The sequence below is a fragment of the Echinops telfairi genome, unplaced genomic scaffold (genome assembly GCF_000313985.2).
Source record: "Echinops telfairi isolate 266 unplaced genomic scaffold, ASM31398v2 ScPeMD7_7425;HRSCAF=8463, whole genome shotgun sequence".
NCBI lineage: Eukaryota > Metazoa > Chordata > Mammalia > Afrosoricida > Tenrecidae > Echinops > Echinops telfairi.
In genome coordinates this window covers 4293414-4345123 of record NW_022111325.1, presented here as the reverse complement: position 1 = coordinate 4345123, position 51710 = coordinate 4293414, and the positions used below count along the sequence as shown (strand labels likewise).

General features: G+C 41.9%; 1 protein-coding gene across 1 annotated transcript; it reads left to right on the top strand.

Annotated features, from left to right (window-relative positions):
* The first annotated feature begins 1914 nt into the window (after nucleotides 1–1914).
* Nucleotides 1915–24875, top strand: FCRL3 (Fc receptor like 3). The gene is made up of 13 exons (XM_045298361.1): nucleotides 1915–1981; nucleotides 10070–10309; nucleotides 10964–11218; nucleotides 11470–11751; nucleotides 12282–12566; nucleotides 12908–13183; nucleotides 16575–16853; nucleotides 17209–17328; nucleotides 21249–21276; nucleotides 22517–22635; nucleotides 22853–22921; nucleotides 24275–24309; nucleotides 24724–24875. Exons 1-13 carry the CDS (start codon nucleotides 1915–1917, stop codon nucleotides 24865–24867), a joined length of 2199 nt encoding a protein of 732 aa, XP_045154296.1. The 3' UTR covers nucleotides 24868–24875.
* The last annotated feature ends 26835 nt before the right edge of the window (nucleotides 24876–51710 follow it).

The window sequence follows — 51710 nt, the reverse complement described above, 5'->3', positions numbered from 1 at the left end:
TCCATGTGGCTTGTCTTCTGCAATGTCTCCCAGGGAGTGGCAGTGAGAGAGAAGCGGCTCTTGCCTCCAAGGAGGAAGTACCAGAATTCTCAGGAGAAGGCCATGCCCACTCAGAAGTCTCATTGGCTATCTCCAGATTGACAGCCCAGACTCCACCCCTACACTCTTAATCCTTAAATTGACACCAGATTAGGTGAGTACCACACCAGCTACCATCACTGGCCTCACCCAAGACAAGCAGTTCCAGCCATCCCATTAGAGGTGAGTTCATTAAAGGTCTGACCAGCATGGCCTGAGAATGGTGCTATAAATATCCAAATGGCCCCTGGCAGGAAAAAGGTCCCCTACCTCTAATTTAGAAGAATATAAAAACATATTCAGAGTATGGACATTTTTTTTCTTAAATAAGACACCAACCATAACGGAAACAATTGGTTTGCTTGATTAACATTAAGAACTTCGGTTCATCCAGAGATGCAGGTAATTATGTACAAAAGGAGGCTGTAGAGTGCAAGAAAATATTGTCATGGCATCAACCCATCAAAGAGTTTGTACACAAAGCTATGTATTATAGAGATCTGTAGATTCATAAAGAAAAAACAGATAACACAATAGAAAACTGAGCAAAGTATGTAAACAAGCATTTCCCCAAAGAGGAAATCAGAAAGACAATACAACTAAAATATGTGTTCAATCTTATTAATGAGAGCAATATATTCTAAAATTATGAGATGTCGCTACACGCCAACGAGAACAACTAAATTTAAGGGCAGCAAGAAGGACTTGGCTAAATGCAAGTTGGTACTAGTACTTAGGAAATTTTTTTGGCATATACATATACCCGTGAATCAGCAATTCAGTTCTTGGGTACATACTTGTTTATATCCACAGTATGATTGCAATTGCCAAAAACTTGAAACTCTTCAAATGGCCATAAGCAGATAAATAACATTGCGGCATAATCTTACAACAGAATATTATCCAACACCAAAAGTGTAACCTAAAATAAATGCATAAACATAATGGTAAGGGAAAGAAGCAAGACAAAAAAATCCAACCATTTGATTAAAGCAATATAAATACTTCAAATAGGAAAACTGAACAATATTGTTTAGAAAAGACCAAAGGGAAATAAATAGAGATGGTTCCGTGTTAAGATGCTCACTTTCCATGCTCGAGACCTGAGTTCTACTCCTAGCCAATTCACTTCATGTTCAGCCGCATGAAGAGTAGTGCAGCATTCACTGTATGTGCAGCCACATGTAGTGTGAAATTTTCTGAGAAGGCTCAGAAATATATGAAAGAAAAAAAAAGTTAATTAAAAACCACAAAAGGCTGAAATTTTGCTACTAATTACATTCCCCATTCCAAATCAAATCTAACAGGCAGTCCAGAGGTCTTTGATGAGATTAAACAACTACATCAGATCCTCCAATAATAAAATGCAACAACATTAAGATACTAAAAATTTTAATACAAGCCCCTTCTCTTTTTAATATTTTAGAAAGAAATTGAGCTTCAGAGATTAAGACATCTTGTAAGAAAATTCCAGACACACGAAAATACCAAAAAAATGCAAAAGAAACTTATTTTTTGCGAGTGACCCACTTCCTCTGATTTCATATTCTGCTTAATTTAAGCTGGGGAAAGGTTCTCAGTGCCTGGGTGGAGTTAGTGTTGTTTTAGTAATGCTGCCTGGACTGTCTCATGGTGGAATTGAATCATTTTTTTCTGAATCTCAGAGATTCAGAGGCTGCACTCATTCAATGCCAAGACTCGGATGAGCCACACCCTTAGAGAGTTCAAAGAATTAATAGAGTATATAAAATTATCACACTACAGACAAAAAAAAAAAAAAAGGCAACCCCAACCCTACTTTTCGTTATCCCAGGCAACCTTCCACTCCTAGAACCCATGCATGAAGTCTCCTTCGATCACAACAGAGGGCCCGTCAAGGGCAAGGAAAGCAGAATAGACAGAGGTGAGCAAAGTCAAGTAGATCAAGAAGTTGGTTGTTTGGCTCAGCTGTCAGTCAGCTGATATCAGTTGACCCAGAACCTTTTAATTTAACCTCCGTTGTGGGAAGCCTCCCCGCACCGAGTCAGTTTTCACATGAACCATTTACTATTTTGAGGGTGGGTTGGGACCCCCACCTGTGTACTTTTCCTTCCAATGGCATATATTCAAATCTCGGCCATTTCACTTCCCCTTTGACTCGGGTACTTCTGACAGGTCAATCACGAACTGAGTGGGGTATCTCTTCAGGGACACAGTGCCTACACTTTTCAGCAAGCAGATGGGCTGTTGCGGTTTAGGGACTTACAGTAGCTTGGGAAACTTGTCTTATCTGAAATATGTTCGCTTTGTCCTCACACTTGTTTCCGTTAGAAAACCAATCTCAACTGATCTTTCAAATGATCCTGCTTAGATGCGGATATCTACAAAGCCTGTGCCCCAAAGGATCCAGAAAGAACCAATCCACCCCAAACGTGTGCCTCAAGAATCCTTATCCTAGGCACCCCGCCAAGTGCAGGGATAGACCCATGTCTACTCTCCGATCTCTAGCAGCGGGTATGCACCCAAAGGGAACAGCATGGAGCAGAGTTACTGAAGACATAAAAATCCACTCCCATTCCGTTGATTCTGACTCAGAGTGACCCTGTAGAACAGAGTCGAACTCTTCCTTGGGGTTTCTGAGACCGTAAATCATTATAGGTACAGGTTCATCGTTCTCCTATGGAGCGTCTGGTGGATTGAAACCTTCAACCTTTCAATGAACAGACCAATGTCTACCCACAATACCACCTGGTAGCTGAGTGAAGCATGCTTAGTTTATTCTTCCTAATTTACCAATCAGTTAAGTTAAGAAGCTTAGAGAGGATCGGAGTTGATGATTGTCTAATTACACTTGAATGTCATGTCTACAACAAATGAACTGCTAGTGCAATGTGTCAGATGTTGGGGTGCAACAAACTCACTTTGGGAGGAAGATGTGCCTGCCTGTTCCCATAAAGATATATGGCTTAGAAAGTCCTAAGTAGCAGTTCTAGTCTATCCTATAGGGTTGATATGAGTCAAAATCAACTCGATGCCAGTGGGCTTTGACATATGATGAATGATTTCAGTAAATGAATAATTTTAGGAATAATATTCAAAATACTGCAGTGGGCATACTTATACCAAAATGATTTGTTGCTTTACCTGAAATTGATATTTAACTGGGAACCCTGTACTTTATCTGGCAATCAGATGCTAGGTTTCATTCAGACACCATACTAAATTCTGGGAACATAAATGGTACACGACTCAGTAGTTCCTTCTGTATGGTGGGGGTGGGAGTGGGGGGGGGTGCTAGACAAGCCACTAGATAGTACCAGGTGGACAATAAAATTCCAAAACGTGCTTCTTGAATATCTCTTTCCACCATAGGAAGCAACAGGTCGCATCATCAACACCTTTACCCTGCACCTGAAATGAGTTGTGTTTGCTCTAGGGCAGAAGTCTGTTACAGGGACATATTGAAACCGTCCCTGTTCAATTGAGTCTTTGTTTTGTGGATGGTTATGCCAGACACAGAGGAACCGAAAGTGAACCAGAGTTTCTTGCCCTAAAGATTCTTCTACTATGGAGGACAGTCTGCCCGAGAACTAGAAATCTGCACTGTACTGTGATAAGCTCTGTGTTGAAGAAAATCTCAAATTCTATCAAAACACTTAAAAGGGACACCTAACCTAAGCTCAGGAGGTCAGAAAAACACTTTTAGAAGAAATGGAATCCATGCCTTAAAAGCATTAGCTGGCAGTGAGTAAGAACCATAGAACAAATTGGGTACAATTTCAATAGTTGAATGCAATTTAGAGAAATATTCAGAACTAATACTTTTTCAGCGTACTGGAAAACCTTCATCCAGGTATGACTAAGGAGTAACATACACTCAATTCTCTTTCATTGTCATCCTGCTCTTTATTGTGTGCTGGGTCATGTGCCCCCTTAACAGGGGTTTATTGCCAACTTAGTATGTGACAAGTGCTGTTTGGGGCACTGAAACAATGGTGAGCAAGCCAGACGCATGTCTAGCTCTTGTGGCATCACGGTGCAATGGGAGAAAGGGCTATGATACCTTCACATGAACATCTGCTTGTATTTAAAGACAAAGAGGAGAAAGGTGAGATTGTTTTACTCCCACAATGATTCACAGTCTCAGAAAACTACAGGGGCAGTTCTACTCTGCCCTGTAAGGTTGTCATGAGCTGGGATTGACTCAGTGGCAGTTGATCTTCTGGTTTGATAAAGATAGCGTTTGGTAAATGGCGTGGAGAAGAGTTGAGTACTGTTAGATTGAAGAAGAGGATCTGCTTCACACAACAGGCTTGGGTATTTGATTTGAGGTCATCTTTGTCTCTTATGCCAAGGTCTCTTGGAGGATCAGAGCTTTCTATGCTGAGACTTAGATGACCAAGAAAAATCTGTCTCTATATCCAGAGCACGTGTTTCCTACTGAGTTGATATTACCCTGAGGAGTAAAAATTGCTTCTGGGAGAGGTGAAAAAAATCTCACTTAAAAATTATCTATAAAGCATCTTTATATGTAAAGTACATAAACAGAAGTACAATGTATGTGTGTGATATTAATAATTCATGGAAGAGAAGGATGAGTTGGAAAAAAATCTGAAAACTCCTTAGAGCAGCCATTCTCAACCTGTGGATCACGATCCTTTTGGGGGTTGAACAACCCTTTCACAGGGGTCGCCCAATTCATAACAGTAGCAAAATGACAGTTATGAAGTAGCAACAAAAATAATGTTATGGTTGGGGGTCACCACCACATGAGGAACTGTATGAAAGGGTCACGGCATGAGGAAGGTTGAGAAGCACTGTCTTAGAGGGTGATAATGGAAATGTAGAGAAACACTGGTTGACTTCCTCACACATACTGTCTACATTACTGAAAGAACAGGGATAGGTTCAGAGACCATAACGGTGGATAAGGCGAACCTGAACCCTTCTAGGTTTGTAGGTGGGGAAGATACACACACAGACAGATACATACACAAAGTAAGCAATTAAAGAAAAGAATGATGTCTTTTATAGGAAATAATGAGGTGTAACTCCTCAATGCAAGACCAGGGAAGGCCACTTGGAAAGGTTCTTAATAAGTTTGCAAAAAAAATGGGCTGATTTGCCCATTTCTATTAGTTTCCTGTTCAGCAGCTTCATGCCAAGTTTATGCTTAAGGCCAGAAGAGCTTTTGTGTCTGCTTGACACCTTGACTTTGCATGACTCACAGCACAAAACAAGAGTAGTCACCACATTATCATGTGAGTCTGTATCAGGAGCCTCAAGGGGAACTGAAGGCTATTTGAATTTAGTTAGTAAAAAGATTGTCCCTTTGAAAAACCAGGGACATTTTATCTAAATGCTATCAAATCCCCAGGTCAACATTTGAGAATTCAGTCAGTGTGGGGACATTTCTCCTGAGAGTCCTATGTTGTGGGAAGGGGACACCCAACAGCCCAGGACGCACTGCTGCCAGGATTGAAATTTGAAGAGCTTTTCGGAAGGTTGCCACATTTTTACAAGCTAAGGAGGGATATGATGTTGGCTTCTGCGACTTCCCCTTTTCTAGGTCTCGCATGTCGCCTCTGAGCAGCAGTCTACAGTCTACCTTGCATGGACAATCAGCCTGGTTTTCGGTGAGACACTCTCTCCAGCTTCCACCAGACCCAGTCTCCATGCTTTGGCGGCTCCCACTACTGCTGATCCTGGGTGAGTAGGTCTTGCAGGTCCCATGGGTCCTTAAGTCTGTCAGGGGACAGGTTGGGGAGCTTCTATCTGTGATTTTGCTCTCTCCCTTCGACCCTGCTGATTTCGGACCGGAGAAGAGAGGAAGGAACCGAACATAAAGCTGCCGAGAAGGGAATAGCAGAGAGATGAGTTGCGGTTGTGGATACAAAGTTGTTACCTGTTTATAAAATATAAGTTTTAATTAACCAATTAATTGCTTTTACTTAGGCACTGTGGGTGGTGTTGAATGGGAGTAGAGAAAGGAAAAAAAAGTCTGTGTTGCTGGAAAATTTCTGAGAGTTGTCAATGTTTGAGGAGCACTGCTTTGTACTAATCTCTGACTCTCGGCTCCCTTGCAGCTTCTGGAGGTGAGCAAATTGGTAAGTTTCCCTTTCCCTCCATGCCTCATGTTCAGTGGGCATTGATCACCTCAGGCAGCACCCCTTGCCCCATCCCCGGTACATGAGGGCTGCATGGATGTACCAACAGCAGTGGTATGGAGGTCAGACCTATTCCTATGCTGGATGAGCTGATCACCCCCAGTTCTTTCCACAATGCTGGGGTGCCTTGGTGTAGACAGGAAGGAAACCTTTGCAGAAGGAAAGGCAGAGGCAGATGGTTGATATTGTAGGCAGATAGCTGATCTTGAGAAGACTTCAGCTCTGACGTGCCTTAAACCCTAGAGCAGCGGTTCTCAACCTGTGGCGTTAACCGACCTGTCCACAGGGCTGACCCAATTCAAAACACTAGCAAAATTACAGTTCTGAAGTAGCAACGAAACTAACTTTGTGGTTGGGGGGGCGGTCACCGTACAAGGAACTGTATTAAAGGGAAGCGGCATTAGGAAGGTTGAGAACCCCTGGTCTAGAGCGTGCCTATCCGTTGGAATGAACTCAATGGCAGTGAATTTTATTTGGAATACTCTGAATTATCTCCTTCAGTTTGTCCAAATTAGTCCCTGCTCTCAAAAAACAGAAACAGAAAATCAAACTCACTGCCAACAGATAGCAACCCTATCGGGCAGGGTGGAACCGCCCCTGTGAATTTCTGAGACGGTCACTGTTTCGTCTTTGTATCAGACCCAATCCGTAACCACTGCACCACCAGGCCTCTGCTGCTGTCAGAGAGCGTGGAAATCGCACTCATTCTCTGAGGGAAAACGCCGCATCCAACCCCTTACACACATCCCAAAGGCGCTCATGTTGCCCTCACATCTCAACGTCCAGTCCCATCAGTCTGCAGCAATTCTATACACCAGTTTGATTTCCCAAGCAACCCAGGCCCCTTCATCCTAAATCACTGTATCCCTTAATTATTCATTCTATTTCAGTTTTGGAAAAGTGGAGAGAGGTTACCTCCCCAATAGAATCTTCAATTAAGCCAGGTTTAAAAGTAGTGAAGGAAAGAAAAGCCTGTAAATAGTTCAAGGTCTGTTTGTTGACCTTTAGCAATGTTTTCCGGTCGGGTCTGATGGGGTGCCATGCTCTGGCCCCAAAGTCTATTTTTGGTATTCCCTGGGGAGTTCCTTGCTCTGTTTCCCTTGCAGTTCTGTTGCACACCCTTAGTGTTTTGCCTTGGTGTGGTGGGATCAGATTGGGTGCAATTCCCACACTGTGTCTCCAGTGTTGTCCCCTGTAGGGCTATGGGTCAGTGAAGGATGTTGTGTCTCCTAGTGGGGCCCGCCATATGGTCCTCTCTTTGCATTGGCTGCTCTGAGAGGGGCTATTGTCCTCAGAGCTTGGTGGGCCAGGGTGTGCTCCACTCCCTTCTTCCCCCTTCATTTGCTTCCGCTTCTGTCTGGGTATGGTAGGTCTGTTCCTTCCCCCACCAGAAGGTCTACTGTCATTCTCTGTGGCACACACTTCCATGGTGGGGGGTCAGGCTGATTCTGGTTTGGGCCGGCCCTATAGTCCAGTCTTTTTATGGATTCCTACATGTGTTACGTTGCCCTCCCAGTTGGCTCATCATGGTGGGGTCTGTATGCACATTCCAGTTCTGTGGGGAAATAACCAATACTCTCCCCCTGGGTGGATTGGTACCCTGCTCCAATTGGTACCCTGCTCCAATGACATTGGTACCCATGTCATTATCTCAGTTTCTCCCCACGCCCATTCTCCCTCCTCCTTCCCCCTTTCCCCTTCTTTATGTTGGACTCACACGTACCTCCCTGGGTTTGGTCTGACCTCCCACCTTGATTTTGTTCATCGTTTTTTTTGTTGTTGTTGTTGCTGTTGGTGTTTTGTTTTTCTATGTTGCTTTGTTTGACGCTATCTTGTTTTTATGTGCATATTATTATCTCTGCGGGTCTAACTAAATAAGAGGCTGGATAAACAATGGGGAGAAGAAAACAATGGGACCGATGGTTCCAGGGGTGGGGGTGGGGGCATGGGAGAGGGGGAGGTGGGGGAAAGGAAGTGGTGTAAACCAATCCAGAGACAAGGGAAAAACAAGTGATTCAAAACCAGTGGCAAGGAGGGTGTGGGAGGCCTGGTAGGGCTTGATCAAGGGCAATGTAACCGAGAGGAATTACTGAAACCCAAATGAAGGCTGAGCATGATAGTGGGACAGGAGGAAAGTAAAAGGAAATAGAGGAAAGAACTAGGAGGCAAAGGGCATTTATAGAGGCCTAAATACAGGGCTGTATATATGTAAATATATTTATATATGATGATGGGGAAATAGATCTATGTGCATATATTTATAGGCTTAATATTTTTAAAGATAATTTTATTGGGGGTTCATACAATTCTTATCACAGTCCAAACATCCATCCATCATCATTCTCAAAAAGGTTTAGCATTAAGGTAGCAGATAGACATTGGGCCTCCACTCAAGTACTCCCTCAATGCAAGAACACTTTGTTCTATTAAACTGGCATTCCATGATGCTCATCTTCCCAACACGATTGCTGAAAACAAATGTGTGCATAAGCAAATGTGGTGAAGAAAGCTGATGGTACCCAGCTATCAAAAGACATAGCATCTGGGGTCTTAAAGGCTTGAAGGTAAACAAGTGGTCATCTAACCCAGAAGCAACAAAGCCCACATGGAAGAAGCACACCTGTCTATGTGACCATAAGGTGTCAAAGGGATCAGGGATCAGGCATCAAAGAATAAAAAACCATATCATTGTGAATGAGGGCGGGGTGCAGATTGGGGACCCAAGGCTCATCTGTTGGCAACTAGACATCCCTTTGCAGAGGGGTCGCGGGGAGGAGAAGAGCCAGTCAGGGTGCAGTGTAGCAACAATGAAACACACAACTTTCCTCTAGTTCTTAAAAGTTTACCCCCCTACCCCCCACTATCATGATCCTAATTCTACCTTACAAGCCTGGCTAGACCAGAGGATGTACACTGGTACAGGTAGGAACTGGAAACACAGGGAATCCAGGACAGATGACCCCTTCAGGACCAGTGGTGAGAGTGGTGATACCGGGAGGGTGTGAGTAGGGTGGGGTAGAAAGGGGGAACCAATGACAAGGCTCTACATATAACCTCCTCCCTGGGGGACGGACAACAGAAAAATGGGTGAAGGGAGACGTCGGGCAGTGTAAGATGATAAAAAAATAATATTTTATAAAGTATCAAGGGTTCATGAGGGAGGGGGGAGCAGGGAGGATGGGGGGGAAATGAGGAGCTGATACCAAGGGCTGAAGTAGAAAGAAAATGTTTTGAGAATAATGAGGGCAACAAATGTACAAATGTGCTTGACACCATGGATGGATGGATGGATGGATGGATTGTGATAAGAGTTGTACGAGACCCCAATAAAATGATTCAAAAAAATAGAAAGAAAAGAAAACAAATCTTCAGAATAAAAATTATGTTGTTCCCTTAAAAAAAATAAATAAAAAATAAAAGTAGTGAAGGTGGGGTGGGGTGTAGGGGGAGTCCATTAAATGTCAAATAGGAAGTGTTTTCTAGAATCTAGCAATGTTTCCAGATGACATGTTTCTGAGATCCAGCCCTATCTGGACAGGAGGCACGGGACAATAGCATTTCAGCATCAGTCCACTTCTTGCCCAACTGCACGTCTCATTTTGTGGTCTTTTCTGAACCTTCATTAGGGACCTGAGACCTAGTCCCTGTGAGGCAAGGCATAAGAAGAAGAGGTACAGATTTTATCCTAGGCATTTCAACGAGGTTGCTTCTGTTCAATTTCCAACTTGATGCCAACTCGGAATTGGCTGAGGCAGACTCGGCTTCAACGCTAGGCCCTCCTCTGTCCTGTACCTGGTCGCCCCCATTCACGCCCAGCGGACTCCATCTTCCTATTTCCTGTCCAGGAACAGCTCCCAAAGCTGTGGTTCTCCTCCAGCCTCCATGGAACCCAGTATTCAAAGGAGGGACAGTGACTCTCCTCTGCAAGGGACCCCACTCCCAACCTTTGGAAGACACATCTTGGTATCATGAGGAGACATCGAAAGGAAAATCTGAAACGATTCAAATAAGAAAATCCGGAAATTACCAGTGCAAGACTGGAGGGTCCTCTCTCAGTGACCCGGCGCATGTAAATTTTTCTTCTGGTGAGGAAAGAACGTCAGAGTGGGCAGAGTCCCTTGGGCTGGGTTAATGCAAGGAGCCTAGGCAGAGGATAAGCAGGTCTGGGGGTATTTGATGTGCAGAGTCAGCGATAAAATAAGGAGCTAGGGCAGCAGTGGGTCAATGAGTCGCCGAACTCACCCGTCCAGAGAATTGTGGGCAACTCGGTGGCTATAAGGCCTAAAAGGGACTGGGGTCTGAAGAAAAGTACGAGATAAAATTGTTCTTTTGTATGAGGAAGTGTGGGTAGTGCAAATGGCTAAGCATTCAGTTGTTAGTCAAACGGGTGAGGGTTCAAACACATTCAGAAGAACCTCAGAAAAAAGTCCTGGCAAGTGTTTCCTTAATGTCAAAGCCATGAAAATCCTATGGTGCACCATAGAGCACAGTTCTACTGTGAAAAAAGTTAGCTCAACAAATTCACAGCAATATGGGCCTCTCTCAAGGGCAGCTTCTGGGAATTGGTTTACGCTCCAGGGCAAGGAACAATTGGGTACTGGGGCCACATAAACATGTGGGGGTGACGCTTTCAGGCATGAATAGGACTGCAGTTCTTCTCTCATGGGCAAAAGAGAGAATTGGGGTGGGGGGCGGAGAAGAAGGGGATCAATTGAATGTATTCCCCCAACTTTTTGCAGATTGGCTGATCCTCCAGGCTTCATACCCTGTCTTTGAAGGAGATGATGTAGAACTGAGATGCTTGGGGAAAGAAGACAACAAAATTATTGAAAGGACTTACTACAAGAATGGAAATGAACTTGCTAGGTTTAAGAGCAAACAGTTCATCAGATTTCTAATCTCTAGGGACAGTAGTGTATATGGCTGCTCTGCTTCTGGGAAAAATGTTTTGGGATGGACAGAACATTCAAAACCTCTAAGGATCCAGGTTCAAGGTACTAACTACACTCCTGGGGATAGTAGGGCTTGGCAGGGAAACATTGTGTGAGACTTGAGGGAGAGTGCTCCTGAGTGGACGTCGGTGCTCATGGAGAACCTCGTGTCTCCGTCACGGGGAGGGAGATGGGAGTTGGTTCCAGGCCCATGGCTTTCGGTCTCCTGATAGCCAATGCTGAGCGCACAGGGATCTCTTTTCAGAAGCTCCGTGCCTCACTGTCCTAGAGATTGTGTTTGCTCTCCTCCCTAGAGCTGTTTTCACCTCCTAAACTGACAGCCAGCCCCGTGGACCCCATTGAAGGGAGCCCAGTGACTTTGAAATGTGAGACCTGGCTCACCCCACAGAGGCCACACACCCAGCTTCAATTCCGCTTCTTCAGAGAGGGCCGGGTTCTGGGAGCAGGATGGAGCAGGTCCCCAGAACTCCAGACTAGCATGGGGAGTGAAGATTCAGGATCTTATTGGTGTGAAGCAGAGACAATGAGGGAAACCTTCAGAAAACGGAGCCTCCATTCTCAGGTTCATGTGCAAAGTGAGTATCCATGGGGGCTGCCCATTTTTCTGGTGAGTTAACAAATTCCGAGTGCAGTCACTTTAGGTTAAGGAGGAATAGTCTCTGTGTTCTCTCTTCGTCCAGGATCCATTGGTACATTGCCGATTTCTCCGAGGCAATGTCCATAGAATGTGACAGCAGCCAACATATCAGGTTTACGAAGATCAAAATCCTGCCAAGGACAGGATTTGTATGTATGTTTTGGGAAAGGTGTTTCTCTCTGGATAATAATAGAACCTACTGATATTGAGTGGATTCTGGCTCATAGCAATCGTATGAATCATAAGGTTTCCATGGAGCAGACAGCCTCAAAGCAGCAGTTAGCAATTCAGTGCTTATCCAACACCGGCACCAGGGTGATGTTTTATAACATGCCCACTTAAGCTCTTATTACCTACTTCCAGCTCTTGCATATTGCACTCACTGCTATTTGTCACTGCAATTTGCATCCTTCTTGGATGCAAATTCCTTGGTCCTGAAACTCTCACCTGTTACTTTGTGCCTTGCAGGAGTCCCTGTGTCTGATGTACATCTAGAGATCCAGCCCCATAGAGACCAGCTAATCGAGGGAGAAGACCTGGTCCTTATCTGCTCTGTCGCCATGGGAACAGGCGTGATCACGTTCTCCTGGCACAGAGAGGGCACAGGGAGTCTGGGAAGAAGAACCACACGTTCCTTAAGGGAACAGCTGCTGGTTTCCACTGTACACGAACGGGACAGCGGCCGATACTACTGTTCAGCCGACAACATTCATGGCCCCATCCTCAGCAACAAAGTTGTCGTCGCCGTCAAAGGTAAGCCAGCATGCCTCTTCCTCATCCTACGGTTCTCAGGCCAGAATGCAGCACTGTTACCACGGGGGGCCTCCAGAAGGAGGCCCTCCAGACTGTGAAGATTTACAAGCTAAGATTGGCAAAAATGACCAAATGAAACGGAGCTATCTCACGTCTTGTGGAGAAGGCTGAGCAGTGAAGAAAACAAAATTACCCAGCACGACTTACGGAATGTCTTCAGACAACGCCTTCTGATTATTAGCTGAGGAAAGGTGATCAGTGGCACACAGAAACGATCAGAGATGCTATTCCTTGATGAGGGCTATAGATCCCTATGTGATGAGTTCTTTTGTCTCTGTCAGTTCCAGTGTCTCGCCCCATCCTCACCCTCCGAACTCCCAGGGCCCAGGCCCTGGTTGGGGACGTGGTGGAGTTTCACTGTGAGGTACAGAGAGGCTCTCCCCCGATCCGGTACTGGTTTTATCAGGAGGATGTCATTGTGAGGAACAGCTCGGGCCTCTCTGGAGGAGCATGCTTCAATCTCTCTCTGACTACAGAACACTCTGGGAACTATTCTTGTGCGGCCAACAACGCCCTGAAGGCCCAGCACAGTCACCGAGTGCCACTCAATGTCATAGGTAAGTCGGACGTACCCACAGCAGTTACAACCAAGAACAGACGACCACTTCATAGAAACCGAGCGTTGCGGTGTGTTTGCCTGTGTGTGACATCCCAGCCGACTTCCTGCTCTAGCTGCCGTTCAAGTGGGAGTTCTGGGATTTTCTTTGTAGCTATATGTTCCATAATTTAAACCCTTCCTTTATTTCTTCTACCACTGCCCTCAACAGTCACAAATTCCACACAGCCTTCCTACTAAAGGTACAAAGACCTTCCCAAATACCAGATACATACTGGTTGACAGTTATTGACAAAGGAGTGGAATCCTATACCGGAATCTTCATATCTGAATTTCTTTATCCGGGACCAGACCAGTCCTTGCAGAGGTGTTGTGCCCCTACCCCCAGTCTTTCCAAATCCCTGCTTCGTTCCCTGGGTTGTTAATGGAAATGTGTCTCCTATGGCTCTGTCAGAGCCGCAGGATTTCCTGATGGCCTCCAAATCCTGATGACTTACCCAATCTTCTAGTTTTCTCCAAGCGCAGTTAAGTAGGAATTTTTGAGCACTGGAGTATCATATAATCAGACCATCTCAATACTCTAATACAAAGGTTTTCTTCACCAGGCTACTGAGGTATCTCATATTTCCTGCTTCCAGCCCATGCTGGCAACTAGCCATGTCGGAGGCAGCCTCGGTCTAAACAAGGGTTATTACAGAGAGAGAGAGGGAGAGAGAGGATTCTCAATGATTCAAATCTTGACAGACTCTAGATTTTACTTTCTCTTGCTTTCCAACTGTACTAAACTTTTAAGTTACTTCTGACTTCTTGCTTAATAATGACCTATATTATGGTCAAATTTGGGGCACAACTGATGAAGGCATTGGAAACTGGAAGTTCCAGACAGTATGCTGAAACCATGAAAATAGTAGTAGTTGTGATGTCTTGAATAAATCTTTTTTTCTAATCTTGACAAAGACTTCCTTACTAATAAGATAATTGAACCAAGTAGACCAATGAGACCCAAACATTTTTGATTCAACACCACTTTGAGTCAAAGATATTGAACATGGATCCTCAATATATATGTACTTATGAGTGACATGCATTTATGAATTATGTACTACTGTGCTAAGTTGCAAGGAGCTCTGGTGGCGTAATGCTTACACATTGGGCTGCAATGGTCACACATTGGGCTGCAATGCTCAAGGTCAGCAGTTCGAAATAACTTGCCACTCCTTAAGAGAACGACTGGGCTTTGTACTCCCATAAACAATTACAGTCTCTGAAACTCACAGGGGAAGTTCTACCCTGACCTGTAAGGTCACCAGGAGTCAACATTGACTCATGTCAGTGAGATTCTGGATGGTAAGGAGCTAATTCAATATGTACGTTATAAAACAAACATTTTTTTAATTAAGGAGGAAATAAATAATATTTTAAAATATCCTTAGAATCTTTTAATCAAGAAGTAACTGAATGTGCTTCATGTATTTTAAAAATTCTAGTTTACTCTTTGTGGCAATTACTTGAAATCTGGTTCTGAGTTTGGCTTATTCTAATTGGTTCTAATGTATGTTGTTGTTTAAAAGGATATTTCTACAAGATTTCTAGATGCAGATGGAAGCAAGACATCATTAGCTGCTCTTTCAAATCCATGCAACTCATTTTTAAAATCTATACACTATTTATAAACATGTTTACATTGATATTTGCTAGCAAATTTCCATTTCCATTGATATAAATCCATTGTCCTTGTAAAATAAAGGGCAGGTGCTATGTAGTTGAATTCCTAACAGTGGGCTCCAGCTTTGGAACCATTGTAAATGAGCTACAACCTTCTACTTTCACACCAGGTTTCCTTCCAACTTAGAACCAGAAATCTTACAACCCATATTCCATATTAACGTCTTTCTGTTCTTCCCAATCGTTCTATTTCTATGGTTATAAATTAAATGGATGCCATCATTGCTAGTGTTATAGCTGGATTTTTCCCATGCAAATTTGGTTCAGTTCAGTTATCCACTTAATCATTTAATATTGAGCATCTACTCTCTCCCAGGCAAAGTTCCATCTTTTAGAAATACAGGAATGAGCAAACAGACAAGTTTCCTTCCTTGTGGGCTTCAAATTCTAGTGAGGGAGTCAGATGCACAATAGCAGGTAGAGACGTAGACAGGTGGAGACGTAGACCGGTGGACAGACCAAGATGAAAAGGTAGACGTTCACCAAAACCAGATGCCCTTGAGTTGACTGGTTCATAGCAATGCCATGTATGTTAGCGTAGAATTGGGCTGCATACAGTTTTCAGAGGCAGATTTTCCCTTTTGGTCAGAATTAGATTCTGCAGATTCTTAGGCATTTCTTCTGAGGCACCTCTCCGCCAACTAAACCTCCAACCTTTTAGTTAGTAGTTGAACATATTAATCATTTGACTCATCCAGGGACAGATGTTAAACAAGCAATTGCCACTGAATTAATTCTGACTCATAATGACCCTATAATAAGGTTTCTGAGACTATAAGTGTTTTCTGGAACAGACGGCCTCAGCTTTCTCTTGTGAATGAGTTGGTGGGTTTAAACCACTGACCTCGTAGTTAACGGCAGCACCAGGCTCCATAGGGATCGATGTTACTCAACCAAACTCTTTGCCATTGAAGGGATTCTTTCTCAGAGAGACTTAAGAGCAGTGGTCCTCAACCTTCTTCATGCAGCGGCCCTTTCATACAGCTCCTTATGTGGTGCGGACCCCCCAAGCATAAAGATATTTTTGTTGCTACTTCATAACTGTAATTTTTCTACTGTTATAAATCAGGTGGCCCCTGTGAAAGGGTCATTCGACCCCCAAAGGGATCGCGACCCACAGGCTGAGAACTGCTGCTCTCGAGGATAGACGAGAACTGCCCTTGTGGGTTTCTGAGATTGTGCATACAGGAGCAGGCACTCTAATCTTATTCACATAGAGACAGATGTTAGATAGTGCTAGATGCTACTTCGGAAAATAAAGCAAGGTAATTCCTTAGGGAGTGATAAGGGCTTGTTTTAGAGCGGTGTGGAAGGCTAAGTCATACAGCTAGGACTCAGGAATGTTCTTAAATGAACCTTACTCTCAGCTATTATTTCTATCAACAGTAATAACCAATGCTTACTGAGCCCATACATGATTCTTACTACTTATAATAGTTTAAAATGTAATTTATGATAGTTTCATTTTACAAAGGAATAAACAGACTCTGAAAGATTAAAAGCATTGTTTTAAAAATCAAGATCACAAAGCTAAGGAGGGACAAAGACAAGATCCAAGTCCAGGTTTCCCTGAATTCCAGGTCTGTTTTTATGGTTAAACGATGCTGGGTATTTTCTTTATTACACTAAAGTAAACGAGTATGCTGATGAACTTTTCTCTCCCCCAGTTCCAGTGTCTCGCCCTGTCCTCACCGTCAGGGCTCCCAGGGCCCAGGCAGCGGTAGGGGATGTGGTGGAACTTCTCTGTGAGTCTCAGAAAGGCTCTCGTCCAATCTTGTACCAGTTCTATCACGAGGAGGTTGCCCTAGGGACAAGCTCTGCCACCTCTGCAAGAAGAGCTTCCTTCAACGTCTCTGTGACCGCAGAGCATTCTGGGAACTACTCCTGTGAGGCCAGCAACGGCCTGGAGCCCCAGCGCAGTGAGCCGGTCCCACTCAGTGTCATAGGTGGGTTAGTGGTGACTGAGCTAGAAGTCACAGTTCTGGTTGATAACACATTTCTTCCATAAATTGTCTGCATTCTCCTATGTCCCACAATTGTTGCACGTGCACACCAAGCTTGGGCTTCTGGACACTGGTACTGATGTCATGAGGACGAGAGAAAGGGTAAATAATAAATAATCTTGGACGCTGATGATCCCTGTTCTAGTATCATTATTTTGAAGAGGATACATTATACTGGGAGATCATTCATATGGAGAAATTGAGCCCTGGCAAGAAAAATTACCCTGCTAGATCCCCGTAGTTTTGTGAAGATCTAAAACCATTGCCTTTGGAGCTCAAGTACAGGCTTCCTCTGCAGGGTCTTCCAGGAACAGAATGGGCCGTGTCACTTCCGGAGCCATCGGGGGGCTGTGCAGCATCCTGGGCCTTGCAGCCTTGGTCGTTCTGTTAGTCTACCTTTGGACCCGAAGGCGATCCAGTAAGTGTCTATTTCTTACTCTCTGACGTGGCGACAGTGCACTTTTGATTCTCCTCTTTGAGCTTCCTTGTGATTACTTTATAAACCACCAATGCTTTTTAAAGGGATTTAAATACAATAAACTGCAATAATAAGTTGGAGTTTTGTGTGCATCCTATAAAGTTCCATTGTTCCCTTTCACATACGGAGGAGCTGTCAGTTCTACTCACTGCCACTCTGTAGGCAATAGTGACGAAACGGCAAAATAAAATTCTCAATGAAATTGTAATTTTGTGTGTTTGGTTGGAGATTTAAATCAGGCAGTAGAGCTTTGTTTCTATTTAAGATTTAGAAAGTTAAGTAGTTATTGACTTGCCCCCCCTCCAAAGCCTACTGAAAATAACAAAAAGTGTGAGGATAGAGAAAAGACCTCCATTTGTAACAAAAATAAGTATAGATGAAAATCGAACCCTGAAGAACATTGGTCAAATATATTTAAATTTGGGTAACATTGAGGACACTTGGAATGATACTGAAATTCCACTATCTGATGGTTTGTATCGGTATGTAGGACTCCCAAAAACCAAAGCAAACACACTACTATAGAGACGATGCTGATTCATAGCGGACTCCATCCCCCCCCCCCCCCCCCCCCCCCCAGGGTTTCTGAGACTTTAACTGTTACGGTTGTAGAAAGCCAATTCTTTCTTCCACGGAGTTGCTGGTGGTTTCGAATTGCTCACCATGCAGACCACAACTCAAAGCTTAACTACTACACCACCGGGGCTGGTATGTAGACGTACAATTGATTTTTTCGGTGGGGGGTATATTGACCTTAATACCCTGCAACCTTGCTAAACTCACCGATCAGTTCTGGTAGCCATGGATGATCATATAAATAAAGGCAGCTGTGTGCCTTTGCCAATCTGCAGTCCTCTGACTTCTTTGCTGGCCTGTTGTATTGCTCGAACCTCCTCCATATGATGGGTAGAGGAGGGGCAAGTAGACATCCGTGTCTGCTTCCTGATCGCAACGGGAACGCCGTCCATCTTCCGCTGCTCAGTGTGATGTTGTTATTACTGGCTGCCACTGAATCAGTTCTTGATTCAGGGTGATTCCATCTTTTGCCTCTTTTAGATTTGTTCTCTTGTAACTGCTCTCGTTTCTCTGATTCATGGACCAGTCACCTCTGAAGGTCTAGACTTTGTACCTCAGTGTCTTGTGTCAATGCAAGATGTCAAGACTTTCTATTTTGAAATGAATAAGCAGTTGCTTTCGGTCTGCTCCCTCATATGGTCTAACAGGGCATTTTCTTTTCTCTTGCATCATGGAACTCAAGCAAATAAACAAATGAATTTGTGCACCTACATGTGCACCTACATTTGCCTTCACTGTACTGCTTCCGCATCACCGCTACTCCCACCCCTCAAGCGGCTGTCGTTCTTCGTCAAGACACGTGGCACCATGTTTTATGACTGATATTTCAAAGCTACTAGAGTACTTAGCAGGTTCTTAAATCATACTAAACAGAAATTTGTGTCTCTGTGTTTGATTTCTAAATGTGAAAGAGAATAAGAACATTCCAACCCGAATCATACTCATCATAAAATGCATCATTTGTTGTGAGTCAATTGAATCAATATACAATTTTATAAAATTAAATTAATATACAATATTATAGTTTGTCTAATTATTCATTAAATTCAACTAAGTGAACCTCAACCAGTTATATTATCACCATGTTAGAGATTAAAAAAACCCCAGAGTTTTGTGGAATTTAACTAATTTCTCCATATTTATGTCTCAATGAGGAGTCAGGGTCAGGTCTTAACAGGGGGATCTCTCTGACAGGTGAGTTGCCTTTTCTCCATTAACCTTGATGACTCATTGAAGGTTGGTTATATCTTGAGAATCGCAGCCCAACTCAGAGCCACTATGCCACCAAGGCATGTTACTTTTCTGTATCACAATCCATCTCTGATGTCAGCTCTTACTTTATGATCCATAGTAGAAACAGAGAGCGGAGGAGTCAGCATTGAAGCTGACAGTGTCTTAAAAAACAACAGGCTGATTAGTCGTTGCACCACCAAGTCACGCCAGGTAAGGAAAGATTGCCCGCCACCGTTTGATGTGGCTCAGATGAACTGGGTCTCAGGACTTAGGTCTCCAAATTACCCTCTGGAGGAAGTATTCTGTTTTTGAATAAAGAAGCTAAGCTAAGGAATCTGACAGTCCAGCCTCTTCTTTACTCTTCTCAAAAGCTGTCCCATCCTACTTGCTAGCCTTAGAGCAAAATCTTCATCCTTAGTGCTAGATCTTCTCTGGGCGAAGCGCGGCCCTTCCACCTTTCTCTACAACCAAGAACTCAACTCCCTAGCCTTAGCATGCCCCACAAGTTACAAAAGAAGTGATGAATTTGCTGACTCAATAGTTGAACTGCCTGGTTAAAATTTTAGTAATGTAACTTTCCAACTACTTGATAGTATGCAAGTAGATAAGCTCACCATACCCCAGTTTCTTCATATGTGTATTGATGGTAATAATACTATCTACTTTTTAAATCCTGTGAGACAATTTGATCATAGTGTCTGGGCCATATATCTTCCATAGATATTGCTAATATTATAGGTAGCAACCTCTGGGTCTCTTCAGGTTGCATCCTGGAACTGAGCTAACCCACCCACCCACCCACAAGAACTTTGTTTGTTGATTTTGTGGTTCTCAAAGCTCTAAGGAGAAGGGTACAGGTTGACCCAGGAGGCCTGCTCCTTTGGAGAACATTTGTGAACATCATTCAGTCATTTTTCATGAAAGGCAGCATTTTGGGTTCTCTAAGCCTAGTGAGACAGATGTGGGGCTACGGATAAAATCAGGGAAGGAAATTGTCATATTTCCATGGCTGATAGAGTAGGCTTCCAGATTAAGGTTACCAAATTATTAAGACAACCACCTATTAAAAATTGTTTAAAATGTCATTTTTCAGTCCTCAGAGTATATGATTTAATTCATTCCACTGTTAAACAAAACTTTACTGATAGTTTCTATAGGAGATACAAAATAACTAAGATAAGTTTTGCACCCTCAAGTCGCACACCTTCTCAGAAAGGAGTGCAATAGAGGCAGACACAGAAATAGATCATTGCAGTGCAATATCATCATTACAAGGTCCTGTGTGCATGGGAGTATTTCACTTAATCCAGCCTGTTGGCATTGGGAAATGGGGGGAGGAATAATGGTAAGTGGAAACGAGCCCGGTGAGAGAAGGGACGAAGAGAAGGAGGGAAACATGGCACTGCGTACCCACATGGCATGGAGTTCACTGTTTCCGAAATGAATGTGCAGGATTCACAGTACAGAAAGAGAGACTAGATCTGAGCTTCTCTTTGCACGTTCACTGACCCGCACTGGTGTAAGAACTTTATGATTTTACACCTTTCTTGGCCTTTCTGGACTTCAGGCTCCTTGTCCGTACCACTGGGAGAACGCCTACCCTATAGGGCTGCAGTCAGGGCAATGAAGCCCTTCATGTGGGGTTATCTGTTATGGGACTGGGTAAAAGTATATAAAAAAATTTGCCATTTCAAAAATGTTTACATGTACTATTCAGGATACAGCGAAGCGCACCATGTTGTACACGCATACTTGGGTTTCATGTCTGCTAGTTAGTCACAACTGCTTAAAGCCTAGCTTGCCACGGCTAACTGGATGCCAAGCAGAACAAGTCTGATGCGGGGTAGACGTGCTCCAAGATGAAGCTGAATCGTCAGTAAGATTTTCCATAGCAAGAGAGAGGATGGGTTTGTCTTCAGGGGAGAACATGCTTTAGAAGAATTTTAGAAGAATATTCTAATGAAGAGCACATTCGCCTTACGTGAAGGGAGAGAGCTGAGACAGAGACCGAGCTCACGTAACACATGGCTGTTTCTGTGTTTGCTCTGCAGGAGGAGTTGCTGCCAGCGGAACGCCGAGGTGAGGTCTCGCCCTTTTGTGCTCTGCACGTTCTCAAGGTTTATTTATAGCCAGAGGAAAGGAACATAGAGAATCATGTTCATTTTCAGAGCACTTGACAGGATGTCTTTCCTTATTAACATTTTCACATTCTTATGAAACCCAAACATGAAATTAAGAAGACCACTCATATTTCTAAATAACCAACCACCTCACGGTGAGTGAGTCTGTTCTGATGCATAGCAACCCATAGGATGTGGTAGAACTGCCCGTGTGGGAGTAGAAAACCACATCTCTCTCCCTCACAGCGATTGCTGCTTGCCAATTGCTGACCTTACGGTTAGTAGCCCAAAATATAACTATTAGGATCCCAGGGCTCCTCGTATTTGTAAGCAGAATGTATATCTATACATGCATGTACAGAATCCATGGTTTTTGCTGTCCAAGTTCACATGTCCTTAAATAGCCCAGTTGGATCCGTGAGCGCTGAGGTCTTCCTGACACCATCTTGCATTACTCCCTGCCATGGAGTCAATGCCCGCTCAGCGAGCCTACAGGACAGGGCTGAACCGCCCCTGTGGGCTTCTGAGACTGCAACTCTTGGCGAGAGTAGAAAGCCTCATCTTTCTCCCTCAGAGCAGCTGGTGGTTTTGAACTTCCCACTATGCCACCAGGGGCTCCAGTTATTCATTCTTTCATTGCTCTTTCTTCTACTCATGAACTCTTTTATTATATGATATTCTATATTTATAATGTCTGCGTTGCAATATTAACTGCAAAAGAGAATGGGAAAGAGAAAGCAAAATGAACACTTTTCCTGAAGAATCTTCATAGCTTACAGGAAAGGTTGATTATTGAAATCTAAAGTAGAAAATTGAAGGAGAGCTTGTGAAAAAAGGCAAAGATCAAGTTCTGTGGAAAAGTAAAATTCTCTTTATATCAATGTGAAAGTATTTTCGCTTTTGAAAATAATTTTTAACATTTTCCATGTAAGAAAGTTTCCCTGTCAGAAAGACCCTGAGACGGTGTGGTCTACTAAGTGTGCCTCAGTCTTCCATTCCTGTTTATTGCCTGCCTGCACTCCATGGTGGGGTACCTCCCTGCTGGCATCTTCTTGAAAGAGTCATGTAGACTCTAGTCTAAGCAGCCACAATTCTTTGACATGAACTGTGTTGAGCTCTGTCTTTCTGGATATCAATTTCCCTAAGATTGTGTCATCCATAAATACTTCGCTCCCTTGCCTCTATCTCCTCTGTCACAGTTATAGACCCGATGAGTCCCTGGAGCCTTCCTTCCTGGGGCCCTCTACCACAGACTCCCCGAAGCCCCCTTCTTCCAATCGACAAGCCCTAGTGGAGCTGCAGCCAATGTACAGCAATGGTGAGGACTTCTGAATAAGCAGAGGGCTCCCTGTATGGGCTCAGGAGGGAGAAGGGCAATGGCCATGGCCCAGGATCATCCAATTTAAAAATTACATAATAGCATGGCATTACGCTTTGAGAGAGAAGGTGGCTATGAACTGGGGGCATGGGAAGACGAATCTGGAGTGTGGGGTATTGATTACAGCCAATGACAACATCTTGATCTTCTCTCACAGTAAGCCCTGAAGGCAGTGATCTGCTGTACTCCCAGATCTTGAGCATCCAGCAGGCAACCGAATACTCAGGTGAGACACGTCCCAGACACGTGAGGTAAAATGGCAGGCACTGTGGCATAAGGTCCCACAAGGGGTCTTTGATTCAGGGATCTCAAATACAGCTTTTAAGTGGAGGCTCCTCCAGTATTGCCAATTATATAATCATAATCATCCGATGCCACCACCCTTACCTTATAATCCCTCGGAGGACAGACATTGTGATTTTTTTTTCTTTTTTACTATCATACCCATAGCATTTAGCTAGTGAAATGCCTGGAAAAGCTGTAGACACTCTGAATTTTTTTTTGATTAATAAATTCACTTTTTATAATGTAACACATTATTGACTAAATTAAGCTCTTGCAATCTATGAAGTAGACAATTTTCCAACGATCTGCTTATAGCATGATCCCTGAGATGCACAACTGGTCATGGCATTTCCCAGATTGAGCATTCTTCACTGAGTCTCTATGTCAAACTCTGTCTGCTACTTGTCTCTGCCCTTTGGGGCCGCCAGGCTTGGCCTGTGGCCTCATGCTAGCCACACTGCACTCCTGGTCATCTCCTCGTGGGTGGAGTCCAACTCAGAACTACGCTACAGGACAAAGTAGACCTGATCCAGAGGGTTTCTGAGGCTGTGAATCTGGTACACATACATACATACATATATATGCCTCCTACAGCTCTCATAGCATTCCATACATCACGTGTATCAAGCACATTTGTACACATGTTGCCATCATCCTTTTCAAAACGTTTTCTTTCTACTTGAGCCTTTGGTATCAGCTCCTCTTTTTCCCCCTTCCTCCCTTCCCCACCCTCCGGCCCTCGTGACCCCTTGATAAATGAGAAATTATTATTATTTTCATATCTTACACCATCCACTGTCTTCTTTTGTCCATGTTTCTGTTGTTCGTACCCCTCATGGAGGGGTATACGTTAATCATTGTGGGCGGTTCCCCATTTTTCCCCCTTCTCCGCCCACCATCCCCCTATCCTCATGGTATCAGTACTCCCGTTATTGTTCCTGAGAGGTTTATCTGTCCTGGATTCCGTGTGTTGAGAGTTCTTATCTGTACCAGTGTCCATGCTCCGGTCTAGCCGGATTTGTAAGGTAGAACTGGGGTCATGATAGTAGGGGGATGGGGCAGGGAGGAAGCATTACAGAACTAGAGGAATGTCATTGGTGCTATACTGCACCCTGCCTGGTTCGTTCCTTCCTTGTGACTCTTCTGTAAGGGGATGTCTAATTGTCTACAGTTGGGCTTTGGGGAGGCTGTAAATCTTTATTCAAAGATTGGCTTGGAATCCATTAGTAGTAGGCCGTAAGTTGGAATACGGTGTCGATGGTTGATCATTCATTTTTTTCTTCTTCCTATCCAGCAGCAAACTCATCAAGAATGCATCAGAAAGATACGGTAGGCAGGATTTCCAAACTTATTCTACTATTCTGGTCCTTTGTAGATTTTGGTACTGTTCTTTTTTTATTTTAATTTTTTAAAAATCATTTTATTAGGGGCTCGTACAGCTCTTATCACAATCCATCATCCATCCATTGTGTCAAGCACATTTGTACATTTGTTGCCATCATAATTTTCAAAACATTTTCTTTCTACTTGAGCTCTTAGTATCAGCTCCTTATTTTTTCCTTCCCTCCCTTCCCCTCCCTCCCTCATGAACCCTTGATAATTTATAAATTATTATTATTATTTCATGTCTTACACTGCCCGATGTCTCCCTTCACCCACTTTTCTGTTATCCATCCCCCTGGGAGGGGGTTATATGTAGATCCTTGTGATCTGTTCCCCCTTTCTGACTGTGTTTCTACACAGGACCCTCCAGTCATCTATTCAGAGTTGAAGAAGGCACACCCAGAGGACACCCTGAGAGAGGCTTACAGCAGAGACAGGGACCACGCAGATGCTACAGAAAACTACGAGAATGTCCCATGCCCATCATCAGTCTCATTCAGCTAGCTCCCTGCCCAACGAGCACCACAAAGACTCTGGGAAAGCAGCCTGAGCCATTCTCCCTGCTCTTTCCAACCAGCCCTCCCCGCCCCCCCCCCATCTGCCTACTAGGGACTGGACTGCAAGAGGTGTAAGGCTGTGCCGAAGATCTGTCCATTTTCTCTGTGCCCAAGTCTGTTTTCTAGAACAGACTGAGCAGCATTTGAGGAAGCTCTTCTTTCTTTCCACACTGAGCACGCAAGATGGGACAGGTAGGTCTTCAGTGCCTGAAGTTGTGGACTAGAGAAGAGAGAACTGGTCTCACAAGGATGGCAAAGGTGCACAGATGACTACTGATCTAATTGAGACTGGAAGCTCTTGGTGTCCTCTCCGTACAAAGACAGTTTTCTCTAAATATCTTGTTTCCTTTGTGTGGTTTATGGTAGCAATTTTAATGCTTGATATATGAGTTTATGCTGTGCTCCTGTTGCCAAATTGGAAACCATCAAAGTGAGATGACGCTGAAGTGGAATTTTGTCCATATAAGATGATATTCCAAGCCTAGTAAATTTCAGTTATGTTAAAAAATGATCTCGGTATTTCATGAAATAATCTGGTTTAATATGTGACCCCTTCCGTCCCTATTAAAAAAACCTAACATGTACAGAATTGCATTAATCATAATCTTTGTTTTATGACCGTTTCATCATAATAAAATGCACAATACTCTCTAGTTATTTAGCTAATTTTAATCATGTCAGAATGACTCATTAACCTCCAAACAAAAACCTACTATTTCTAACCATTTGGCCTTTCCCAGAAATGTCTTGAAATCTTAGCCTCAATACATGGGCATTTGATCTTATTTAGGAACAGCGTTTCCTCTGTTATGTGAATGGGGCTCTATAAGTGTAAACACCAAACCTACAGCCCTGGCGCTGATTCTGACTCCCGGTAGCCCTACAGAACTACTCCATAAGGGTACCAAGGCTATAAATGGTTACAAAAGCAGACTAGTCATATTTTTCTCTCGCTACATCTTCCCCCCTTTGAGGGTCGGCTGGGGATTTCAAACCTTTTGGTTAGTAGATGAACATTTTAACCACTGTGCCACCAGGGCTCCTATATTAGTGTAGGGTGTGTCTGAAGTCAGTTAGTTTTGAGCTGTAAGGGCAGATTGGACACAGAAGCCAACAAGTCCGAATGGAGCTCACCAAACGATGGAGGAAGAATAGCTGAGGCAACCGTGTTCCTCCAGAGGCTGTAGAAAGAGACTTTCTAGACTTCTAGCGCCCTGCCCTCCCCCACACTGCCAAATTGTAAGAATATCAATTTCTGCTCACCAAGGCCAGCCACTTATGGTATATCTGTTATAGAAGTGCTCAGAAATTAAGACATCATTGCATTTCCCCATCTCACACTACACTGTTATGTAAACATCATCCTGAACCCCATGTTCATTAGCCCATTGTTCACCTCTTAATACTCTCACTATTTCCTTCCATGTATATTGTTGTATTAATTGCTCTACTTTCTACATTAAAGGATAGTATTGCTATATGTAATGCTTCAGCATTTGCTTTGTCACTTACTGTTGTATTCCTAAGAATCCTCTGTATTGCGAAAGATTGCTGTTGTCCATTCATTTTGACTCTTAGTATTACTTGGTGTGAATATCTGGCTTCATGTTTTCCTCATTATCGCTATTCAAAAAATATTTTCTGCAGTGTCTTGAATGTTGAGTATAACACCAGGGAAAAACATGCCAGCAACTTACAGGGAGGGGGCTGGCCTGTTTTGAAATCCTAATGTTCCCAATGTCTCTCACCTCACAAGCCCTAGGAACAATGAGGGCAAGTTCACATTAATCTCTGAATCTTGCTGACACTAGGCTACCACCTGATTCATGTAGGGATTCCAGTTCTTTGCAAAGTATCATCTGCTACTCTGATGACGTTTCTAGGAGTGTCTAGGGGGTATCTTACATGCATCCAACATACTGACATTGCTGGTACCCCGTGGTGCACCATTTCTGGAGATGCACTGACAAGGCCATCCTGGCCTTTGCAGACCATAGATTCCACCCTCCTGGAAACGAAATGTTGCTGCCACTGCCTTTACTGCCGGCCAAGACACAGCTGCTGGCTCCAACAACTGTCATCGCAGCTCCACGCTGCCACCTCTAGCCTTTGACATCTTGTCATGGTATGCAGCCTCTACTGAGATGCTGACCTCTGCTAACTCACCTTCCCATTAGCCTTTCACCTTTAAGATCCCCTGAAAAAGAAAAACAGCTCTGTTCTCTATGTAATACTAACACTGTCATTTTTCTCTTCATGGCAAATACATGATTCCAGAGTAGCTGCAAGTACAGGCTGTAGGTACCAGCCACCAGACTGTACTGGCGAACTCTTCTCTTTTCTACCCCTGCTCTTAATTTGGAATCACATGGCCAGATTCCTTTGTTCCCTCTAGTGAATTTCCTCTGAGGGATGAGACATCTCTTCTTATTATTCCTCCCATTCCTTAATCTGAACTCGGGTATGGACACAGTCAAAGTTTTCATTTTAGTTGTAATAACTCCAAGCTCCATGTAACTCCGAGCATCAAGGCAGAGGGAGGGGTAAGCCCTAGTTTTACATCTCAGATGTAGAATACAAATTCTGCTTCTCTGACCCTTGAACATTAATTGTACTTGTGTCCTGTTCTGCGTGTCCATTGACTTTGAATTCTCACTTACAAAATCTGTAGCCCAGAGATGACAAATAGTAGGGCAATGGGGCTTTAAAAACAAAAACACAGTAAGAGAAAGCACCAGCTAGCTTTTAGTTTTTTCCACACTTGCCCTTGTAATAACGCCTTCCACCAGTACCACTCTGCAGTCACGGCTACCACAGGGCAAGCCATGCGAACAGTGTGGATTGAGTTACTAATGTTTGTCCAAAGTTGATGTTCAGATAAAATGAAAATAACTTAGATCCTAAAACAGGACGTATGGATCTAGTGAAGGAATCTACCATTGCCAATCAAATCTGGGGAAATGCAGTTGGAAGTCCAGAAATGTGGGTGGGGCCCACATTTATGGAAAGATGGCCTGATTGTACAATCGCCTTCTTCAGGAGCCATGGATTTTCCTTCAATCTTCCAGCCTGGGATGTTAAAGTGTCTCAATGAATGCCAGCTACTATCACTTTCTTCAGGCCAACTTTGACTCATGGCAAAGCCAGGCGTGTCAGAGTGGAATAACATGGGCTGATTTTTCTAAAGTGGATTGCCACACCTCTGGTTAGTCTCGAACCTCCAACCTTTCAGTTGGCAGCTGAGCTCATTAACTACACCACTCAGGAGTACCTCACTGCATTATGGCTCTTCCTTTTTCTCGTTTCCTTACGTTCTTCCTAATTCTCACTCATTCAACAAATATTTACTGAGCACCTACCATGTGTCACCCACTGCTAGGGAGTCCATTCTGACTCCTGTTGGCCATTTAGGACAGAGAACTGCTGCCTATGTTTTCCAAGACTAAATATTGACAGAAACAGATAACCTTACCTATCTGCCATGGGTCAGCTGGTGGGTTTGAATCACTAACCTTGCAGTTATCAGCCCAATGCTTAACCAACAGCACTACCTGGGTTTCTTGATAATTAATGAGATTAATAGACCCTGTGCTAAGTGTATTACATGTATTATCCGATGTAATTCTATAAGGTAGATAATACTACCGTCCAATTCTATAGGCAAAGAAACTCTCACCTGGAAAGGTTCAGACCTGGCTGGTAAGTGTCCAACCAGGAGGAAGCAAAGGCAGGAAATATGACCCCACAGCCCCGTTCTCAGCCATTACCTCATTGGTTGCCATGACTTTCCCTTCCCTAAACCACCTCCTCAATTTAGGCTTTGGTATGTCCTTCTATGGCCCTGTCTCCGACCTGTAACCATCCTCCTGGGCAGCCAAATGAAGACATACTATGTATTCAATGATTTGGATGGTATAAAGTAAGGATAAATTAAGATGTCCATGGTTATACTGCCAAATAATTTGTTAGAAGCGGGTCCTGAGAAACAATTCCTACAAATGGATTCAATGTTGGTAAGAAGAAATAAGTGAATAAATATCTAGATTTAGTTGTAAATATAGATTTGGATATTAAACAGACTGTTGACAGAGGCTACTTCTGGTTAATAATAATCTATTTTCATTTGTTTGATTTGGTTTATGAAATGCAGAAATTGGTCTTCTATGAATCAGAGTATAATTTCCTCTCTTTAAGGCATCCTATTGCCTGGCAATGTACTCCTGCAAAGATTACAGCCTAGGAAACCCTCTGAGGCAGTTCCCTGGCATATAGTGTCAGTATGAGTCATAATCAACTCGGTGACATACAACAGCAACAATCTAGGTAAAATTGATACTAGAAATAGGAGAAAACAATATTTCAAGATAGAACAAACCTCTCATCAGAACAGGTCTTTGTGATTCACGTGAACATTTCAAGACTTTCTCTTTTCTCCAAGACTCTCAACTGAGAAGTGGATGCCCAAAGTTACAGTAGTATCTCTTCTACTCATTGGAAAGACATGATCAGTTGTACTTGTGAAAAATAAGCTCTCTTTATGATTGTTAATTTTACTCCCAGAACCCAGCTGGTTTTCCATGAGTGGATAAGACCCAGTGTTGAATCTACCAAAGCCAAATCTACACTAACCATGTGCCAGACTCAAAGCTGCTATTTTGTATATGCAATTGAAATAAATGTTCACATACAATTTGAGACTTAGGTATTATTATCACTGCTTTGTAGATGAAGAGACTGGATTTGAAGGAGGTCAAATAACTTATCTGAGGCCATATGCCAATGAAATCAGAATTTAACTCCAGATTTGACTAACCAGAAGACTGTTTTCTAAATTGCCAAGCTACGCTGCCTTATTATTAGGATGATACTAGAATTCAAGACCAAACAATACAAAGGAGCAAGAGTTTTATGCAATTTCCTCAACAGCTGGTTTACACACCGTATATACTTGTGTATAAGCGGACCCAAATATCTGCCGAAGCACCTAATTTTACCACAAAAACCGGGGAAACTTATTGAGCCAAGTATAAGCCTAGGGTGGGGAATTCAGCAGCCACTGGTACATTTCAAAATAAAAATAGATACCAATAAAGTTACATTAATTGAGGCATCAGTGGGTTACATGTTTTTGAATATTTATTTCAAAGAAATATAGTAAACTAGCTCTGTAAGTGGAAAAGAGGGTCAACAAAAACAATATGGTATCAACAATAACTTTAAAAGTACAAAAATCCTTAGCTCAATCATCCACCAAGCTAAAACACGAGTTAAAATCCTTCAAAACTGGATTCCTATTATCATCTGCATGTCCAAACAGAGCTCCAGCTGTAGCTGGTGTGCAGTTACCAGCACAGACATTGTCAGCATCACTGAGTTCGCAGTCATCCCCATCACTGCTGTCGTTCTCATACAAAGTGCCGTCTTCACTACCATCCCCAGCATTACTGATGCCACATGTCTTGAAGACGCGTTGCACCATGTTCTCTGAAATCTCGTCCCATGCATCACGAACCCACTTTGCTATCAATTTGATGTCAGGCTTTAGCAGATTTCCAACTTTTGTCAGTGGGGCTTGACCAGATGATATCCATTCATGCCACATTTTTTGCACATGGTCTTTGAAAGGTTTATTCAAACGCATATCTAGGGGCTGCAATACAGATGTAAACCCACCTGGAACAACGGCCAATGTAACCTGGGAAGACTTTGCCAATTTTTTTATGTCATCAGATGTGTGGGCTCTGAACATATCCGAAACCAGCAATGATGGTTTTGTCTTTAAGGCTGCTCCTGGTCGTCTGTTCCAAATTTCTTCCAGCCATTTTTTGTTCCATCTTCATCCATCCTGCCTTTAATGTGCATGCACTGTAATTCGTGGTGGGAATTTGACCTTTTTAGGCAAGGTCTTTCTTTTTAAAATAATGACAGACTGTAGCTTAATTCCATTAACCAAACATGACAGAACGACTGTGAAATGTTTTGATTTTTTTTTCCCATTTCCTGTGGTTCTGAGTAAAATAGTAGTTTTGTCTCCCAAACTTGCCACAGTTCTGTTGCTTGGAAGATCAAAGGTCATAGGTGTTTGATCCATATTCCCAATATCTCCCGGGTCATAGTTATGGATCCCTCTTTGTTTTATGATGAGTGAATGGAACGACATCACTTTTTCATCAAGATCTTTTGGCAGCTTCTGTGAAATCTTTGTTCTTTGCTGCAAACATAGGGCAAGCCTATTCATGAAGCAGGCACGCCATCCTGCTGACACAACAAAATTTTCAATGCCTGGTGATTTTAATTTGTTCTCTTTAGACATTTGAAGGGCACGTAAGTGAATTCCCATGCATGTTACACAGTAACCATTTTGACGATACTCCATAACCCATTTATGCAATTCAGTCTCTAGAACCCCATATGAAGTCGTTAAACTAAATCTAGCTTTGTTTTGCCTTTGGAATAATTTCCAAGTCAGCTTTCATTTTCCGCCACTCCCTCACTTGTTTTTGGACAACACAAAATTCCCTACTTGCAATACTGTTACTGCTTTCTTCTGCTCTGGACACAACCTTAAGTGTGAAGCCAACTTCGTGTGACATGCATTTTTGTTTTGGTCCAGGATTAGAAGTATTGGGATCCATTTCTAACAAGATTTTAAAAAAAGACTTTGAAAAAGAATGCTGTACTCTAGCAATTGAATTCTCAAAATATACCATAAGCCCTACTCCAAAAATTAGCCTAGTTATAGTTCTTAAAAGAGATACATTTATAATAAAAATGGTGGTGTCCAGGCAACTCCCGGTATACATATAAAGAAGTAAAATCAATTGGCAATAGAATGCAGCAAGACAGATAGACTTCACTACGGAAAACAGATACTCCCCAAGAGAATCACACTCAAAAGACACCAGGAGACCCAAAACATGCTGGATGACCAAGGGAGCTGACAGTCATTCAGGGGTTGGAGAGTTTGGTGTGATGATATTCCAAAGTCTGATGACATGACTATGTTTGCATAGAGCAGCCTGTGTTAGGGCTCATACTATACATGCTGTGTTACTGTATGCACTGTAACTTACCTCATGTACACAACGCAGCTTGTATAGTTTGAGGTTATCATAGGCTGCTCTACGCAAGCATAGTCAACACTGGGTCCAGATAGGGGTTAATAAGAAAATAAAAAATAAAATAGAGCAGACTAAGTACTGTAAATAAACGTACTGTATATCCAAGACCAGAGATATACTGGTCCTTGTATTCAGCAATGCTTGGGCGGAGCAAGGGGACGTGACCAAGCACAAGTAAAACCGTAAAGCCTACGTCACTGGTCACAGCCCTGGAGAAGAGCGGCGCATCCGACAGTCATCTGACAAGGATGCGGTGCGCCCCAGGTACCAGCACACAGAAGCGGGCAGGTTCTTGCCCGGTACGGCACGGACAACACAGAGGCTGCGGCGTGCAGGAGAAAAGAAGATCGGTGACATCAGCAGTCATCGGACCACCCACAGAGGCTGCAGGTGCCCGCAGATGAGCAAGAGACCGGAGAACACCCGCACTGCACCAGAGAACAGATAAGTTGGACCCTTACTTGAATATAAACTGGGGGAGAGGGGGGAGAGTATAGGGCTTTTTCAGCATAAAAAATGTGCTGAAAACTTGGCTTATACGAGTATATACGGTATGTACAAATGATATTCAGGATTCTTCAACATTCCTTATAGGATTCTCTTTCATTAGCCTCCTGGTGGTGCAATGGGCTAGGTAATGGGTTGCTAACCACAAAGTGAGTGGTTCGAACCTACCAGCTGTTCCTCAGGAGAGAGATGAGGCTACTTGCTAGGATAAAAATTTTGTCTCTGAAACCCTATATGGGGTAGGTATGAGGCAAAATTGACTCGATGGCACTCCATTTGGGTTTTAATTCTTCTCACTAAGCAAGACTCAGGATCTTTTCTTTCATTGTCTTAGTTTTACATTGTTCATGGATTCTTTATTTCCCGCCTCAATAAACATTTCATGTGAAATTACATCAAAATCATTCTCCTTTCTGTTGGAACCATTAATGATCATTGGAAAAAATTCTCAATTACCCCACTTGGCATTGCTCAATGTACAGAATATTTATCAAGCTTGTTATTAAGGAGGTTTGCTTTTCTGCATGTTACAAGGTACACATAGTAATTTGTATTTCTCTGTTCAAAATATTCTGTCAATACACACACACACAATTGCTTCATGAAATGTACTCAGTACTAAGAGTTTTGTTTTCTGAAAAATCTATTCTATTTAATAGAAAAAGAACTTCACTTCCAAATTGTTTGATATGATAGATGTATAGATAGATGATAGATAGATAGATAGATAGATAGATAGATAGATAGATAGATACAAATATAGATAGATATATACTTCCTGCATAGAAGTCAAGGCCTCCAAAATATCTTCTCTGTTATAGGATCAACAACTCAATCTTACTGTCTAACTAGTCCAAACTATTTGATGCCTACAGAAATCTAGGACCATCTTCAGAAGCCCAGTGCAGTAATGATACACATCATTCAACAAAGCTTAGTCAGTGTTACTCAGGAGTCCTCACGACCGGAACTGCCAGTGGATGCACAGGTGTATAGATTCAGAGGAGAGCATATGAATCAACAGAAGCCTGATGGTGTAGTAGTTACATGTTCGGTGGCTAACCTTCAGATGAGTAGTTCAAAACTACCAGCTGCTCCTCAAGAGAAACAAACCCACAGGGACAGTTCTACTCTGTCCTAAAGGGTTGCTATGAGTTGGAATTGACTCAGTGATTTGGGTTTTTATTCTTCAGTCACCTAATCTTGAATATCTACCATTGAAGGAAGCAATAAAGCCAGAGCTCACTGTTCTCCCTGAAGGAGGCCCTGAGTTAACTGTGAACTGAAGGTTGGCATCTTGACCCTTTGAGGAAAGACCCTACGATGTTCGTTTGCAGGGAGGGACGTTCTGCTCTGGAACCCAGAGGGTCCTCAGGAGTCAGAATCCTCTTACTGGTAACTGATCTTGTGTTTGCAAAAAACCAAACTCCCTGCCATTGAGCTGATTCTGACTGATAGTAACGCTATGGGAGAGCATAGAACTGTCCCTCTGGGTTTCTGAGACTATAACTCTTTAGGAGTGTAGAAAGCCTCATCTTTCTCCTCCTGCTGGTTTCCAACTACTGACCTTGTGGTTAGTAGCCCATTGCCAGAACCATCTTCATTCTTCTGTTCCGTGAATGTAGGATAAACAGTCACAGAAAGCGTTATCTTCTGTCACCCGTGTTGCATGGAACTTTGTATAGCTCTGGAAACAATCAACCCTAAGAAAATAAGATAGAAATCACTGAGGACTGATGTACGCGAACTGATGGCAATTTATGGACATCCCTGATTATAAACCAGTCATTGTCCAGGACTGTGTAAAATGCACAGGGATGTTTCCCAGACCTTGATAATAGCTCAAACATAAAAGTAATAAGTATATTTCAAATATTACTCTTTTCTCCTGGAGTGTCAGTGGCTTAGACAACAGAAGGTATAGCATATAGCAAAATGCAATCTGATCTGAGATTTTAAATCTTAGATTATTGAATTAAACTAGCAAGCTAATTCACTGAGGGGGAAATGGACTTTGTTCTTATACATATTTTTATTATTGAAGAGGAACTTATGTGTCATTTCCCCATTACAAAATATCAGTCACAATCCAGAAAAGTGGGCCTGGCCTTTAAAGAAGAGCAAAAAAATTCAGGTTGAGCCTGTCTGTGTTTACATCTTCCCCTAGGCCTTAGACTTTCCAGGAAATGTAAAGCAGTTCCACACAGAGGAAGGGAAATGCTGTGAGAAATGGACCTGAAATAAAGCTCACAAAAGGTAGGTAGACATTGTTTCTCTATTGGTAGGACACAAATGCCCTATCGGAGAAAAGCAGGTGGAGAGAGTGTACCCGGAGCAGAGAAAGTCCTTTAGTGCCAGCAGCAGCAGCAAGGACAGCAGCCTTGGAGAAGACAGTCAGCAAATGATAAAACTGGCCAACCTGAGGTAGGGATACCAAAGGAACCCCATCGTGCACAGAACAGCTCTGACTGTATGTGGGCCGCCCACCCAGCGCTCCCTCTCTAGAGCATCAAACTGGGGAACTGTGGTCGTTCCTGTAAGCATTTCGGGGAGTCTGAGACCCGCTCCAGAAAAGCTCCAAGAAGGCATCATGTTTCCAGCTAGACAAGAAGGTGATATGCAAGGTCCCAGGATTTGAGACATCACGATACGTTCTTTCTTTACATCCCATTTATTTCGTTTACAAATGTCACTGGAGAAAAGTGCATGCACAATAAAACACACACATTTAAGTGTGCAATTCATATCCACCAAATCACTACCATCATCATAATCTCCAACATCCTCCTACCCCCAAAATATCCATTATGTACCCCTCCACATCATAATCTCTAACATCCTCCCTACCCCCAAAATATCCTCATCTCCAATTCAATACATTATGTATCCCTCCACATCCATCCCATGCAATCATTGATATGTTTTCTGTCATTTTTTATTGAGTTTTATAAATTTTCATATAAAATTTTATATAAATACAGTAGGTATTCTTTTGTGCCTGGGATTTTTTTTCATAAAGCAAAAATATTTTATGGTTCAGTCATGTTATTTCATGTGTCCAATTCATTTATTCTGATTGTTGGGTAATATTTCATCGTATAGATTTATACATTCTGATTATCCAATGGACTGTTGATAAATATTTCCAGTTTGTGGTAATAAAAACAGACCTGATGTTAACAGTCATGTGAAAGTCTTCATGAGAACCTATGTTTTCACTGCTTCCTGATAAATAGTTAAAAGTGGAATTGTGGAGTCCTATTGATTTAGAGCCGCTGTTATCCACCTGTGGGTCGCGACCCCTTTGGGGGTTGAACGACTCTTTCACAGGGGTCTCCTAGTTCATAACAGTAGCAAACTGACAGTGATGAAGTAGCAATGAAAACAATGTGATGATTGGGTGGGGGGGGTCACCGGACCATGAAGAGCTGTATGAAAGGGTCGCTGCATGAGGAAGGTGGAGATCCACTGACTAGAGGAGCCCTGCTGGTGGAGTGGTTTAGCTAAGCCAAGAGCCAGCCTATAAAAATTACAACCTTGGAAAACCTGTGCTGGGTTCTACTGTCTCTCTCAAGTCAGCCTTTGAAGAGGTTGCCATGTATTTGGAAATGATTGTACCATTTCATATTCCCATCGGCAGCGGTTGATAGCTACAGTTGTCCTGTATCCTTGCTTACAGTATTTTCCATCTTTTTCGTGTTATAACCACTCTAAGTGTTAGGTAGTACATGTAGTGTAATATTCTCTCATTATGGTTTAAATGTGTATGTTTCTGATGCAGCGTGGTGTTGAGCATCTTCTTAAATCCTGATTGGCCCTCTATAAATCTTCTTTTGTAAAATATCCTTTTTTTTTGCCTCTTCTCTTTGGTATTGAATTGTAATTGTTTTTTTTAAATCTCTTGACCTGATTTATGGATTGCAAACGTTTCTTTTGTCTATAGATAGTTTTTCTTTTTAGTGGTATTTTGGAAAGCATACAATGTTACTTTTCATATAGTCTGAATTATTAAATATTTCCTTTTATTGGGTGTGTTTTTTTATATAAAAATGTTTGTCTACATCAGTGTCAAAAGATTCTCTTTTTTTATCTCCTAGAACGTTTGTAGTTTTCATTTAGGTTTGTGATTCAGCTAGAGCGTTTTTGGTTTGTTTTGTTTTTGTGGTTGTTATTGTTTTGTTTTTTTAATGCCGTAAGAAAAAAAAGTGTTCTGTTTTGCCTTTTTCTTATGAATACACTTGCTTCACCACCACTGACTCAATAAATCCTATTTGCTTCTGTTTAAATTGGATTGCTATCCTCTAATTATTAAATTATAAAAGTTCTTTAGATATTTGGTATCAGATATATACTTAGCAAATATTGTCTCTCTATGGCTTGATTTTATATATTTCTTAGCTGCACTTTTAAATAGCAAAATTTTTAAACTTGATGAAATTGTTTTACATTTTTTCGTTTTCTTTCCCATGTCATTTTTTTGCCCCCTGTTTAAGATGTGTTCGCCTAACTGAATGCCACAAAGGTTTTCTTCTTGAAATGTATAGTTTTAGTGCTTGTGTTTAGATATATGATGCATTTTAAATTGACTTTTATGAAGAGTATTAGATGAGGATTGATATTTATTTTACTTCATACAGGTAAATTAAGTTATTTTAGCACCATTTCTTAAAAAGATGACATCTTCCCCATCGAATTACCTTGGAATTTTATCAATAATCAATTGGCTATATAAATGTAGGTCTATTTCTGGGCATAGTATTCAGTTCCATTGATCTTATACATTTATCTTTATGCCCCAAACCACATCTTCTTGATATTGTTGTTGTTTTTTAAAATCATTTTACTGGGAGCTCTTACAGTTCAATCACATCAAACAATATTGTACAATTTCTACCACAGTTTCCAAACTTGTCCTTCTTCTTGAACTCCTTGATATAAGCTCCTCTCTCCACCCTACCCCACCTCCAACCAGGAATTATTTTTATTATTTTTGTCATATTTTATACCATCCAATATATTCATTCACATACAATTCTGCTGTTTGTTCCCCTTGAGTGGGGTCATACAGTCATCAGTGCTGTCAGCTCCTCCTTCCTCTGCTTTACCCCCCTTCCCCTACCCTCAAGGAGACATTACTCCTCTTACTGCTTCTGAGGGGTTATCTATCTTTACTTTCATGTATTGAACAATCTTCATAATACAAATGAACATATGCAAGTCTAACATGATTAATGAGGTAAATAGATAGGAACCATAATAGTAAGGGGAGGAAATATTAAAGAGCTAGAGGATAGTTATATGCTTCATTAGTGTTATATTGCACCCTGGATTTCTCATCCCTTCTGTGTGACCCTTCTGAGAGGGACTGTCCATTTATCTTACAGGTGGGTTTGGTCTCCACAATATCCACACCCCTTCACATTGATTTGGTTGCTTGTTTCTGACCTTCTGATACCTTTTCGTGTCGACCCCTCATGATCACACATGCTGGTATGCTTCTTCCCTGCTATATGGCTGCTTGTTTAACTACAAGCTTTTAAGACTCTGATGCTATATCTTTTTTTTTTTAAATTGGAAGCTCTTACACCTCCTTTTTTAAAAAATTATTTTATTAGGGCCTCATACAACTCTTATCACAATCCATACATACATCAATTGTGTAAAGCACATTTGTACATTCATTGCCCTCATTATTCTCAAAACATTTGCCCTCCACTTAAGCCCCTGGCATTGGCTCCTCATTTTTTCCCATCTTTTAATAGCCAGGCACCATCAGCTTTTTTCACCAAAATTGCTTACGCACCCATTTTGTCTTCAGCAATCGTGTCAGGAAGGTGAGTATCATATAATGCCGCATTATTAGAACAAACCTTTCTTGTACTAAAGGTAACATTTAAGTAGAGGCCCAAAGTCCATCTGCTTCCTTGCTGCATTTTACTATTGTTTTACAGTAAATTTTCAAATAAGTTAGCAGAAACCATTAACTTTGCTTTTTGTTTGTTTGTTTGTTTCCCCCACTCCCAAAATTGTTTTGGCTAATCTAGCTTTATTGCCTTTCCAGACAGAATTTTTTATTGGTTTGTAATTTTCTCAATAAAGTCTCTTAGGATTTGGATTAGGGTTCACTTTGGGTAGAATTTCTTTAAAACACAATTGAGTCTTATAATTCATTGGTTATTTATTACTTATTTACAACTGTCATTCCGGGTAAGACTTTGCTTTTCCTCAGATTTCTGAGGTTGTATATGATTGATATTTTCCCTTATATATTTGGTGGAATTCACCTGTGAAATCACTTGAACTTGTTAGTGTTATTGTTAGGTGCTCTCAGTTCCAACTTATAGCAAACTGGAGTTAAAAAAAATCTATGTTATCAATATATTAAGAACTATTCACATTTCAAAAAAAATTTGCATCAGTTTTGGTAAACTGTATTTCAACATATTTTTAATTTCATTTAATTGTCAAATTTCTTATAAAATGACTTATCATTTTAACTTACCATTTGTCTGTCTGTTGTACTGTGGCGGCTTATATGTTGCTGCGATGCTGGAAGCTACATCTCTGGTATTTCAAACACCAGCAGAGTCCCCCAGAGTGAACAGGCTTTAGCAGAGCGTCTAGACTAAGAACAGAGTATAGAAAAGCAATAGCTTGTCCATCTCTGAGGAATGAGGCACAAAAACCTGGCGAAGAGCAGCAGGGACTTGTCAAATATTGAAACTTCATCAATAGCAGCAGGACATTGGCAGACATAGTGCAAGATGATGAGCCGTCCAGTTTGGAAAGCACTCAAAATATGGCTGAGGAAGAGTTGCCTTCTCAACCTAGACTCGACCATTAATTTTGATGGAGTAAAGCCTCCAGGAGTAAAGCCTTTGGGACCTTCATTTAATGATGGGCACAACTCAAAAAGGGAAATAATAGCTGCAAACATCAATTAATAATTGGACCTTAGAATGCATGAAGCATGAATTTAGAAAAATTGGATATTGTCAGAAATGAAAAGGAATCCAAAACATTATTCTCCCAAACATCAGTGAGCTGAAATGGACTGGTTTTAGCCCTGTTGAATCAGACACTCATATGGTTTACTGTGGTGGGAATGAAAAAGTCAAGAGGAATGGTATCGCTCACATTAATCATCAAAGAGCACATTTTGAAATCCATCTTGAAGTACAATCCTTCTATGATAAGATAATATCTATCTACATACAAGGAAATCCAATCAATAAGTTATTATCCAAATTTATGCACCAATCACTAAAGCCAGTGATGAAGACATTAAAGAATTCTACCAATGCCGTCCATCTGAAACTGATCAAGCATGAAATCAAGTTGCATTGATAATTATTGGTGATCGGAATGGGAAGTTGGAAACAGAAAGAAGAAACAATAGTTGGAAAATATCACGTTGGCAATAGAAACAAAGCTGAAAATTGTATGATGGAATTTTGCAAGACGAAAGACTTCTTCGTCACAAATACCTCTACCTCTCCATGTCAAGTTCCCGAAATAGAATCGAATGGACCATAGAATCCCCAAATAGCATCAAATGGGAAGGAGCCATGGGGAAGCTCAATATCAGTAGTGAACACTAGGACAGGTGCCAACAGAAAAAAGGTCATTTTTGCTTATATGTAAGTTTTGGTTGAAGCTAAAGAAAATGAAAGTTAGCCCACAACAGTCAAGCTATGACCCTAAATATATCCCGCCTGAATTTTGAGAACATCACAAGAACAGATTTGACACACTGAACGCTAATGACAGACGACCTGATGAGCTATGGGATTGTGTCAAGAACATCATACATTAAGGGAGCAAAGAGCAATTAAGAAGACACACAATGAAGAAAAGATCAAAGTGGATGTCAAAAGAGTTTCTGCTACTTGTTCTTAATCATAGCATAGCTAAGCTAATGGAAGAAATGATGAAGTAAAAGCTAAACAGAAAATTTCAAAGGATAGATCGAGAAGACAAAACTAAATCTTATCATGAAATGTACAAAGACCTAGAGTTAGAAAACCAAAGAAGGAAGACTACACTCAACATATCACTGAGCTGAAGGAAAAATTCAATGTATCGTTGAACTGAAGAAAAAGTTCAAAGTTGAAATACTGAAAGATTCTATGGGTAAAATATTGAATGATGCAGGAAACATCCAAAGAAGATGGATAGGAACTGAAAATCCAGGGAATCCAGGGCCCTAGAGGACCAGTGGTGTGAGTGGCAAAACAGGGAGGGTAAAGGGAGAACGGGTAGGAAAGAGGGAACCGATTACATGGAACTGTGTGTGACCTCCTCCCTGGGGGACAGACAACCGAAAAGTGGGTGAAGGGAGACGTCGGACAGGGCAAGATATGACAAAATACCCATTTATAAACTATCAAGGGCTCATGCAGGAGGGGGGAGCGGGGAGGGAGGGGAAAAATGAGGACCTAATGTCGGGGGTTTAAATGGAGAGAAAATGTTTTGAGAAACGATGTACAAATGCGCTTTACACAATTGATGTGTGTATGGATTGGGATAACAGTTGTATGAGCCCCTAATAAAATGTTAAAAAAGAAAGAAAAAAAAGAAGATGGATAGAATATACAGAGTCACTATATTAAAAAGAACTAGTAAACATTCAACCATTTCAGAAGATAGCATTTGATCAAGAACCATTCGTACTGAAGGAATAAATTCAAACTGCACTAAAAGCATTAACCAAACACAAAGCTCCAGGAATTGATGGAATACCAATTGAAATCTTTCAACAAGCTGATTAAGCACTGGAAATACTCATCTGTGCTCGGACTTGGTCAAGTGCCTAGAAGGGGTCCATATTGTACTCATTGAAGAAAAAAAAGGTGACTCAACAGAATGTGCAAATTATAGAACAATATATACTGGTATCACATATAAGTAAAATTTTGCTGTAGCTCATTCAACAAAAGTTGCAGCACTGCATCGACAGGGAGCTGTCAGAAGCTCCGACCAGATTCCTAAAAGGAAGTAAACCAGGAACGTCATTGCCGATGTCATGTCGATCTTGGCTGAAAGCAGAGAATACCAGAAAGATGTTTACTTGTGTTTTAGTGACTATGCCAAGACATTTGACAGTGTGGCTCCTAACAGATTATAAATAGCCTTGAGAATAATGGGAATTCCAGAACCCGTCATTGTGCCCATGTAGAATCCTGGATCAAGAGGCATATTAAAGACCTGTGATATGAAGATAACACAACTTTGCGTGCTGAAAATCAGGAGGACTTGAAGCACTTGCTGATGAAGATGAAGGATTCGCGCCGTCAATATGGATTAAAAATGAATGTAAAGAAAAACAAAATCTTCACAACTGGACCAATTGGTAACATCATGATAAACGGAGAACAGATTGAAGTTGTCAAGGATCTAATTTTTCTGGGATCTATAATTAATGCTCATGAAAGCAGCAGCCAAAAAATAAAATGACCTGTTGCAATGAGCAATCTGCTGCACAAGACTTCTTTAAAGTGCTGAAAAGCACAGACATTACTTTGAGGACTGAGGTGTGCCTGACCAAGTCATGATATTTTCTATCGCCTCGCATGCATGTGAAAGTTGGACATTGTTTAAGGAAGACCAAAGAAGAATTGATGCATTTGGATTGTGGTGCTGGCGACGAATCTTGAAAGGATCATGGACTACCAAAAAACCAAATCTGTCTTGGACAAGTACAGCCAGATTGCTCTTTAGAAGCAAGAATAATGAGATTTAGTCTCATCTACTTTGGACAAGTTCTCAGGAGAGACCAGTCACTGGTAAAGAACAGCTTTCTTGGTAAAGTGGAGGCGCAGTGAAAAAAAAAGATTCTCAGCAAGATACATTGACCAGGTAGCTACAACGATGAGTTCAAGCGGGATAACAGTTGTGAGGACAACACAGGACTGAGCAGTGTTTCGTCCTGTTACACAAAGGGTGCTTATGAGTGGGAACCAACTCGATAGCACTTAACAACAACAAGCAATATCCTCTTAATATCTGCAGCATCTTAAGTGTCAATCCCTCTTTAATCCCTAATATTGGAGCCATGTATTCTCTTTCCCTTCTTGATGGGTCTTGCTATAGCTTTCTCAATTTTGTTAATCTTTTTGAACAGCCAGCTTTTGTCTTTATAATTGCCATAATTTTTTCAGCTTCTATATCTTTGACTTCTGTTCTTGGTTATTTCCTTCCTTCTTATCTCGTGTATGTGGACAGCACTATAAGATGGCAACCCAGGTTCTGCCCCCAATGACTCATAGCCTTGTATTATCTCCTTCCTTTGCGTGAGGGAGGCTGGTAAATATAATGGAATTCTACCCAGAGGGTGGAGGGAGGGTGGGGTGGAGAGGAGGAACCGATTATAAGGATCTACATATAACCTCCTCCCTGGGGGACAGACAACAGAAAAGTGGGTGAAGGGAGACGTCAGACAGTGTAAGATATGACAAAATAATAATTTATAAATTATCAAGGGTTCATGAGGGAGGGGGGAGCGAGGAGGGAGGAGGAAAAATGAGGAGCTCATGGCAGGGGCTTAAGTGGAGAGCAAATGTTTTGAGAATGATGAGGGTAACGAATGTACAAATGTGCTTTATACAAGTGATCTATGTATGGATGGTGATAAGAGTTGTATGAGCCCCCAATAAAATGATTTTATATATATATATCCCCATGATTAGGTTAGTAAGCAGTTAACTTTGAGTCAATTAAATGGCATGAATGTATCCTATGCTACCTGATCACCTGAATCCTGAAAGAATAAAAAAAAGAAGAAAGGTGAGCCGTTAAAGAGATGTTTCTGGGAGTCTCAAAGTAGACGGTCCTGTTGTAAACTGCCTATGAGGAGGGTAGCCTCCAGGAGCTCAGAGCAAACCCCGGGCAACAACAAACAAGAACACAAGGACCACTGACGTAATCATTTAAAGGGTGGATTTTGCCAAGAAGCTGAGGGAGCATTGAAGTGAATCTTTCTCCTTTGACTGGTTATTTATTTAAAGTGTGTTGTTCCCTTTCAAGCATTTGAGGTCTTCCTAATTGTTTTATTGATTTCTAATTTTATTAAACTGTGGTTGGGCAACATACTATGATTTTAACCTTCTTAGGCATCTGGGCCTTATTTTTTTGGCCCAACGTATGGTCTCACTTGGTGAATTTTCTAAATGCACTTGAAAAGAATGTGTATTCTGTAGTTTCAGAGTGTAGTGTTCGGTGAATGATAATTAGCTCAAGGTGACAGAGCATTGTTCAAACAGTCTGTGCCTTTATTGATATTTTGTCTTGTGTCCTATAATGTTTGACAGAAAAATGTTAAAATTTCCCACTATGAATGTGCAATTGTTTTTTCTCCAACTATACCAAGTATTTTGAGACTCTGGTGCCAGATGCATATACTAGTAATTATGTCTTCCGGATTAATTTTCCTCTTATGAATATTCCTCTTTATTTCTATTAATACTTTCTCTATTGAATTCTATTTTCATGATTTCAAATATTCTTCTTCTTTTAAATATCCATTCTAAAACATGAATTTTAAAATTTTATAATGCTCCCCCATATAGATGTATCCTAATTAACATTTTTCTCATTTTTGGATATTTTGGTTGCTTTCCCTTTTTATAAAAAGCTTTAGATGAAACCTTTGCATCTCTAATTATTTCCTCACAATAAAAAGAAAGAGAAAAAGATTGGAGGTGGAAAGCAGTTTCCAAAGTTTGAAGCCTTTTCGGAAAACACACGGTGTCTGAGGCTGAAGCAGACAGCAGTGCTAGGAGCAGTATACTGTTGGTTAGTGAACAAACGAGGTCTTGGTACATAAGCACCTTGTATGCTGTTTTAAGACACGTATTATCCTGTGATGGCCATTCTGTTATATTCTGCTTATGAACATTTATATTATGGTGTACCTTAGAGGTGCATTGCCATTGGAGTCACCGTATTGAAGCTGCGTTATTTGTTTCTTTATTTTTTGGTAAGTGAAACCCAGGGATATTGAGCCTACAGGGAAAGAAAATTTAACAAGGGTTTGGGATAATGGAGATATAGAAGGAAAGGGGGTGGGGGGAGCAGAGAGATAAGAGAGAGACGATGTCAAGAAATCCAGGAAGAAAAAGTATGTTTTGGAAAACATGTATGATATGGAAGAAATTGTGCAATTATGATTGAACCATGGAATGATATGACATATGTATTGGCTCCCAAGTTACAGCGAATTAAAAAAAGTGGGGGTGAGGGATAGATTCAGGAATGGGCTTTGGGCTCACACTCAATCCTAGCTCCAATTTAAGAACAATCAGGTCTTACATCAAGGCTCTGCTTGATACTCATCTTCATGAAGTGATCACTGAAGACAAGGATGCTAAAGCAAAGTGTGATGAAGTAAGCAGGTGGTACCCAGCTATTGGTCAGAATAGTGTCTGGTGAAACTAAAGGCTTATATTTAAACAAGCAGCCATCTAAGCAAGAACTCAACCAAGCCCACACTGAAGAAGCACACTAGTTTGGGTGACCCAAAGATGACAATTACAAAATTCAAATATGGTGAGGAGAATGAGAGCAAAAATTATGAACACCCAATTTGTGGAGGGCATGGGGGACAGTGGGAGCCCAAAACCATCTGCAGAGGATTTAGTCAGACTGAACCACTGGCAGATCCGCTCTAGCCACAGGCAAGAGTGTCAAACAGCCTGACTATCAGCCAGAGACCACTATAATCTTCACGATGCTGGATCACACTCGATACTTGGCCCCCTATAGATGTGACCTGAATCTGTTCTGGGTGCAAGTATCTCTTAGCTGTTCCATGACATAAATTTCTTCCCTGGCTTTTTTCCTTCTTACCCATTATCTGTATTTTTGTCTGTATACTATCATGTTTTTAACCTAACCACCTTAGCACAGTTTTGTTATCGTTTTCTATTGGGTCTCCCAGCTGTGAGGCACAGGAGGAGTGGATGCATAATGATAATACCTGATATAAGCGGATATAGGGACTTCAGGGGTGGGGGTGGATCACAGGTAGGGGGAGGGGAATTCGGGAGTAAATAATCAAGACAGGAGGGGGGCAGGGAGCACTGGAATGGACTGATTGCATAACTCATCTTAAAGGAGCTTTAACCATGGGGGCGGAGGTGCTCTAAAATGGAAGTGGGGGTGATGGTACAATTCTCCCTGATATGATGGAATGATTGAACTATTGAATTACATGATATGTACATTACTTGCCAATACTACAGTTGAAAAAATAAAATAAAAGTTAAGGCTTTTAATCTATCCAAGTTTTGCCTTTTGTTATGTTCAGAGATAGTGCATTACAGTTCCAACACTAGGTGGTGCATTTTTTAAAACAAAAATGTTTTATTAAAATGATAAGATTACTTCTTTTGGGTTAAATGTAAATTTATTTGATAATTGGCAAATTTTACTATTGTTTAATGTTTGGGAACATTTTAAAATCCATAGTTAGCTTAAAATAAGAATTTTGCACATTTTCTAGTGAATCACCTGAGTTCTTCATGGACTAAGGATATCTATCAACCCTGTATCTATTATTTGTGATATAGATATTCTTCATGTATCCTTTGCCTTTTGCCTTTCCTTTATAGCCTTTCATCACCAAAAGTATCCAATGGACGAGGAAATATATTACTTTCCCAAGATTCTCCATTCCTAGTCAGAGACCAGGCAACAGCCAAACTGCCCAGACTTTTCTGGTCTGTTCTAAAAATACAACACTTGACCTGAGTCTGAGGAAAAGGACAAGAAAGTGCTCACAAGTGAGGTCAATGTCCAATCCCTCTCCAACCATGTTCACCCAAACAGAACTTACCACATTGGCTAAAATTGATGGTCGACATCTCTGAAAATTAGGTATTATTAAGCAAGGATTAAAGGTAACAGGAAAGAGCCTAGCAGCAAAGGACTATTTCAGACTCAGGGACTGTTTTAACACTGGATCCCTACCTGAGCTATTCTGGAGAGCCGCCTCATTTTTCCAGAAGTGAATCATACTGGATAATAATAAATTAATAATACATTGATAATACATGTGATAGAGTACATTATTTCTGCTAGGGGACCTGGTGGCATAGTGGTTACCGGTGGTCTGCTCACCTTGAGGTCAGCATTTCAAAACCACCAGCTGATCCCTGGGAAAAAGATGGGGTTTTCAATTTCTGTAAAGAGTTAGTCTTGGAAATTCACAGGGACGATTCTACCCTGTCCTATAGAGTTACTGAATCCGCGTTGGCATCACTCAACGGCAGTAAGTTGGGGTTTTTTAGAGGCAAGTATTCTTAATTAGCAAGTCAAAAGTGGTGCTTTGCTGATGACTAACTCTCTTTCATGACCTATAACTTATAAAGTGATATTTATGAACCATTCTCTTGCTGACAAGTGCAAATTCTTTCTTTCTCTATCTGGGTTTGGGGAAATTGGATACATCTATCTACACAGGCCACACTTAAAATGAGTTTATTTCCTCTTTCCTATCAATGAGTAATTAATGTGATTCTGTCCCCAACAATGACTGTCTCTCTAGCCCTTCAGCGAGCATAGGGCTGTTTTACATATGGTGGGGGAGGAAGAAAAATTGGGGAGAAGTAGATATCAAAAGAGGAAGTAGTGGTTATTGGGTGGGTGAGAAAGTACCAAGCAAGTTGCAAATTGAAAAGGCTAGACAATGAGCAGTTGTGTACTGGGTCTCTGGTTCTCTTCTTTGGAAGTTCCAGGAAGATGACCGAGACCTAGGATTTCAGCTCTTTATGGTCTCCAGTGGTACTCTATTTCACAAAAATTCATAACTAAGCCTCCTCCCGAATATATGTGTGATCCTTGTCTCCTTAAGCTAAGAAAGCCCCATAGTTACATTTCCCTCTACTCTAGGCAGCTGTATGTCATTCTGATACAGCTGGGTCTGCCTTTGATGAAAGCTTATCTGGTCAAAACCCCCAATGGGGGAAGGAAGGGCAGAGGGCTTTTTGGCGGCTATTGATGGAAGCAGTTGTCAATGGAATAGACTCCAATCATGACTAGTTTCTGAGCGGTGAAAACTGGGTAAGGGAAAAAGCTAACATATACAAACATCCCTGGGGTGAGATCCAGGTAGTATGGCAGGGGCCAGACCAAATTCAGTGATACATATAGTAGCCAAATAAAAAGGAGGGGGGTCGGGGGGAGAACAAGAAGACATGGGTAGTGGGAGAACAGGGCACTAACCCACCCAAGGGGAGGGTATTGTTTATATCTCCACAGGGAAAGACAGACCAGACTTCAACCCCGTGCTACAAGATGTGAATGCAACATACCTGCATGAAGCAGGGAACCAGTAGAGAGGTCTGAGGGGCCAGCCCCAATCCCAATTAAGTGGACACTTGCCCCTCCCCCCAGAATAATTTACTTCCAGAGAACAGCATTGAAGCTACAGCTCAGGAAGAGGGACATGTCTGATCAGAGCACACAGGAGCAAATGAAGGGGGAGGAAGAGAGAGTGGAGCACAACCTGACCCACCAAGCCTTGAGGATGATATCCTTGCTCAGAGCAGCCAATGCAAAGACAGTACCATATGGCTGGCCCCACTAGGAGACACAGCATCCTTCACTGACCCATAGCCCTACAGGGAACAACACTGGAGACACTGTGGGAATTGTGCCCAAACTCATCTCACCACACCAAGGCAAAACACTAAGGGTGTGCAACAGAACAGCAAGGGGAGCAGAGCAAGGAAGTCCTGAAGGAATACCAAAAATAGACTTTGGGGCCAGGGCATGGCATCCCATCAGACTTGACCAGGAAACACTCCTAAAGGTCAACAAACAGACCTTGAACTATTTACAAGCTTTTTTTTTTTTTTTTTGTCATTGGTTTTGTTGTTGTTTTCTTTTGTTGCTTTGTTTTGCTCTGTCTTATTTTTGTGCATATTATTATCTCTGCAGATCTATCTAGATAAGATAGGCTGGATAAACAATCTGGAGGAGAAAACAACAGGACTGATGGTTCTGGGGGGACATGGGAGAAGGGGAGGTTGAGGAAAGGAAGTCGTGTTAACAAACCCAGGGACAAGGGAACAACAAGTGATCCAAAATCATTGGCAAGGAGAGTATAAGAGGCCTGGTAGGGCATGATCAAAATCAATATAACTGAGAGGAATTACTGAAACCCAAATGAAGGCTGAGCATGACAGTGGGACAAGAGGAAAGTAAAAGGAAATAGAGGAAAGAACAAGAAGGCAAATGACATTTAAAAAGGTCTAAATAAAGGAATGTATATATGTAAATATATGATGATGGTGAAATAGATCTATGTGCATATATTTATGTTTAGTATTAAGGTAGTAGATGGACAGTGGGCCTGTACTCAAGTACTCCATCAATGCAAGAACACTTCGATCTATTAAACTGGCATTCCATGATGCTCACCTTCCTGACACAATCGCTGAAGACAAAATGGGTGCATAAACAAATGTGGTGAACTAAGCTGATGCTACCCGGCTATTAAAAGATATAGCGTCTGGGGTCTTAAAGGCGTGAAGATAAACAAGCAGCCATGTAGCTGAGAAGAAACAAAGCCCACATGGAAGAAGCACACCAGCCTGTGTGATCACAAGGTGTTGATAGGATCAGGTATCAGGCATCAAAGAACAAAAAATCATATCATTGTGAATGAGGCAGAGGGAGGAGTGGGGACTCAAAGCTCATCTGTAGGCAAGTGGCCATCCCCTTACAGAAGGGTCGCAGGGAGGAAATGAGCCAATCAGGGTGCAGTGTGGCAATGATGAAACATACAACTTTCCTCTAATTCTTAAATGCTTCCTCCCCTCCACTACCATGATCCCAATTCTACCTTACAAATCCAGCTAGACCAGAGGATGTACACTGGTACAGATGGGAACTGAAACACAGGGAATCCAGGACAGATGAACCCCTCAAGACCATTGGTGAGAGTAGGGATACCGGGAGGGTAAAGGGAGGGTGGGGTAGAAAGGGGGAACTGATTACAAGGATCTACATATAACCCCCTCCCTGGGAAATGGACAACAGAGAAGTGGGTGAAGGGAGATGTCAGACAGTGTAAGACATGACAAAATAATAATCATTTATAAATTATCAAGGGTTCATGAGGGAGGAGGGGGTGGGAAGGGAGGGGAAAAATGAGCTGATACCAAGGGCTCAAGTAGAAAGCAAATGTTCTGAGAATGAGGATGGCAATAGATGTACAAATGTGCTTGACACACAAGGATGCATGTATGCATTGTGATAAGAGTTGTACTAGCCCTCGATAAAATGATTTTTTTAAAAAAGGAAAAGGGATGCCACCAAAACTCCCCCAGCCCCCCTTAAAAAAAAGAAGGAAAGAAAATTGGGTAAGCATTCAGCTGCTAACATGAATGTTAGCTGTCGATGTCCACCCAGAAGCACTCAGAAGAAAGACCTGGAGATTTACTTCCGAACAATCAGTCGTGCCCCACGGGGCACAAGTTGACTGTGGCACACATGGCGTCTCCATGAGCCAAAATTTACTCCAGAGCAACTGGCTTTTTTATTTCTTGATTTTATTTTTTATGGAGGGTATAAATATCCTCAGGGTACCACAGTTATTGGGTTCCTGTGAGATGACTTGGAAAACAAACATGCACACAGAAAAGCTTATAAGTAATCCCATGGCAAGGATCCAAAATAGAGTAATATGATTGTGTTCATCATCTGTTTTCAATATCCAGCCTGTTACTCAGTTCCAGCTCCGGAACAAACAGGTCCCTTAAAGGATTCTTCATATGAACTCTTGCCCCTTAGTTTATGGCAGAAAGAATGTTTGCCAACATTAATATGGGAAAGAGAAAAACCTTGCAATCTGCACAGAGGTAAATCTAATAATAGGGGCCTTGTTCTTTCACTCATCACATCTTGACTCTTGTTATCAGGGAAATGGACTTACTTACACAATCTTAAATAAAATAGGAACTCTGTATAAAGATAAAGGCTTTGAAATTAGCTGGTCAGAAGCGGCGAGAATTTGGAAGGTGGGATGTTCATGGGAACTTTGGCACTCATCTACCCTTACAATTGGACAGAACTCTCCACCTGTCTGCTGTGTCCTTGACCAAGGTCGACAACCTTTCTATGTGTGTACCTGACCCAAGCAATGGTCTTTTCAATAGCCACCTATGCATGTGAAAGCTGGACAACGACAAAGACAGAATTGATGCATTTGAATTGGGATGCTGGTGACAAATATTGAATAGACCATGGACTACCAGAACAAGGAAATCAGTCTTGAGAGAAAAACAATTAGAATGCGTCTGAGAAGCAAAGATGGTAAGACATCAGGTCACATACTTTGGATAATCCATCAGGAAATGCCAATTTCTAGAAAAGGGTCTTCCGTTCCGTAAAGTGGAGAGTCAGCAAAAGGAGAGCACTCTCAATGACATGACTTGACACAATAGCCCAACAGTAGACAGAAACCTAGTAAGGATCATGAGGACGGCACTGTTTCATGCGCTGGACATGCATAAGGTCTCCATGAATCAGGACCACTCAGGGGCAACTCACAACCACCTCCAGTGTTTTCCTGAAGAATAGATAAGTGAACCTACCAAGGCTCTGGAACTACACCTGCAATTCACTGCTCAAATGTTAACTGCTGTCGCTGCAAGTGCTTGCGATCTGTTTACCAGAAGTATCTTGGTTCTTAATTTCTTCAACACTATCACCCCATTATCCAAACATTACTTTATTTAAGTATTTATTTGTATAACATTGATTTTCTTCATGTGTGCAAGATTTTCCACACCCTCAATAGAGGGGGTGGGTGAGGACCTGCTTGTGTGTCCTGCACACATGAGTGCCTTGAACACTCATCTTATTTCTGATACTGTCTTGGAACACCTCTGCCCTGGAAACTAGATGCCTTTGGTCTCTAAAGCCCTTTCGTCTCTTTGGCCAAAAGCCACACTTCCTTGGGAGGGCAACCCAGTGGCCCTGAGATGGAGCTGGAACTGTGATGCAGCGAAGCTGACTTTGCCTGAGGCTATTTGCACTCCTCATTCCTCCTCCCTAGACTTTTGCCTTGCTCTGTCTTCAAATTTACGCACCATCCACTAAGCCAGTAAATTCTACCAATGTCTTCAGTCTGACTTGATGATTGGAATGTTGGGGG

What these genes read in the sequence shown, in the direction of transcription:
- FCRL3 (XM_045298361.1), top strand. Translation starts at nt 1,915, where the DNA reads ATGCATGAAGTCTCCTTCGATCACAACAGAGGGCCCGTCAAGGGCAAG. An exon ending in TCTAAGGATCCAGGTTCAAG is followed by an intron (nt 11,219 to 11,469) that starts GTACTAACTACA and finishes TCTCCTCCCTAG; the next exon opens with AGCTGTTTTCACCTCCTAAA. An exon ending in AGTGCCACTCAATGTCATAG is followed by an intron (nt 13,184 to 16,574) that starts GTAAGTCGGACG and finishes TCTCTCCCCCAG; the next exon opens with TTCCAGTGTCTCGCCCTGTC.